General features: G+C 41.9%; 2 protein-coding genes across 2 annotated transcripts; one reads left to right on the top strand and one right to left on the bottom strand.

Moving 5' to 3' along the window:
* Positions 1-7,413: 7,413 nt before the first annotated feature.
* Positions 7,414-13,009, top strand: nr5a1a (nuclear receptor subfamily 5, group A, member 1a; the record flags this gene model as incomplete). The annotated part of the gene is made up of 6 exons (XM_080852507.1): positions 7,414-7,509; positions 7,616-7,757; positions 8,586-9,235; positions 12,001-12,120; positions 12,232-12,379; positions 12,756-13,009. The coding sequence occupies 6 exons, from the start codon at positions 7,414-7,416 to the stop codon at positions 13,007-13,009; spliced, it is 1,410 nt and encodes a 469-aa protein (XP_080708633.1).
* A 2,611-nt stretch (positions 13,010-15,620) lies between these two features.
* Positions 15,621-52,959, bottom strand: adgrd2 (adhesion G protein-coupled receptor D2; the record flags this gene model as incomplete). Its single annotated transcript, XM_080852662.1, has 25 exons — positions 15,621-15,628; positions 15,726-15,756; positions 15,919-15,977; positions 16,425-16,575; positions 16,865-16,918; positions 17,062-17,103; positions 18,612-18,732; positions 18,827-18,942; positions 19,057-19,190; positions 19,533-19,686; positions 20,302-20,404; positions 28,705-28,808; positions 28,921-29,047; positions 29,143-29,198; positions 32,054-32,159; positions 32,322-32,430; positions 36,293-36,427; positions 36,528-36,639; positions 41,996-42,262; positions 42,581-42,675; positions 50,169-50,285; positions 51,266-51,901; positions 52,159-52,413; positions 52,680-52,740; positions 52,918-52,959. 25 exons carry the CDS (start codon positions 52,957-52,959, stop codon positions 15,621-15,623), a joined length of 3,195 nt encoding a protein of 1,064 aa, XP_080708788.1.
* Positions 52,960-72,089: the final 19,130 nt, after the last annotated feature.

Genomic DNA, 72,089 nt, shown 5'->3' on the forward strand with positions numbered 1-72,089 from the left:
AAACAATTTACCTTGCATTTTTATTATATTATAGATGCGTTGAGGATGTGATATTTAGATTCGTTTTTCATGACTATGTCATTGTAACTGGCAAAATAACTGTACAACAGGGCACATGTCCAAGGTCTCAAGTGAGTTAGACTTTGTACAATGTCTTCAAATATAGTTCAACAAATATATGGTTTACATGCCTGACAAAGTCCTAAAAAACTGGCAACAACAAACGTGAAGCTTTCAGTATCCTTCAAGGGCATGCGGAATAGCTGCACATTCTGTCCCACTGTATACCTTACGGTTCCACACACCACTATTATGTTCCCCTGCAATGGTACATTTTGTATGTTTAGCCAAATATTCTGACGCACATGTAGGTGTTTTGTAGGTTTTTTGCGTGGTTTTAGTTTTTGCTAGACATAATATATAATAGACAGGCAATGACAGTGGGCATGGCATCCAAAATGTTATACAATTAAATCCCAGACTTTTGTTTTGAAACAAAAATGACTTCTTCTGCATGAGTTAATGTGATTGGGACAGCTACATGTGTGTGGTACACTCATAAAGGAGCCACGATAGTTAGAATGTTACATTGCACTCTAATGTATGTAATATAAATGTCTCGTTAACAGTGGCTTACATTTTCAGCTGGTTAAATTGCAGATTTCAACACTCACATACAACAAAGTCATTGGCTGTGAGAGTCTGACCTGGGATGTGTTTCAGGTGCAAAAAAAAAAACACTAACCAAAAAGATAAAATTGCCCTTGAGGTACTAGCTCAATTTTTAACTTGAGACTTGCAGACTAACTGCATCTTCATACTTCCAACCTGAAATATGTAATGCAGTTAGAGCTTTAAATATGGAGGGAAAGCAAGATGTTCATTAAGAAGTATGACAAACTATGTATGGAAAGCCAAAAATGACATAATTAAAAATAAATACATATGTAAAAATGTGAGTCATAAATAAATAAAATGACTAAAAATGCACCAAAGAAAAGCATTAGAAAAAATATATCATGCAGTTATGTGAATGGAAATAGAAAATTAGTTCTTTTTATTTACTGTTACATTTATTTACGCTTACATTAATTCCCAAATACATTTCTTCCTCCTTTTATTTTTCTATTTATTTACACATTTTTTACCGTACTATTTCCCGTACCGTATTTATTTCTTCTCGCGCCTTTTTACATTTCTTTCTCCTTCATTTACATTTTTGGCTGCATTTATTACAGTGCATGAAATGCCCTGTATTGTTATTCCTAGGCATTTTCTTCTTCTTATTCTTCTTACCTTTTTCTGCGATTAATTCAGCCTGAACCGCTTAACGTAGAAACTTCATTCAAACTTTGTCGTGTAGGTCTTGTAAAGGACACTTATGCTATGTATTTTTCACTTTTCTAAACTTTATACTTTTTAAGATATTAAATAAAAACGAATCTAAATTTTCCCATTGACTTACATTGGGCCATTATGACATCATAATAGGGTCTTTAAACTGGCTTGCACCTGTGCTTCACTGACAGCTGCACCAAATCAAAGGAACCTCTTCTCTGTCCCTCTCAATTTAACTGTAACTAGGAACATTAAGACACCTTCCATTCTCTACTTTTTTTTCTCTCCATCTCTCCATCTTTCTCTCTATCCCTCTCAGTCTACTTTCTCTCACACTCAATCTCTCTTCTTCACTCCATTTTTATCTCCTTTTTTCAATATTTTCACTCTCTTTTTCTCTTCCACTCTTCTTTCCTTCTTCCACTCTTCTTTCCTATCTTCTTTCCTTCTTCCACTCTTCTTTCCTTCTTTCACTTTTCTTTCCTTTCTTCTTTCCTTCTTTCACTCTTCTTTCCTTTCTTCTTTCCTTCTTTCACGCTTCTTTCTTTTCTTCTTTCCTTCTTCAACTATTCTTTCCTTCTTTCACTCTTCTTTCCTTTCTTCACTCTTCTTCCCTTTCTTCACTCTTCTTTCTTTTCTTCTTTCCTTCTTCCACTCTTCTTTCCATCTTCCACTCTTCTTTCCTTCTTTCACTCTTCTTTCCTTTCATCTTTCCTTCTTTCACTCTTCTGTCTTTTCTTCTTCCTTTCTTAACTTTTGCATTTCATGCACTGGTATTTCCTTCAGGAAATGCATTTTCTAGTTACAGTGCATGAAATGCCCTGTATTGTTATTCCTAGGCATTTTCTTCTTCTTATTCTTCTAACCTTTTTCTGCGATTAATTCAGCTCGAACCGCTTAACATAGAAACTTCATTCAAATGTTGTCGCGTAGGTCTTGTAAAGGACACTTATGCTATGTATTTTTCACTTTTCTAAACTTTATACTTTTAAAGATATTAAAGAAAAACGAATCTAAATTTTCCCATTGACTTACATTGGGCCATTATGACATCATAATAGGGTAATTAAACTGGCTTGCACCTGTGCTTCACTGACACCTGCGGCAAGCCTCCAAGGGTCCTCTTCTCTCTGTACCTCTCCATTCAACTGTATAACTAGGAATATTAATAGACACCTTCCATACTGTACTTTTTTTTCTCTCTCTCCTTCTTTCTCTCCATCACTCTCACTCTACTTTCTCTCACACTCCATCTCTCTGCTTCACTCTTTTTTTCTCCTTCTTTCAATATTTTCACTCTCTCTCTTTACTGTCTTTATCCAGAGCCACTCTTGTTCACTCTTCTTTCCTTACTTTGTTTCTTCCTCTCTTCTTTCCTTTCTTCTTTCCTTCTTTCTACTCTTCTTTACTTTCTTCTTTCCTTCTTCCACTCTTCTTTCCTTTCTTCTTCCCTTCTTCCACTCTTCTTACCTTTTTCTTTTCTTCTTTCCTTCTTTCACTCTTCTTTCTTTTCTTCTTATCTTCTTTGGCTCTTCTTCCCTTCTTCCACTCTTCTTCTCTTTCTTCACTCTTCTTTCCTTCTTCCACTTTTCTTTCCTTCTTCCACTCTTTTTTCCTTCTTCCACTCTTCTTTCCTTTCTTCTTTCCTTCTTCCACTCTAATTTCCTTTCTTCACTCTTCTTTCCTTTCTTCTTCCCTTCTTCCACTCTTCTTTCTTTCTTCCACTCTTCTTTCCTTTCTTCACTCTTCTTTCCTGTCTTCTTTCCTTCTTCCACTCTTCTTTCCTTCTTTTACTGTTCTTTCCTTTTCTTGTCTTTTATTCGTTCTTTTTTAACTTTTGCATTTCATGCACTGGTATTTCCTTCAGGAAATGCATTTTCTAGTTTCTGTATTCATTCTTGTCTCGGTATGCAAATTAGGTGGGCTATCATTGGCCGGCGCACCGTCTCGCTCATTGGTCGAGCTGCTTACCCCACTCTCCCCTATCTGTATTCTTATAACCAAAGCTATGCAAGCTAACCAGCTAACTCACGTTAGTCACCTTCACACACACATATCACCTTCACACACACTGATCATACCCAAGCGGTCAACCTCAACTTTACACGTATGAGGTTTATCGTTTTGTTTGCCATGGTTCAGTTAGTTTAGCTAACGGAAGCTAAGCAGTGCACAGTTAGTTTAGCTAACGGAAGCTAACCAAGTTAAACAGTGCACCGTTAGTTTAGCTAACAGAAGCTAAGCAAGTTAACCAGTGCACATCAGCAGTTGAGATCCTTGTCCGCTCTCGTCAGCTCGGTTGTAACGTGAACTGCAGGACGTGATATATAGCTTTTGCAGAGCTTTGTCAACACAATATTCCCCCTAATGACAAGTGAGAAAAAAATCGCTGGATTTGTCACCCAAACCCATGAAATCAGGCCACACATAACGTGAGGATTGTAATAACTCTAAGGCAATGTGTGCAGCTCTTTAACTTTCTCAAAGAGTTGATAGATAGTCTCTTTATTGATCCCTCGTGGAAATGAACTGTCGTGCATCTACAATGAAAGTACTAATACACCAAAGCTATAAAATGAGACGTAAATGAGCTATAAAATGAGACGTTCGGGTCCCCTATTTTGTTGCTACATCACACAGCACAACAGGTAGCGGGCATCTTCGTTTGAGTATGGCGTATTGTAGCGAGCGAGCAGGGTAAGAAATCTGGAGTCAAGGTCTCAGCCATCTCTGCGAAGCCTCGAAGCTCCCTCGCCACCATACTCCAAGTGATCGGTGGATTAATTAAAACAAAAATGTGATTCAAATTCCATCAAAATAGCTTTCAATCTCTTCCGATCTCTTCATTCAGCTTCTCAGTTCTCACCTACACTTAGGCCAGAGGCCTAGCGAGACCAATGAGTGAGACGGTGCGCCGGCCAATGATAGTCCACCTCATTTGCATACCGAGACAAGAATGAATACAGAAATAAATGCAGCCAGAAATTTAAATGAAGGAGAAAGAAATGTAAAAAGGTGCGAGAAGAAATAAATACGGTACGGGAAATAGTACGGTAAAAAATGTGTAAATAAATAGAAAAATAAAAGGAGGAAGAAATGTATTTGGGAATTAATGTAAGCGTAAATAAATGTAACAGTAAATAAAAAGGACTAATTTTCCATTTCCATTCACATAACTGCATGATATATTTTTTCTAATGCTTTTCTTTGGTGCATTTTTAGTCATTTTATTTATTTATGACTCACATTTTACAATGTATTTATTTTTAATTATGTCATTTTTGGCTTTCCATAACTATCAACAACATTTTACAATGTAAAAACAAATGTGCTACAATATACATTGCCACCAATGTGTACTTATGGCAAAACCCCACACAGGCGTTCACACATTGTAATCCCAGTCAGGGCCCTTCTGAAAGAAATGTGGCTGCCTGGCGCCTGCAGAATGCAGAACAAGCAGAAATACTGAAGACAAAGCAACACGGAGTCCACATAAAACCATGACATCGCTCAGTCTCTGTGATATCTCCGCAGTCGCAGAGAAAACGATCGTACAAGACAACTCAGCGACTCCGTAGCCAAAGCAAGGTGGTAAAACATTAAGGTCACTCAGCAGATTGATAGCCTTTGTTTCTACTGCTTTGCTCAGAGCATTCACCCTGATCATTCAGGATGTTTCTAATAGAGCGTGCATGTTCTTATGTTTTGCTTTACTGCATATATGACATAATATGTGAATAGTCAAATATGTGAATAGCTGTATGTTAACGATCATTCTCTTTTGCCATACAAAGCGAGATCTCAGAGTTATATAGTCCACTGCTGGACAGGCCTTAGCCTAATACTTAGCCTGATTCCTTTATGTAATAATCATTGTATAAGGAGTGTGTGGTTCACATACACTGTTCAATGGCATTCAATGACACCTGGCAATTATTTACCACCTAGCTATGAAGGTTCCTTCATACCCTACTGATGGCATAAATATTATTATAAGATGTGAAAGAACGATGAAAACCTGCTGCAAAACTCTGCTAACATTAGTACAAACGTGTCTAAAAAAAACGCGCACATGTCACAAAAGTCTTGAATCCCCTATAAATTGATAACATCCAATACATTTGAAAAGTATATTTCAATACCGAGAAACTAACAATACCCGATTCGTTTTCAACTCCACTCGCAACAAGCGCTACGCAGTCTGCATCACAGCGTCACATGAGAACATCTGGTCCAATCAAGCATCAAACTTACACCACATCGAAAAAAGAAAGTGTAACGGTTCCGATCTTACAATGTCTTTTTTTGAGCGGAGTGCACTGGGCTTAGGCGACCCCTGGGTTTACAGATGTGTACATTAAATCTTTAAATTGAGGTTCATTCTACCATTGAAGTCTCCAGTACTTTGCCACTGAGAAGGCTCATGCTAGAACTTCCAAGGTGAGTGCTATTCACCGACTCTCACGAGCATAGGCAAGGCCTAACAGACAGCTGAGCACTGGTAGCTGTTTACAGCTCTCTTGATTGAGGTTATTGTCATTCGAGGTTTTTTTTGTCTATCAAGTAGCAGTTTTAGCTATTTCACCAACGGATACGGAATTTTGCCATATTGAATAAATCATTTATGGCAGTCGTCTTGAATACATTTTACAAACAAGCATAAAACCTCTGAATTAAACGCATCATAACAACAGTCAACAGACTATTAAACTTTCCTATATTTTTTCAAATTGTAAAAGCCTACCCTCTTATGAGTTGGTTGTCATTGTTAAAGGCTCCAAGGTCATCTAGTCTCTCTACAGTGAAAAGGCAAATGTTTGGTACAATAATAGATGCACAATGTCCATTTTGTAGAGAGGAAGGAAGCACATTAATGAGTCCACTATCGTACAAATATAATGTACATCATGTTGATATGTAAAAATAAAAAGATACATAAACTTTACTTCGAGACTACGATGTAATAGCCTAACCAATGTAAACAGTTCATTTAATTACGCAGGTATTGAAAACTTTGCGATTTTTATTATAGCCTCACATTATCCATGCCGGACCGCTGAATTTTTCGTTCAGTTAAAGTGAAATGAACCACTGTTAAAATGGAATTTATTTGGGGCACTGGTGGTCACTGCAGTAGGGCTCGCGCATATCGTGGAATAGGCTAGAATGCCTACTAAAACGCAAGTCATGTACGGTAGGTCTACCTCATTATTTTTGCCCTGTTTTACATGTTGACATAAAAGGCCATTTTCAATTATGAACTTGTAGATTCACTTTCTGGCAGGTGGTTAGCCTGTTAACTGCAATTTCGTTAGCGTTCATACCCAGTGATATTCGACAATTGGACGCAGACCTGTAAGACTTTCACTTTACACCATCATCAAAAGGCACATTTAGCTGGGTTTTCTGCTCGCAAAGACTTACTGATTCATTTTTTTCTGAATAAATAAGCAATGTCCTCTGTAGATTAAATGCCGGTAGTTGATTGGCGGACTGCAGATATGTGGGAAGTTATGACCTTTGGGAGCGCGGGGGGCATGGACACATTTGACACGCACACTATTAAAGCCTCCAATTTGAAAATGAGTGATCTCTCTTTTCGTGCTGTGCGGCGCCTGTGTTATGTTGACGTGTGCGTACCTCTGGTAGTGGTAGACCACAACGCCTTCTGAATCTATTCAAGGATTACAACCACCGAGAAAGCTGCAAGTGCCTACGACTGTTGGTAGGATATTACAAATAGCTATTTCACTGTAATGCTTTGTCTAAGCATTTTATGTTGTTTGTTGTTGTGAACTATTGAAGCGAATTATTAACAAAAAGCCTAACGCTCTGTGTTGGTTTTGTAGTAAGTTCTTGTTTCGTATATTGAAATACTTTTAAGACCTACATGTATTTGTTTCAACTGCACATCTTGGGCTTATTTTCCATTTATAAGACGGTAGGTATTTTCCTACTTAGAAGAAGAATTTGCCATTTTTGCAAACACTACATACAAATTATGAAATTAATTACAATAGACTTTCAATGCTGGTTTCATTTATTTGTCTAGTTGATCGTGATATCAAGGTGATGGAGTTTAGCCATGAGCTCGAAGATCTCTGTCCGGTGTGTGGAGATAAGGTTTCAGGGTACCATTACGGCCTACTGACATGTGAAAGTTGCAAGGTAATTTTTTTCCAATCATAATTAAATTGATGGACGTGGGCTACGAGCGAAGTTATTGTTTTTATTTGTCTTTGTATATTTCTGATATTGGATGTCTTTCATACAGGGCTTTTTCAAGAGGACTGTTCAAAATAACAAGAGATACACTTGCGCTGAAAACCAGAATTGCAGAATAGACAAAACCCAGCGTAAGAGATGCCCTTTTTGTCGCTTTCAAAAGTGCCTGAACGTTGGAATGAGATTAGAAGGTAGGCTACATTATTTTAGTCCTATTATTTATGGTTTAATATGAATAATGTAAACTTTATAAATACGTTGTGTAAAGACATATAAAGTTAATTACAATCTATAATGCTGTATCAGCGATTTTAAACATTCAAATTATATTTCCGAAAAAGTCAATATTAATTCCATGTATTAATATAAGGCTTCTCACAACCACAAAAACATAATTTGTAGTAACTAATTTAAATGTGATTATTTTTTCGTAAAAAATATGAGACTATATATTTATCCACCACCCATACATTTCCCCCTTGGTGGCAGAAAATAAACTACTTGTGATTCCAAGGCTATGATACAGAAAGGCTAAGCACCTGTTTCCGCAGAGAAATGCCATTCTTCACTTGTTGATAAGACCCACTGGTTTCTGAAGCCATTTCTCTGACAGGAAAGCTAGTCAGAATCATAATCATTAATGCAACAGGCGTTAAAATGTGTTACCTCTGTCAAAATCTATTGTAAGTGTGAAAGAATCCAGTCTTTGGACCTGTAATAGAGCCATGGAACTGGTTCAGTTGAAATTTGGGAAACAGTGACTCCTTTGCATATTTGTGTTGAGAATAATCCAGGGATCTTGCCAAAACCAGAATTTCATTCTTAATTTGGATTTTCCTAATCTTTGTGGTTACAATAACAAACATCTAAAATGTATGTCCTTATTTAGTAGACACATGGCTATGTTTGAAACATTGTCAAAATGTTGAGTGATATTGTGTATGTTCTTGTAGTCCATGTCAGCAATTCATAAACATGTTTTAACACATCTCTCTCTCTTTCTCTCTCTCTCTCATTAGCGGTTCGTGCTGACCGGATGCGAGGGGGAAGGAACAAATTTGGCCCCATGTACAAACAAGACAGGGCTCTGAAGCAGCAGCAGAAAGCCCTAATCCATGTTAGCAACTTTAAACTAGAGCCAAGTCCTTCTCTGGCCCCAAGCCTCCAGACCAAGAGCAGCTTTCCAGGGGGCCTGTCAGGGCTCCTGCCCCCCCTTACCCCTCCGGACTGTGACTGCGTCCCTCAATATTGCCCCCCTTCTCTGGGTGTGGCCCTTCAAAGCCATGGCAGCCCTTTTCCTGGTCAGTACCAATACGCTGCCGCTCCTTTCCCCTCCAGATCGATCAAGTCTGAGTACTTTGACCAGTACTCTATTACCCCCGACTCCCCGCCAGAGTACAGTTACCCTGAGGGGTGTCTGCCGGGATCCCCCCAAATCTCCAGCTTGCTCCCCACCCTGCCGCCACAGCTGGTGTTGAACCTGCTGCGCTGCGAGCCGGATGAAGCCCAGGTGCGGCTGAAGGTGGCGACCCACCTGTGCCAGGAGCAGAAAAATCGGGGCAAGCAGGAGAAATTCAGCTCATTCAGGTTGCTGTGCCTCATGGCTGACCAGACGCTCTTCTCCATCGTGGACTGGGCTAGAAGCTGCATCTTCTTCAGGGAACTTCAGGTAAAAAAGCTTCCTGACACACTGATCAAGTGCTACACAGACCTTATATCCTTTCTGTTTATGATGCATTACAAAATCAGGCTTCAATCTCTTTTCAAAAATACCTCTTTTATTGGGAAGCATAGAGTGATATGCTATTATCACAGGTCTCGTTTGATTTTACATCTGACAGAACTGCCCCTTTAAAAAATGTAAAAAATAAGTAAACAATAAGACATCACAATTCTGTGGGAGAGAAGCATGATGGGAACAAAAGATGACTACCGTGACAGGGAAGCACTGTTGCTCAGGCATTTGGCGATGACGTTGATATATGTTTCTGTGTGTAGACAAAAATAATGTATCAAATCTTCTATGTCTATCATGAATGCCCAGAGTAGTGTTCACTGAAACAGTGTTTGTGAGGGATGGTTTTGTTTCTGTTTTATGCAACAGAGAATGGCTCAGCTGATAAAGCAGACAATGGAACCACTGTTGCTGCAGCTAGATAGTAAGGAACACATAGTGAAATGTGTTAACTTTGGCAACATGAAAGTGCTTGCCTTTAATAAGAGACATTACAAAGAAAATGTTTTTTGGTTAAACATTTAAGGCTCATTTGAATGTAACCTGCTGAAAGCAATGCATGCAGACAAATACTCTGTACTGTAATGCAGGTACTGTAATTGGCTAAACAGGGAGCAGTTGCGAGTATTACACCATATGCAGGGCGAGATCAGAGTCATAAATGTTGCTACATGTACCAGACTTCACCCACTCTGAACAGAGTTGTCTCTATTCTTGAAAAGACATTCTTTCTAGCAGCAGATAACACAGGAATGTGAGCCAGCTAAAAGCCGAAAGATTCTTCCACCTTTATTTGTTGTCGCTGTAATGTGATCACAACAGAGAGAAGGTTAGATGGACCTTAACAATGAAACTTGTTTTGTTGAGTGGAATATTGTCAGCAAAAGTGTTTTGAACCGAGAATTCTGGGCCTCGTTTCCCGAACGCGCACTTAGCCTAAAAAGGACTTGAAATCGTTCGTAAGAGGGATCCTACGTTGCAGACCGGTTTCCCGACGCGGCACTTAGCTTAAGTTTATCTTTCGTTGAGAAGAATTCTACGTGTGGTCAGGACCAGTAGTAACTTCACACTTAGCGATGCAATCCACCAGGGGCATCGTTAGGCCTATTATAGAAGAAATCCAAACGATGTTTCTGTGTATAGCACATCATGAGAATGTCATTGTTTCACCTGCTTATTCCCATCAAAATAGAAATAAAGAATATTGAGTATTTGAAAATAAAGATTAGGATATACAAAACTAGTGCAGTGCCCGTAGGAATTATGCATTCTGTAGTGTTAGCATACGTAGAGCTGTTGGGTAGTGTAATGGCAAGACATATTTGCACTCCACATAGGTACAGGTTACACTGAAGTATTATTGTGATGCATGTTTCCTTTTCATTAAGAAATGTGTTAATGGTAGCCTTTTTGGAGAGTTACCAACAAATAAAGTTTGAGATTATGTAGTGGATGCAGTTGAATATAGATGTCAACGTTGCTGTCTAAACTATAAACTAAATGTCATAAAGAAAGACATTGTTTAAAATTAAGTTATGGTTGAAATAGGATCACTTCTTTATTGTAAGGGTAAGTGTAGGGTAAGAATGGTCATGCAGTTGGACTCAAATGTAGGTTAATTTTATTGAATGTATGTAGCCTACTGTACTGTATGACTTCGATGATGCTAGCTTTGACAGCCCACTCTCAGACAGATCGTAATAAATTTCCTTACAATGGGAACACAGTTTAAATACTCAGCTGGAGATGGCGTTACTATCCCCGCCCCGAATTCACAGTGCACGTTCGATGCACGCATAGGCTAGCTAATTTCACAGCAATTAACGTAAACAGGTTAGCGTGACGTAAACAGCTCCTAAGAGATACTTAAGAACTCGTGCACGTTGCGCTCGTGCACCTGACTTTAAGATGATGTTCGGGAAACGCTCGTAAGTAGAAAGTGTTATTGAGTCTACGATGTCGCCAAAATCCACGTAGGCCGTTTAGATACGTCGTTATCGGGAAACGAGGCCCTGATTCTTTGCTTGAAAAGTACACTGACCTCACAGTACTTGTAGATGCTGCATATATTTGTATGAGTGTTTGCATGTGTGATTATATACATGATAGATCTTTTAAAAAGCTTTATGGAATGGAGTAATCTGTGAAAGACTAAAACTTGTGTTCAGTGTGTGTATGTCCCAAAATCACTAAACGTTTGTGTGGTGCTTCCATGGTCAGGGGAGGAAGAGGGCCTTTTAGACAGATAAATAAATAGTTTTACTCAGGCTGTTCTAATTCTGTCAGCCTTGTGCTTGAGAAATGTAGTGTCCCAAACCAGTATAACACTATTGGAGTGACATGGCAACACACGGTGTGTCACAAGTTACAATATTACTGACATACTCAGCCTTCGTATCTCAGACTAATAGATACATTCAGGGTGAATTCGGCTACACGTATGGGACTAAGTTCAAGATAGATGGTAGAAGAGAAATAGATTAATGGATTGAAGAATTAGTGTGATGATAAACGAAGGTAGTTCTAATGATTGTAAATCCACCATGATGGGATTGTCAGTTTGCCCATTAGTTATGAGTGATGAAGTTATTCAATTAGGCCTTGTGATATCCAGAAAATATGTGCTATTCTTAAACAGGTGGTGATGCTGATTTCTGTATGCAGATATAAACATTTTGTCATCCTGGGTATCTGTGCAGGTTGGAGATCAGATGAAGCTCCTCCACAACTGCTGGAGTGAGTTGCTGGTGCTGGATCACATCTGCAGACAGGTGCACCATGGGAAAGAGGGCACTCTCTTACTAGTGACTGGAGAGGAGGTTGGTTCACAAAGGTGCACTGCACCAGAAAGTTTTACCATTTTGTCACGTTTCTCCTGCCCCATCATGTTCAGCAGATCCTGCTGTTTAACCTGTTGTATTTGGTTTCAGATGGAGATGTCCTCTATTTTCTGCCAAGCAGGGCCACCCCTTATCAGCCTCATACAGAGAACCCAGGAGCTGGTGGAGAGGCTGCAGGGTCTGCAGATGGACAGGAAAGAGATGGCCTGCGTCAAGTTTCTCATCCTCTTTAATCCAAGTAAGATATGGTTGCTACCTATGTGCCTGTATAAACATGAGATGAGAGCCAGAATCAGTTAATATGTCACCTATATGTAGGAGCTAGAAGCTAAAGTATAATGAGGAAATTAACCGGAAAATAAAAGCCAGGTAGAAAAATAAATTCATTCCATAGGATAGGTCTGATTCATCCTATTATTAAACCAAATTTTATAATGTCATATGTGATGTCATGATGCCATAATGTGACATACCTCTGTCATCAACTTTGACCAATGTGCTTTCAAGGGTTAGGCAGCAACTTGAAACACACTTTTCAGTGTCAGTGAGCCAGAGATTGCCTGCCCAGAGTCCATTTGCCTGCTATGACTAACGTGAGACGGCTGTCCCTCCAGGCGTGAAGCTGTTGGAGAACCAGGCATTCGTGGAGAATGTTCAGGAGCAAGTGAGCAGTGCCCTGATGGAGTACACTCTCTGCACCTACCCCCAGTCAGTGGATCTCTACAGCCAGCTGCTACTGTGCCTGCCGGAGCTGCACACCCTGAGTGCACAGGCCGACGACTACCTGCTACACAAACACCTGAGCGGGGAGGTACCCTGCAACAACCTGCTTGTCGAGATGCTCCATGCCAAGAGAGCCACTGTATGATCACTGTATGAGCCACTGTATGCATTATTGTGTGTGTGTGTGTGTGTGTGTGTGTGTGAGAGAGAGAGAAAGAGAAAGAGAAAGAAACAGAGAGAAAGAGAGAGCACTGAGCAACAGACACTGAGGTAAGAACAGGAGAGGAAAATTATATTTTTATGTCATATGTTGCCCTTGCAGGTGTAAGCACAGGAGTCTGTGCCAATATATTTACTTTTCTACCGTGGCAGTGTTAGCCTTTTTTTGTATTCCTAGGTCACTCCTTGTTACTCCTCCCAATATAAACATGTTTACAACTGTATGTACAAACTTTACAGCCATTTTATGGGAGACCTATCACTGTCTGTCCTTACTGTTATTTTATGGTTATTTGAAATGTGTTTATTATTTAAAATAAATATTCAGTCTTTAATAATAATAATAATAATACCTTTTATTTATATCGCGCTTTATCAATGACTCAAAGCGCACAGTCATACCAGTGACGGAGAGTGAGGCAACCAAGCCCATACTTATTCTCTCGCTGACATACTCATTCTCTCTATTACACGCACACGCACTCACATACTTTGGGCTTGGCAGTCCCCCCCTCCGACCACCAACATTCATTCTAACATTCAGTCTTACAAGCAAACATCTTAAGAAAGAATATTGTATGTCCTTAAACATCTATTAGACAACACCCTGTATTTTTGCTCTGGTGTAAGTGAAAGCTAAAGTATTTATATAACAAAAGGTAGTGCTATTTTCTTATATGCTACTTTATACTACTTTTGCTATATGCTACTTTATACATACAGTAATGCACATTTTTATAATGCCTGCTTTTTGTATTTTTGAAAGGTGCTTGATGGTATGCTGTTGCTAAATTTGGTGGGTCACATGTACAGCATGTTGAAAAATAGTGTGTTAAATACTTTAAAGGCGTTACTGTAATCATCACAATTTATGAGAGTTGACATATTTATTAACACGATTGTAAGGCATTCTGAATAAAAAACCTATGAACAATAAGAGAACTGTTTCATTGAATCATACTTTCTCTTGTCCTTATCATCCTGAAAGATAGGCAGTGTAGCAAAAAAACTCATTAGCCAATAGACATAAAATTAAATTTTTTCTATATTAATTAAGGTGTTTTAAATATACTCCCTCCGTTTTTGACCCTCAGCTAGCATTGTTGAAACTCTCCAATATTAATTGCCTGTATTTGTACTCCAACATAGGCAACAAAGATGGCTTAAAGAAAGGTCAAGGAAGATCTGCAAATATGTCATCATTTTCATAAATAATAAAAGGGTCTTCAAACATAAAAATGCAACAATTTATTAATAGTAACTAGTTTATGTTAAGGGCCTTTCATTGATAACAGAAGCCCAATAGCTTTCTTATGTTCAAATAATATTGCTATGATATATTTGATGCTTTCATTATTTTTATTATCAATATCGTCCTCGTCATCATCCTCATCACCATAATCACCATCATACTTATAATTATTGTTGTTATTATTATTACTATAAAATAAACACTCAAATGCACAATCTGAAACTCAATTTATTTTAGATCACAACAGATTTTGTGCACATAGCAGACCCATGATAAGCCACAACAAGTTGTTCCCATCTCAGAACAAAGCTACTACAGTAACTTCATCTTCCCCTAAAATCACATCTAGGTTCTGCTTAAAAACCCAAATACTCAGAGCTTCAATCCAACTATTTTGCAATTGTTTCTGGAATTCTGTGAAATAAAGCAGCTCATCATGTTTTTACCCAACAGGGTGTCACTTGAAGCAGACAGAAGCTGTGATAGGTGTCTGGCCAGTGATAGGTTTACATAGTCATCTGACTCTGACTTGTGCATTGAGCTATGCACAGTAACTACAGTACAGTACAGTATCAGTATAGATGGGAAGATCCACCTAACTCAAAGTCTACATTTGTACACTGACAACACAGCAGTGCTGTCTGGTCATGCAATACGATAATGCTTTACAATACTACCTCTAATGAGTTTGATATTGTGCGTTACTGATATATAAAATGAAAGGCAATAACTCACAGTTAAATCTCTGAATATGCCTTTGAGGATTGCATTATGCAGGCAAATGAGATAAAAGTAATCAAAAAGAATGCAAACTGTGATGATGTAGCATAACTAACTGTAGAGGCTCTTGATACTGAGGCAAACAGTTGTGGAGGCTTGTGATACTGATGTGTTGGTTCAGTAGTAGAGAGGCTTGGGCATTCACCTTGTTCTCTGTTCTCGGTTCTGAATCCTGGGAATGCTGTGCAAAATGTGGAGGAGTTTCTTGTGCATCGTAGGGGAGGCAGCTCTCTGTCCAGCTGCTTCCTGGCTTGGTGTGTGTGTGTGTGTGTGTGTATTTGTGTGTGTGTGTGTGTATTTGTGTGCGTGTGTGTGTGTGTGTGTGTGTGTGTGTGTGTGTGTGTGTGTTCTGGTGGAAGAGAGTGAAAGAGTGAGAGTGTGCATGTCAAATTTACTTTGTTGCCAGAGAAAATACAGTGTTTGGCTAAACTATATCCTTTTTGCTTCATCCCATGAAAGAGTCCATGTTTTTCCATGAAGTCCATGCAACTATCACAGCCTGACCTCAGCAACCTTGGCAAGGAAGAAGTACAAAGGCAAAACATGACCAACAGCTTTAGGGCAGATGGATTCCAGACATTACAGAGTAAATCAAAAACAATTGCATTACCTGAAGGCTTGAAGGCAGTCAGTTCAACTACCTGATCCCAAAAGAAAAAACAAACAAAACAAAACACATTTTCCATTATTTAAAAAAAAAATACTGGATATTCATAGTAGAATAGTCTTTTTATTGAAGCCTTGTTATACATGAAGGACTAGCAAGTACTGTTGGAAACATAATGATGCTGGAGGGGACCGACCTGGTTTCCAGAGGTTGGTTTGAGAGAAAAACTGACAAAGCTGTCCTTTCTGAAACTCTCTGTAAAAAAACACCAATCAACATGTTAGATAGCACCCAGCAGACTGGAATAATGGAAGAAATAATGTCCCACCTACTCCTTACTACTATTACCATTACAGAGACAGGGAGCAAGCAGTCACGGCTATGTTCAGACTGCAGGCAAACCAGATTTGTTTCTTAAATCACATCTTTTGAGACAGACAGACCGATTGGAATCGCATTTCACAGTGTTTTTGCAAATTGGATTTAATGTGTTTTTATGCTGTCCAGACTTTGAAAAATCAATCTGGATACCATCTAGTGTGCATTTTATAGTACAATTTTCCCAAAGCAGTTGTGCCCCCAAAAAGTGCAGAATGGACATTGCAAAATGCCCAATATAGATATAAACATAGACTTCTCAAATGCCTACTCAAGCCCATGGGCCTTCCCCACAGGCTGTAATGAAACAGTCTTTGCACCCACCGTTCCTGAAGACCAGTGAGCTGGAGGTGGTGCTGGTGATGGGGCTGGAGATCTCACTGCTCTCCAGGCTGGATGGGATGGGCAGGCTCTGGGCCCAGAAGGCTGCGGGAGTTCTCTGGGACGGTAGAAAGCTAATGGGCTGAGAACAGTTCTTCAGAAAAAGGGCACACAAAATGAACAATATTAACTTATGCTGAAACCTGTTTATTATAATACAGTTTTGTAGAAAAGCCATACAAAGCTGTACATTTATTATTATCATTTTTTTCCCAGCAAATGTTGCATGTCACATACAGCACACTGCTTGATGCCTCACAGTAGTACAGACACTGTCACGGTTATTAGAACATCTATTGCATCCGAAAGCTGTCATGTGTAAATCATAGCAGTGACATTTCTGTTAGTGACAACTGATCAACACAGGTCAGCACAGTGCTCACCGTGAAGGACAGTGCTTTCCTCTTCTCCTGAATCCTCTTTATGGCATTGCGTACCTGGGCCAACACATCACACAAAGGGCTGGTTTATAGAAACTAAATATTAATATTAATATTTCAAGGCTTTAGTGATATGTATGCTTGTTTAAGTACATTACAGATTGGTCAGGGTTCCTTGAGTAATTTAATTGGTGACATACCTCACTGTTGTATACAGCATACACCAAGAATATATACAAGCCCTGTGTGAAGGGGATAGATAATTGTAAAGGTTCACATCAACATGTTTCACAGTGGTTACAAGTACAAAGAGAAGTAGCTCTCAGACTGAATTGGTCCATTGGGATTCAGGCACCAAGATTCCCAGAGGCTATTCATATAAGAGTTATTTCTTTAAGATTTTCTGAAGACATAAATTGTCTCTCTCTCTCGCTCCTCCTCTCCTCTCCTGAGACCACATACTGTAAATCTGAAATAATGAGCAGTTGGCTGCAGGACAATCAAAGGCCAGTTCATCGTGATTAGTTAAAGCAACACTCGATGGGATCTTCTGAGCACTGAGCACTGATAACTGTGTGTGTGAGTGTGTGTGTGTGTGTGTGTGTGTGTGTGTGTGTGTGTTTGTGTTTTTGTGTGTGTGCGTGTGTGTGTGTGTGTGCGTTCATGTGACCGTGTGTTTGAAAGAGAAATGGGCAAGGGAAAAGGGATTCTTATGAAATGAATGGTTTAGAGCAGGGGTACTCAAGTAGAAATGATGAGGGGCCACAAAACAAAAATTCAGTGACTCAAGGGGCCATTTATTCGGACCGTGTACGTCCGATAACGTATCATAACATAACGTATGTATAACATTTACAACATTTTATAACATAACATTTCCTTTTTATTAAAAACAAAAATAGTTCCTAAAAAAAAATATAATTTTAATTTGGGCATATATTAAAATAAATAACTAAATAAAACCAAACATAACCCCGTTATTAACCATGTTATTAAACAAATAGCCTTCAGACAGCTAATTTTTGTGCTTTGTTTACCAAACTATTTCACATTTCTCACATGTCCCCTTTAATGGGAGAATTGGCCTCTGCTTTCTTTGGCCAATGCTTCAAACCTGGGCTGATATGGTGTGATTGCTATCTGTTTATCGTTGCAACCCCCAGCCTCGTATTGAGATCGCGGCGCGCGGTTTCAAAATAAGAGCGCCCAGCGCGTTTTTTTTTTTTTTTTTTTTATTGAATAATTAAAAAAACTTTTTTTTATTGAATAATTAAAAAAACTTTTCTAAACAGCTCGAGGGCCATTAATACACACCCCGCGGGCCACAAAAGGCCCGCGGGCCGCTACTTGACTGGTTTAGAGAGTCAAAGGAAAGTTCTGTCCTTTCAAAAGCTTTCCTGACCCTTTACTCTAATTGTTTCCCTTTTCCCTTCTCTCCCCCACACTTGTGCAGGTATCAGTACCCAGTGCTATTCCACAGAAACACACATATAATCAAAGTTGGTTTTCTGATTATTGAATATTTTTTTATAAATTATTCTACAAATTCAGTTGTTCACCATCTATGGCATTGATGCATAGGCCTACAATATTTTAGATAAAATTGAAAGGTTTAATGTGTTAAAAGTTAAGAAATAATTGGAAATGTAATGGAAATAAAAATCCCAATATTTTACAACATATCTTAAGAACCACACCTTCCCACCCCAGTACAGAACATAACACTTTACTTTGGACAACTTTGCCTCACCTGAAAGGCATTGAGGATGATGAATATGTAAGACACCACCACAGACGTGTGCACCAGGACTCCACAGATCCAGGTAAGGCCTAACACAGGCAGCAAAATCAGGACAGGACGAGTCGCAGCCCTAGTCAACAACCACCAGGGGTCAGGTTAGTGAAGACTATTACACAGCAAACCACAGTCACAGACCTTCACAAACCATGGCACTGGAGACTCACCAGGTGAGGTCGAATGTGTGGAGTTTGGAAGCTGTGCTTGGAGAAAGCATCTTTGCTCTCCTTTGAGCGCTGGATACCGTCACCATGACAACACGGCAAAGCACAACAGTGTTCACCTATGACACAAAGAGAAACATAAACATAAAATACTTTTGCAAATATGATCAAGAAAAACAAGAGATTTTCACGATTTTTGCTCAATACACACACGTACACACAAAAGCACATACCGCCAGAACTGAGAGAACAGGTCCCATAAAGGCCCATATAATGTCCGACTCTATGTTGAGCCAACAGTGGTTATCTGCTTTGTACTTGTTGAGTGAAATTGCCAAGGTCACGGTGACAATCACAACAGGTAGACCTAAAAGTACAAATTTAATTTGTAATAGAATTAATTCATATTTTCCATGGGGAAAATAATTACCATCACTGGAAAATTGGGACCAAAAAAAGGTTATATTTCTGATGTTAACAAAAATATTTATCTGTCAGAAATGTTTGTGAGATGTTATACACCACAATATTGTGTATGAGTAAAATCAAATATTAAAATGAATTTCTGAAGGTTAAACATTTGAAAGACTATGTTAAAAATCACAAAGTATTCAGACGCTTTGTTATATTTCCGTTTTCTCAATAAGTCTAAAATACTTTTGCAATTCCTTTCACACAGTGTCTCCATGCATGACATAGAAATGCTTACCCCAGCCTAGTGCATAATAGAAGCGCATGCGTCTCTCCTCGCTGATATTGACTGACACGACTTTACTCCACAGCAATAGCCCTTCCACCAGCATCCAGCTGAATGAAGCCATGAAGAAGAGATGCAGCAGAGCTGTTACCAACATGCACGCCTCCTAGTGGACACAGAGCAGAATGCACGAGGGCACAAAAGAGCTCATTATCTCATTACAAGCGCTGTTAAAGCAATGCTATTGAACAATTTGCTACTTTCTGAGGTATGTTTTGATTAGCAACTAGCTTTTTTATGATCTTTAAATTCATTATGATGGTATGTTGTTATGTGAAGGACAGGCAAACACATCTGTGTTTCCCACTAGCCATCCATGCTATGCAATATGTAGTTCTGTGGTCCGGGACGGAACACACCGTGAAAATGACTGACGACATGGTGACTTCATGGTATGCCAACAACCTTGCCCGAAAGAGGCCAGTTAGCATGTTACCAAGCTTTCATCAGTGCCAACTGGTCTGTTGGTGCTATTTAGGCAATAAGTTTAATAGTTTTAGACCAGAATTTTAGAATGCTGCTTAAAGCATTATTTCACCCCTCTCTTATTGAGTTTGTATGCATTCCGTTCTACCTCAGTAAAGTCACCATATGGCAAGAGTTATAGTAATGAATGTGGAATTTGATTTATATTATAAAACACAACATAATTGTGACACTTTACAGTATGTGCATTTCAGAATAATGGTTATTTCCAAAACCAAAGACATGCAAGACCTACATGGTTTGAAGAGGCCCAGTCACTAAACATCAGAAGGAGCTGGGCCACAGCCAAAGCCACAATCAAGTTCTTGTGGACTGTTGTGCGGTCTGATTTCGGCACTCTGAACAAGGGAACAGATAAATTAGTCAGTGCTTCAAGTATCATGAACTCTATTGAGGGAAAGTAATCTGACTCATTCAATTCCATTTTATTCATATGACATTTCCTCAAGGCCCTTTAAGGAGCCCAAGGCATGAACCACCCCAAGCAAGCAAATAGGTGACAGTGATAGAAACTCACTTTCATTAGAAAAAAAACCTTAAACAGACACCAGGTTTTAAAAGGTGGTATCGTAAGTTATGTCTATAACTATGGATCTATGAGACCGAACGATGACCGTCACCACGGTCTAATTATGAATGATGCCATCATCAGCTACCTGTCGCGAGACCCTTATGACAACAATGTCACATGTGACTATAGAGGCAGGTCCTACCGCATAAAGCGGATGCGAGGACATGGCTCTTCCTCCTTGCCTGGAACGCTTCGGTTACGTTCCAAGCGACAAGGGATGGTGACGGTCATCGTTCGGTCTCATAGATCCATAGTTATCGACATAACTTACGATCTATTTCAACCTCTCTCTGACCGTCACCACGGTCTAATTATGGATGACTTGTACCAAAAGTGTCGCGAGGGACAGAGGATCCCCTTCACTAATCTTGTTTGGCTGCCGTCATGAGAACAGTGGCGCCGACCGTAGTGGATGTCACATTGATTCTATAAAATGTGGCAAAAGTACATGGAGTACTCCAGGACGCTGCCGCTCAAATGTCACCCAGCGCCACCCCCTTCAATGCTGCCAGGGACAATCGCTGTTTTGAGACTGGGTGACCCAATTGATTATTCCCATAGCATACAAAGAGCTGATTGTGAGCCTGTCTCAATTGCTGGGTACGATCAACATAGGCCCTTATATCTCGTTTCCACCGGGGCCGGCCCGGTGCTGGAGCCGGAGCCGGTGCCGGAGCCGGAGCCAGAGCCGGCTCCTTTCAGCACTGGCCTGCGTTTCCACCGCCGGAGCCGGGTCCAGCACCAAAACTAAACGTCATGGAATGTTGTGACATGCTCGTATTGTTACAGTTGAGTTATTCACGAGTGGTCTTCTTCCAGCGAGAAGGCAAATTAATTTCGATAAAAACTTTAATTATGTTAAACTTTGTAATACCATGTAGTACCATACGACCTAAAGTTAAAGTTCTGTGTACTTGGCCACGGGTTTTCTGTATTTCCTCACGTAGATCAGACGAGTGGCAATACAGTTCATGACCGGAGTTGACTAGCTGCTGATACTAACCAGTTGCCATAACAACCTTAGCTAGCTTGCAACAAGTACACGAACTTGCTTAGTCAAGAGCTATTTTTTTTGTTTGTTTTCAAGTGGCACGTCTTGTACAGTACACACAATACAAAACCAGCACTACATCACGGTCTCAGTTAATGATGCAACTACGAGTTTTCTACGAGCAGGCAATGCAGCTCATGATGGGAGTTGACTATAGCATAACAACTGTAGAAGTACCTCACGACAGCTAGCAGCTAGATGCTACAAGAACTTGCTTTGTCAACAGTTGAACTACTAATTTCAAGTGTAATACCACACAAAAACAACATGCTAGATTGAAAGACTTAATGTATACAAGGCAGACAAACCAACACATTTTGATGGATGAAAGCTTTCTTTATTAGTTTTAATGTATTTGTTATTAGGTCTGTTGTCCTTTTGAACCCTGCTATCTCCGACTCTCCTCGTATTCCCTCATATATTTTAGCTTTCCTTACTGACTTTTCAATTTTGTCTTGCATTCCTGTTGATGGCTGAATTGCTATCGAGTTATTTATTTAATCCATGGTCCACTACTGGATCGATTTTCCATGTATGTTTTCATCGTTTTCACTCATCATCTTGTTTGATGGCTAAAAAAAATGGCAGCGGAAATTTCTGTTTCTGGTGGGTTAACTCCGCCCACCTCTGTGACGTAGTTGGTGCCCGATCTGGCCCCAGCAACTCCTTGGAGCCGAGCCGGTGCCCGATTTTCAGCTCCGGCACCAACCCGGCCCCGGTGGAAACGCAAGAACTGGTGCCAGATTGGGCACGGCCCGGCTGGAAACGAGGTATTAGTGCCCTATCTGGGCACAGTGTATGAATAGCCACCTCTGTTTGACAGGCTGGCTCAGGGTGAAATGCTTCCAGCTCAATAGCGCCATTAACTGACTGAGGGTTCAGCACCTTGGGCAGGAAAAATGGGTTTGGCCAAAGTGATACTGCTGTATCATCAGGCTTCCACCTCATGCACTCAGCACTCACAGAAAGTGTGTGCAGTTCACTCACCCTCTTGGTAGAGCATAAGGCCAGTAAAAACGCCATCTTTTGCGTTAAAAGCTTAAGGTCTGACTGCCCCAATGGCTCATACGGGGCTGTGGTCAAAGATCTTAACACCAAGGGGAGGTCCCAAGACGGGGCCCGCAAAAGCCTGCCTGGGCGTAGGCGGTTTGCACCCTTTAAAAACTGTGACACCATAGGGTGTTTTCCAACAGAAAGGTCCCCTACTGGGTCATGAAATGCTGAGATAGCGGCTGCATAGACCCTTAGGATGTTGGCTGCCCTCCTACTGTCCAAGAGGGACTGGAGGAACTGGAGTATGATAGCAACCGGGCATGTTTTTGGGTCAAGGCCCTGGTCCTGACACCATGAGGAGAACAGCCTCCATTTCTGCTTGTAGTTTGCCCGAGTGGAGGGTGCCCTAGCATTGTCTAGGGCAGTCATACTCAAGTAGCGGCCCGCGGGCCTTTTGTGGCCCGCGGGGTGTCTATTAATGGCCCTCGAGCTGTTTTGAAAAGTTTTTTTAATTATTAAAAAATAAATAAATAAATCGCGCTGGGCGCTCTTATTTTGAAACCGCGCGCCGCGATCTCAATACGAGGCTGGGGGTTGCAACGATAAACAGATAGCAATCACACCATATCAGCCCAGGTTTGAAGCATTGGCCAAAGAAAGCAGAGGCCAATTCTCCCATTAAAGGGGACATGTGAGAAATGTGAAATAGTTTGGTAAACAAAGCACAAAAATTAGCTGTCTGAAGGCTATTTGTTTAATAACATGGTTAATAACAGGGTTATGTTTGGTTTTATTTAGTTATTTATTTTAATATATGCCCAAATTAAAATTATATTTTTTTTTAGGAACTATTTTTGTTTTTAATAAAAAGGAAATGTTATGTTATAAAATGTTGTAAATGTTATACATACGTTATGTTATGATACGTTATCGGAAGTACACAGTCCGAATAAATGGCCCCTTGAGTCACTGAATTTTTGTTTTGTGGCCCCTCATCATTTCTACTTGAGTACCCCTGGTCTAGGGTCTCCAACACAGCCCTACTTAACCCTTGAGGCAGTGGCTGAGGAGGGGCCAGGCCCACAGCTGCAGGACCGCTGGCTTGGGATGCCAAATTTGACTCTCCACTTGTGAAAGAAGGTCTGCCCTGATTGGCAGAGGCCAGGGTTGGCCGTGAACAAGGCGCAGGAGAGTCGGAAACCAATACCTCGCCGGCCACCGTGGAGCCACTAACAGAACTCTGTAGGAGCCTTGGCATATCCTGTCCAGCACCAGTGGAATCAAGGCTATTGGGGGGAAGGCGTATAATAATCCTTCCGGCCACTCGTGAGACAGTGCATCTAGCCCCATTGGGCCGCACGGATGACTCAGGGAGTACCACATTTGGCAATGGGTCGTCTCCCTCGATGCAAAGAGATCCACCTGGGCTACACCAAAGCGTGCCCACAAGCTTGTTACCAACCCCGGGTGCAGTCTCCACTCTCCCGGAGGAGGCCCAGCCCTGGAGAGGAGATCTGCTGCTTGGTTAGGCACCCCGGGGATAAACACCGCTCTTAGCGAGGCCAAGTGTGGAAATGCCCAAAAGAGCAGTCTCTGAGTGACTTTGAGGCAACGCCGAGATCTTGTGCCCCCCTGGTGGTTGATGTGATAGACAGCCGAAGTGTTGTCGGTCCGTACTAAAACATGCTTGCCCTGAATAAAGTGAAGAAGAGCTCTCAAGCCAAGGTGTATTGTCCTGAGCTCCAGGACATTGATATGTTCTTTGTCCCACGGGTGCTCCCAATAGCCTCCCGCCATTCGACCCTGCCAGACTGCTCCCCAGCCTTTCTGGGAGGCATCTGTGGACACCAGCATCCGCCTGGAAGGTAACCTGCCCAGGGTAACTCCCTGTGTGAACAAACTGACATCCCGCCATGGAAGCAGGGCTTGTAAGCATGAAGGTTGAAAGTATTCAGCCAACACTGCAAGGGTCGGGCTTTGAGGAGGCCCAATGGGACTACCGCTCCGCAGCAGAAATCAACCCCAACATCCTCTGAAAGCAAAGCAGCTCTACAGGCTTGCCCCGACGGAAAGCACGGAGGACTGTCTGGATTCTGGCTATTCTCTGAGGGGTGAGGGATGCTCTCATTGTGAGAGAATTTGGGCAGAGTCCTAAAAAGGACTTTTCATGCCTTGGATTGAGGTCGCTCTTTTTCAAGCTGACCTGGAAGCCAAGAGTCCGAAAGTGGGACAAAACCAACTCTGTATCCCTGCTCACGAGATGGGGCACACACTAGCCAGTCGTCGAGGTAGGGCAGAATCCTTAGACCTCTCTTTTGAAGAGGTGCCAAAGCAGCTTCCACAACCCTGGCGAACACCCTTGGGGACAAGGAGAGGCCGAATGGAAGAACCAGAAACTGGTAGGCTTGTCCTTGAAAGGCGAAGCGGAGGAACGGCTGATGTTCCCGACAAATTGGGACATGGAAGTAGGCGTCCTTCAAATCTATTGAAGTGAACCACTCGCCCGGCACTATTGATTCTAGAATGTGCCTTGTCTGGAGCATCTTGAAGGGCATGCTTTTCATGTGCGTGTTTAAGCGGCGCAGGTCTAAAATGGGGCGTAGGCCTAAAATGGGGCGTAGGCCACCATCCATTTTGGGGACAAGGAAATATATTGAATAAAAGCCAGCTTGCTGTTCGCTGGTGCTCACCTTTGGTATGGCCTTTTTTGCAGCAGTGTTGCTACTTCTGCTAAAACATTTGCCTGAACTGGGTCCTTTACCGTGGTAGGGTGGAACCCAGAAAAAGGTGGAGGCCGCCGCCGAAACTGGAGTCTGTAACCCCTTGCAATCGTCTCCAATACCCAAGGGTCTGAAGTCTCTCTCTCCCAACTGTCCAGGCGTAGCTGGGAGTGCACTCCTGCGGCTGCCCCACAAGTCCTATGCACGCTGGGCCCCCCTACTTGCCACTGACTGGGGTAGAGGTTTATGTTGACGCATCGGCCCAAGACTGTTTTGTCTGTCGGGCTCCTGGCGCATGTTGCCCCACCAGGGCTCCTGATGTCTCCAGGCAAGTGTGCACGTGCGCTGAAATGCCTTTTCACACTGTTGCGGGCACGTATCGACTCCTGAGCCTTATGCAGTACAGCCTGCGAGTTGGGATGAAACACATTACTAGGCTGTACCGGCATATTTATGAGCTCCCTCTTGACATCCTCTGGGAGGGCCGTCTGGGCCAGCCAGACCTGTCTACGAGTAAGAGTTGCCGACGACATAGCCGAGCCTACGTCACGGGTCATCTGGGCAAGGGCTGACAACGCCGCATCCAGAAGGTCCTTGGTGTCTTTATTACCAGCACCAGCAGTCTTCCTGACAGCAGCTAAAAGAACCGCCAAGGCATTTCCGGACCGAGCAGCACGGGCTGACGCATTATAGGCCTAAACGGCCAAGCGATCAGTCCGGTCACACTCCCTCCGAGGACAATGCGGGTCTGCTTACATTTTTGATGGTTGGAGGGAAGTCAGAGCAGCCATATCTCTTTTTACGGGCGGCATGTCCCCAACCCAGTCTCGGGTGGGTACGATGCCCTAGTCAGTTTCCTGCAGCCTGCGTTGAACTATGGTGCCCTGCCAGGAGCATTCTAGGCCTTCCTCAGCATTTGGCAGAAGTCATCTGCCGCTGGGAGAGAGACAGTGGGACGGGGCTGTGTAATACCAGCCCAAACACCATCAGCTGGGCTAGCTCCCTCTGTAGGGATCGTGAGCCCAACAATCTTTGCGGCAGTGAGGACCCTCCCCACTAGATTCCCTTTACTGCCGTCCTTGGTGCCATCCCCCCCAGACGTTGAACCCCCTGGGCGGGTGGAAACATCACTGCACACATCCTCAGGGTTCCCCTGGTGTTGCTCACCCTCAAGAAGGGAGCCATGTGCATGAAGTGAGATGGCGTCAGGATGCCTCAAGCATTGCCCCTGGAAAGATGGTAGATGACCAGGTGAGGTCCCCGCTGAGCAGTCGTCTCGGATCGTAGCGGGCGGGTTTCTTGGTTGGTTACCCTGTCGGTCAAGCCACGAATGGCCACCAGAAGCTGGGTGTACATGTCCTCGTTCTCTACCGAATGCTGAACGGGAGAACCTGGAGGACGTGTGGAGGAGCAGGAACCCTCTGAGGTACTCCTCCTCTTAGATTTATGGGAAGACTTATGGGACTGTTTGTGCTTCCGTTTTAAGGACTTATCTCCTGGGTCATGGCACTGTCCTCCATAAGTGGAGGGGGAGTCTATCAGTGGAACCCGGATGGTCTGCATGCCTGCCCTACGAGCCCTCTCCTCGAGAGGCAAGTCAAGTGCATCCGGGCAGGGGTTTTTGACATCCTCCAAGAGGTGCACTCTTCCCAGACACCCAGGGCACTCACAGTGACCATCACGTGGGTCCATGGCTGCTCCACAAAAACGGCAAGTCTGGGATGACATCTTGGGCAACAGGAAACCGTAACACTGGCAAGCGTGCTTGAACCTGTGACACCGTAGCAGCCCCACCGACACCGTGGCTATGAGGGGGCGACTCAATATGCTGTGCACAGTGGCTAATTAAATAAACGGCCAACTGTGCGGCCAGGTATTAGCCTAGCAAAGTCCCGAACACTGCGGACAGCGGTCAGGGGGACACAAGTGCAGCTTTACTGCGCACAGTGAAGCGTAAGGTGCAACAATATAAATTATATGATGTGAGCAGAATAGTGCTGCGAACAGTGACGATGGGAAAACAGCCTGACGCTGTGTAACCAGTCTCTGGTCAACACAGGAATGCAGCTATGCTCAGTGACAATATTTTCTTTTTCTTTTGGCTACAGCCAGATTCAAGACAAAATAAGGGTATCAAGCTTGAATCTTAGAAATAATAGATAACAACTCAGATATGGCCAATAGCCAAGCGTGAGTCAACTAAACTGTCATCCTCACACTACAGTGCAGGGGAAAAAACACCATTAATTGTATTTATTTGCTAGGGGTGAAACCCTGACTGCTGCTGCAGAGGGGAGTCAGCCTATCATTTCAGCCTTGTTTTAAATTGGCAATAACAAATCAACTCAAACCATCCACCATAAACACAAGTGCTTGGTGGGAAATATGTAACTTAACACAAAATACCACCTCCGATCACGTAAACGTGCGGGGGTTTTGTTTTCTCACTGGTGAGGCCTCGTCAGAACCGAAACAATAACTGCACCCGGCAGGTAAACTGAAGATTATTTAAACAATGTAACTTTTCACAAAGATAATACTACCTCTGATCACGCGAACGTCGAGTTTTTGTGTTCTATTGATGAAGCCTCAGTCAAATTGAAACAATCACTGCAGATACACTGAAGGCAATTTATAACTTTTCACCACACTACCACCATACACACGAACGTGCTGGGTTTTGTTGTCGGTGAAACCCCGTCTGCTGCTGCAGAGGGGAGTCAGCCTACTATTTCAGCCTTCAGACTTGTTTCAACGATGCTATATCAAACAGAAAAACTTACTTTGAGCCATCCACAAACGTGTGGGGGGTAACAACAATTTTGAAACAGGGTAGAAACGCTCTTACCGTGATTCGTGATTTCAGACACTGGAAAAGTTTAACTGAAGACTTAAAGCAATCCTCAGGGGCTCAAGGCGCATGCATATTAACGTGGCGGATTATATATCTCCCAAATTCAAATGTACCGGGTCTCAGAAACCGAAGCGAGAAGGCAAAGAGGAAGAGCCATGTCCCCGCATCTGCTTTATGCGGTAGGACCTGCCTTCAGTCACATGTGGCATTGTTGTCATAAGGGTCTCGCGACAGGTAGCTGATGATGGCATCATTCATAATTAGACCGTGGTGACGGTCAGAGAGAGGTCGAATTAGATCAGCTTTTAGTTGGGACAGAAACAAAATACAAAGAGAACTTCTATACTGTAAAGTACAAGTGACTATTTGACCAGATGAATTGACATAATCATATTAATCACTAATAAGTACATTGTAGATTGAAATTACTTTTCCGCACACATACACACCCAACTGCAGTGAAGAGGATGAGCGTGAGAATGAGGCCACATAGGGATATCCCACATCCAATAAACGTCAGCATCTGCAGAGCCTTCTCATCCTCTGGGCTTCTCTGTAATGCACAGAGTAACACACAAGAATGTGTCAAGTCGTCTCGAACGATAATACTCGAGGAGATCAGAGGTCATTTAGCGTCTGGTGTCTAAAGTATGCACAAAATTCACCTCAACTTCATAGATCTGCAGAAGCAATGCAAAGTTGGTGGTGTGATTGCAGGAGCAGGTGGTGGAGTCCTCCTGGGCGGAGAGGACTTCACAGCCATAAGAGGACCAACTTCCTCCATCCTCTGGCCTGAGAAGGTGGTCAACCAACAATATCTTCAGTGAGTCTTTGACCAGTGAGCAAACAACCACAATGTTCAAGGTTTTTTTTTAGGTCATACTCACATGAGGTTAAAATCCCAAAAGGCACACATGGGTTCATAAAGAAAGCCTATGGGATTCTGTATAACAAAAATGTGCAGTATTCAGTTTCAGTGCAGGAAAGTTCAAATTTGAAGCTCTAAGACTGGTAGGGCTGTAACGATATTGGATCGAACCGAGAAATCGCGACACTCTGGGCCACGAACCTGCATCGCGATGCGAGGAGGCAGAACCCGCAACATGCCCTCAGCGGTCACGTGATACAAAAAGTTTGGTTCGCTAGTAAGCCTACACGTGTGCTGTGCGCAATGGCTACCTCAGATGACATTTGAATCGGCCATTTGAATTGTTGGCGCGTGGTTGCCGGATTGTTTGTCGCTGGAGGACTGCTCTGCACGGAGAATAGAAGTGTGTGCGTTAATTGTTCCGTAGCTGTCTCTCCCTCTCCCTCTCCGGAGTTTTGGTTGCAGGTGGTCTAACGCTCCCTCAGAAGAAAGACGTAAGTAAGTAAGTAAGTACATTTTATTTGTATAGCGCCTTTCGCAGACAAAACAGTCACAAAGTGCTTTACAATTCAGTTCAAAGTAGGCCAATGTACAAACACAGGAAGGCATACACACAGCATAAAACCTAACAGGCATATACAAAACCATATAAAAGCAATAAAAGCAAAACAAATTTTAAGACCATACAATAAGATAATAATCAGCACAAGGGTTAATACAGTGGGCCATGTGAAAGGTGTAAAGAATAAATTAACAGAATGCCTGTCTAAAAAGGTGGGTCTTTAAGAGGCTCTTGAAGCGGTCCACTGAGGGAGCAAACCTAAGATCCAGTGGTAGGTCATTCCATAACCTAGGGGCCATGGCTGCGAAAGCGCGGTCGCCACAGGTTTTGAGGCGGGTACGTGGGACAGAAAGAAAGTTTTGATCAGTGGACCTGAGGGATCGTGATACTGAATGGGGGTTGAGTAATTCTACCAGGTAGAGAGGAGCCTGTCGGTGGAAAGATCTGTAGGTAATGGTGAGAATTTTGAACTGTATCCTGTATTTAACGGGGAGCCAGTGGAGGGAGCTAAGGATGGGTGTTATGTGGGAATATCTATTTGTTCTAGTTAGTAGCAGCATTTAGCGGCAGCATTTTGAATGGACTGTAGATGAGAGAGAGCTGATTTCTTGAGAGCTGGGAAAAGGGAGTTGCAGTAGTCAATACGGGATGAGATAAAAGCATGGAGGAGCATTTCCAGTTCAGAATAAGACACAATGGACCTCAGTTTGCTGATGTTTCGCAGATGGAGGAAGCAGGACTTCGTAAGCTGTTTTATGTGGAGCTCAAAAGACAGGGAACCATCAAAGATCACCCCAAGATTTCTCAGGCTTGGGCGGACAAAGGTAGAGTAAGTGCCCAGGTGCTTTGAGATCTCAGATGTTAAAGTGACAGGTGCAAAGACTAAAATTTCTGTTTTGTCCTTATTCAGCTGTAGCCAGTTATCCGCCATCCATACCTTGATGGCGTGCAGGCATACTGAAAGTTTTGATAGGCTGGGTAAATCTTTTTGATTAAAACTAAAATGGAGTTGGAGATCATCGGCATACATATGATAGGGAATGTTAAAATTACGTAAAAGTTGGCCCAAAGGCAGCAGATATAGTGTAAAGAGGAGAGGGCCCAACACTGACCCCTGCGGGACACCGCAGGAGAGGGGGGAGGGGGGAGAGGCAAAGTCCCCAATGGCTACTGAGAAGGTCCTGTCCGACAGATAGGAGGCAAACCACTCTAGTGCAATCCCTGAAATGCCCACCCAGTCATGCAGCCTCTTGATTAAAATATGGTGGTCTATTGTATCAAAGGCTGCACTTAAGACCAGTAACACAAGAACAGAAGTCTCACGTACACTGCGTCGTGTTTTGACCACTGTTTTCCCGTACTTAAATTGTTTTGAGTTAATAGGCTGTGAGAAAGCCACCAGTACTTTATGTAACTTTCTTTGGATCTTTCTGTATTTTGTTTGTATGAATGTGTGTGTGTGCTTTCGTTACTTAACGGCCATCTTGTGATGTACGGGGTTACTGTGTAACCCTTACGTTCAGTTTGTAGTGGTTCCCAAGTGTGCGCATTGTGTGAAAGTGCATACCATAATACGTGGTGTAGTAGTGTGGCGGCTATTCACTAATGTGTGTAGTGTTCTGAAACATTGTAACACGTTTGATTGCTCTGGTTCGTGTGCGTGAGTTGGGTTATTCCAGATCTTATAGCTCTTTTTGGTGGGTGTGTTACTGTTGCCAGTAGCCTGTATATCGCGGGTAATCGTGGGTAACTATGATGGCAGTGTATGAGGGTGTGCGTGTGTGAGAACTGTTTTTGTCATGTCATTAAATACCAGTGACCAGATATTTATTAAACTACAGAAATAAAACGTTTTATTTTGCTAAACTCTTGCCTCCTCGATATTCATTCATTTGATTAGCCTGGGCCCTGTTAATAAAATACGTGGCAGTTAGGGTCTGTCACATTTGACCATACACTGCCATCATAGTTTAAGTTATTTAAGTTATTTGGTTATTTATGTGTTGTTTCCCTCATATTTTTAGGCTATGTTCAAGCCTACTTTTTCAGAAGTTTGTTGAATGTTTTTCAACAGCATTGCTTTGAGTAATAAAAACCTCAATATTTGGTTATAAATTGTTTCTTCATTTTTTTATAGCTCATACTTATTCTAATGTGAAAAAAAATAAAAAATAAAAATAATAATAATAATATCGTGGGGTGTATAGAACCGTGGGTCAAGAATCGTGATACGAATCGAATCGTGAGGTAGGTGTATCGTTACAGCCCTAAAGACTGGTATGTTATATAAACGCCAAATTATAGGACGTAGGATATGAACATACAACAACAATGATATCAGAGATGACAAATAAACAGATATTCTTGCCTGTGTTATATGTTGCAGTTGGAAGTGCACAGGCATACTGATGGGCTGCCCATCCCCAAGAATTGTGCTGGAGATGACTGCTGACCCTAATATGGTGCCCAGGTACCTAGTGTAAATTGGAAAGAAGACTGTAAAAATTAAGCAGGGGTACTGCTGACTTTAAGACTTGCTCTTGATCATTACAATTGTGACAATCATTAAAATCATCAAAGTGCAATTCCCACAAGTCCTAAATAGAGCTAAATACAAGCATGCTGGTGAGGCTCACCTCTGTGTTCCATCGCTGACATTGGGCGACATGGTGATGTTCTCCTCTGTGTTAAAGAGCTGGTGGAGAGAACCATACCAGGTGTTCAGCATCGTGACCTCCCTGAACCCTGCGAAAAAGGGAGAAAAGGAATGGCTTAATGTAGCACCACATATGATGGTAAATAATACACACCTTTTGGAATGTGTAACAGAATTTTACTTTTACTTCTTGTCCAGCCAAACATGAAGTCATTGTTTTCAAGTCGCTGGTGTAGCAAGAGTTCTTGTTTCCCAACCCATGGGCCGCACCATCCACTTGGCCGCCAAAAAGTTTCAGTTTTTTTTTTTTTTCCACAAATTTTCCAAGAAGAACACTCCACGACTTCTCTAGAAAAATAACTAGACCAGACCATAACTATGACAGACCATAACTAGACCATAACTATGACGGCGACGGAGCACGAAAAAAATAGCATTAAACAACAGTTTGTCTGAAACATCACTTATTTTAATCAGGCCCAGCTGAGTGGTCTTGTTTGCATGTTTCATCCCTTGTTTTGAGTGTATGCTATCTTTTGGGTCTATTCTGGTTTATGTCCTTGCTTGTATGCTGTGCACAAATAGGCCTAGGCCTACTGCAACTAAGTTCTCTGTGTGGTTTTATGTTGTTTTCTGGTGCATAATACAATTTTTATGTGGTGCACAATACAATTTTGAAGGCAATATCTACAGTTAGATTTTCTTTTATTCATTTCTAGACTTCCACCTGTAGCAGGTGCCGATGTTGCTTTTTGTGACACATAACAATCACTTATTAGTTAGAATGACTGGATTATAGATTCAACTAGAATGCGTTTCGTGAACGAACTGCGAGAGCGTGCTTGCTCTGTTGCGGCCATCAAGCACAAGCAACTGCAGTTGCCAAGTGCGCATATGTTGTTGAGGGGCCTCAGAGACTGATATCTGAGAACAAAATCTGTGTTTTCTGTGTTCAGTACAACGTTGAATGCAGGTTGTAGGATGAATCTGCCAGCCGTCCAGTGTAACCATCTGCAGTGACACTGAATAGACCTTTTTGTTAAGCAGCACTTTTACTGTATAGCTAGAGAGCACGTGTATCACATTGGTTTATAGTCTGTCAAATTAGTTCTAGTTATTGGTGTTCGTTGGCATAAAAAGTTAGTGTTCTCTTATAAGCCTAGTTTGTACATCTGATTAGAGCTAGCAACCATGAATTGCAGATTAAGGGGTCCCCTATATCAGTGTTCATTTTGGCAGCTATTTTAGATTCAGTCTTAAGACAAAAATGCATATTAGTTTTAGTCACATTTAGTCATAGCTATCCTTCTTAGTTTCAGTCTAGTTTTCGAAAACTGAGCACACTACAACAGCTACGCTTTGTCCAGGTACATCCTCAAACGTTTTTCAGTTAACCTAATGATTCAAGGTCGCTCATGAATCATTACTCCCAGGACACGGGTTAATGTTAACTCACGCTATCGGTCACGCTTAATCCTCTCCAACCACATTAGCAACAAAATAAACTGGTGAGCTAACAAGTTAACCATTCTTTCAGTATAGGTCTAGGTAGCTTACGTTTAGCCCCGTACTCAGATATTACAGCTGCTTAACACAGCCAGGATAGCTAACGTTACCGTAGTAGGAATACAAGCCTTAGCTCACTATATCCACACAACTAAATTCATGAATTACTTCAAATGTTTACTTCACAACTTGAATTAAGGATAATGATCCCCCGTTACGGCTAGCTGAAACTGCCAGTGGATCCTCCCGTGGATGGGAGACGTACAGGCAGCGGCGTCTCCAAAGTTAACGTAACATTAATTTATATGTTAGCTGCTACGGCTAAGACTATCAGTTTCCAATACAATTTCAGTCAGTACACTGAAAATGCTGCCATTCAACTCACCTTAACGAAGTGGAAATACGGTAGCTAGGTTAGAAACGGTAGTTACTCTTATTCTTTTTCCAAGTTGAATTGAGAGGGACAGAGAGTAGAGGTTCCTTGGATTTGGCGCAGGTGTCAGTGAAGCTCAGTGAAGCACAGGTGCAAGCCAGTTTAATGAGCCTATTATGATGTCATAATGCCTCAAAGTTCTGCCATACAAGTCTATGGGGAAAAAAGGGGATGAAAAAGAGGAATAAAAAAGGAGTGGCAAGGCGTACCGCCACGAAAAGATATAGCAGGTTGCACCGAAACGGGCCGGACGTTTCGGTGTTTGAACGGCGTCTGTACCTCGAACGAGCGAGGCCTGATTCGATGCAAGAAAAACGGGCGGAATAAAGAAAATTTATGAAGAACAATAGTTCTTCGGGCAAGCACACTAATTAGACCAGTGGTTCTCAACCGGGGGTACGCGTACCCCTGGGGGTACGTGAAGGTAGTCCAGGGGGTACGTGAGATTTTTTAAAGATATATTTAAAATTAGCCTCCATTCAAAAATCTGTTAAAAATAGTTATTATACGGCTCTTCAGAATGTTCCTAAAAATTCTGTTGATTTGTATCCATATGTGGGTTAAATGTCTACGTTCACAGGTTTGTAATTTCTTGATTCACACTGCGAAAAGTTTATGACCGCTGCCATTGGCAACAAGTTTTTTGCTTCTTTCATTCATTCCGCAAGTATCCTTCCGCAAGTAGTGACGTAACGGAAGGTCATTGAAACTTGAAGTCAGAAGGTTGGTATGCATTTGTGTGAAAAACTATTTTTTTCTTAGCGGAAATCACGAAATGGCAACAAACTCTTTAAAAAGAGGTATTATGGAGGAATGTCTTCTATCGTTTTGGCAAGTAACTGTATTATAAGCGCAATTGTTTTCGCGAAAACATGGGATCTGAACACACACAACTCCTGCTGCACACAGAAGTGCGTTGGCTCTCTCTCGAGGGAGAATATTCAAACGGCTGTGGGAATTACGATCTGAAGTACACACCTTTATGATTGAGCACAGATCTCCGCATGCCACACAGTTGCAAATATGTGCTATCTGGCAGATATATTCAGCAAACTGAACGAACTGAATATATCTGCAGGGAAAGGACACCAGCATTTTAAAACTGTATGACAAGGTGGGAGGCTTCCTGAAGAAATCAGAGCTGTGGAGAAGAGCCTCTGCACAGGGGAATATTACCTGCTTTCCTCCGATGGATGATTTTCTCTCTAGTGAGGATGTGGACAGAGCTCCAGTCAAGTTGGACATCGTGGGACATTTGACGAATTTGGTTAAAACATTTAATTTTCAATTTCCTACTTTCCTGATATGGAGGATAAGTCTACACAGCTGGATTGGGTGAAAACCCCATTTCTCTTGTCCGAAGCATGTGGAAGTAAGCTACCTGTCACTAATCTGGAAACACTCCTAGAAGTGTCATCTGACCGTGGCCTCCAGATGAAGTTTGCCACATCCACACTCACACAGCAGCACCCTGACCTGGGAGAGAGCGCTTTGGAACAGCTACCCTTTGCCTCCACATATTTATGTGAGGCCTCTTTCTCTGCAATGACTGTGATCAAAACAAAGCAGAGAAACAGACTGTGCAGAAGAGCTTGCTCACAGCAGTTGTCTCCCTGTCACCAAGACTGACAAAGATTTTCAGTGAAGCACAAGCACAAGTTTCTTACTAAAATGTAATTGCAAACGCCCTCAGTTCAATGCAACAATGTTCAATCTTCAGTGTTGACAGTTTAATAAATCAGACAATGATGGCATAGCGCTGTGTATTACATATTTTTTTTCAATCAAAAATGCTTTGCGCTGGTTAGGGGGTACTTGGCTCAAAAAATATTTCACAGGGGGTACATCACTGAAAAAAGGTTGAGAACCACTGAATTAGACTAATGGAATATAGATTAGCTCAAAAAAGCAGGGTTTCTGTTGGGCCCCGAGCTGTTACAAATATGAAAAGTTGGGCCTTGGAGTCTAAAAGGTTGGGAACACCTGCTCTAGACAACTTGTGTTGGTTGTACCATTGCTATGGAGTTCTTCCATTTGCTGAGATGACAAGGAGATGCAGTCCAGGCCTGTGCTATTTTCAGAGTGTGGGCCACAAAAGTTTGAACTCTCAGAGGCTTCTCCCAGATTCCTTTTCTGGACCTGCAGTCCTAAAAGAGTCACATATGTTTTTTTTAATAATTAAAAAATGTATTTACATTTAAGTAAAACTTTTTTACAGATGTCAAGGTAGAGAACAATCTGACTTACTGATGTTGTCGCTCTGGATTTGAACAATATCTCTATCAGCTATCAGCAAAGAGTTGAGGTTGGTCACCATGCGGTCTATGCTCCGGACCACAGACATTGGCCCACTAGCAACCTGAAGCACAATGATTTGGAAAAACAATCAAACAAAGATACCAAACAATTTATAGAATATCCCATTAAAGTGGCCATGGCACTTAGATAAAACTTAGATAAAAAAAAAGATTATTCACAATGTCAGATTATAGAAACAAAATGTCACATCATTCAAAGACCTGTGATTAATTTAGAAAACAACAGAACTTAATCGGGAGTGAAAGTGTAATTCTGTCCTTGATCAATTATGTTTCAGAATGTGTAACATTGTGATAAAGACAACCCAGAGCAGGGCTGTAGTGGAGGGTAAACGCAAGTAAACGCAGTTTACGCACCTCTGGAATTTTGGAAATAGCGTTTACGCACCTATTAATAGGGTTTACGCATCTCAAAGTGGCGTTTACGTTATCATGCTAATTCATTGAAAATTGTAGACAGATTCTTTGCAAGCCAGTTAGACATAGCTAAGTGAAATGTTTTAGCTTAGCTATAGAATCTTCCATTTTCGCAGTCATGGTCAAATATAAGTGTTGAAGAAGAGCCTACATGAGTGTTCAATCCAACACAGTATATGAAGTCCTGGCTGGTGAAGCACAGGAGAGGCATGAACCCCAGAACACGCCCATTCTCCAATGGTTAAAGAACAGGGGAAGTGTTTAATTGCAGCATGGTTTCTTTTTATATTATACTTTTCAGCTGTAACACCCTGGGCCTGTTTCCAGAGGCCTTAATTTTTTATTTAGGTCCTATAGAGGTTCTTTCTTTTGTCTCCCCCACCACCCCCTTCGTTTTTGTGAGACCTTCACCTAGTTTTCTTAACTGTTTTCTTGACATTTTATCACCTACAAACTCCAAACACATCTATTCACTGTCATTGATTTAATATGACTTTAACTGATAACATAATGGAATATAGCCAGGTCAGCCTAACAGAGTTGCGACGCTTTGTTGCGTTGCTTCGCGCCGTGTTTCATCGGGTCGAGGAATGTCTGATCTCAAAATTCATAGTTTACCCACCTCTAATTTCACCACTACAGCACTGACCCAGAGATATGCTATAAATCACCTACAATCTTCACAGCAGGTTATACACAGACGTACAGATAACTATCAAGAACGCAATTGACCTGTCGCTAAGCGCCGCCCTTAGAACGCAGATGAACCAATGACATTCCAGCCTGAACTGGACTCGGACATCGTCTCCGATAACTCCATTGAAAACAACAGGGAGGAGACCTTTTTCAATAATTTAATGCTCGATTGATGTTGCTTATGAAAAAAAAAAAAACATGGTCAAACGATGTGCTTGGGGTACACGTAACACCGACAGTAGGTATCCCGATAGGCTGCAGAATGGGGTATATTTCATCCCTTTCCCCAAGCCACAACGGGACAAAAACAAGTGTGTAGGCTAATTGTGGTAATGTAGTTTCAACATAAATGGCCAAACGATGTGCATGGGATAGATACAACACTGATACGAGCTCGTGAGAAGATAGGCAATGGGGTATATTGTATCTCATTTCCTAAACGAAAACAAGACCGGTCCAAAATATCTCCGGTGGGTGGATTAAGCTGTGTGACAGACCGCACAGTGAACGCTACGCTACGTTCATTAGCTGCCATACTCTTGTTAGAATTTCCCATTGCTAAAGCAATCAACTAAGCCTACATGATAAAAGGCATAGGCCTACTCTTATTCACAGTACCTGCTTACTTTCACCACTGATGTTATGCTAGGCTTAGGCAAGTTATCTCTGGTTCAAATTAGCTAACGTTAATGATTCAATAGCTGCGCTAGCGTAACTTTGTCAGTTATGGGACAGTGTATTAAACAAACGATAGGTTTAATAATGGATTAACATGACAACGTGAACGAAACACACGCATGCCGGTGTTGTACCCGATTCAGCACCCCCGTCAGAATATGCACCCCCTTGACGCACCACTCGCTTGCCTAAACAAACGCAGGGGAAAATACTATACTACGATTTCATTATTTGTGAAAGAGATGGAAGAGAAGAACACAAGTGATTACAGTCTTTAGAACTGTTCTAAAGAGTACAAACAACCGATGTTTTTCTATGCAACCCTTGACGCACCACTCGCTTGATCGGAAAGGAAAGCAGTTCGCCTAAATAAACGCATGGAAAAATACTATACTACGATTTCATTATTTGTGAAAGAGATGGAAGAGAAGAACACAAGTGATTACAGTCTTTAGAACTGTTCTAAAGAGTACAAACAACCGATGTTTTTCTTTCAAAAACCTCGGATAATAGCGAACGCAAAAGAACACCTTTTTGTTCTGTGGAAATATATAGCCTACCCAAGCCATGACTACAAAATTAATTAATGTAATTTTGAATTAGCAAGTTGAATGTATTTGACACGGTGTTTCACAAGACTAAATAACGAAATGCAGTTTAGTATCTAACAGGAAGTGCAAATAAGCAGAAAGTGCAGAATATGTGCATATGAATGGCAGTGGTATATACTGGGATATTATAAGATACAGTATGATACTGTAGCCTACTCTGCTTACTCATACTAGTCCCATGTCTGTACTCTGAAAAGCATTTGATGATCGCATCAACAGAATTCTTTTAAAGGGGGGGGGGGGTGCATATCACGACAGGCCAATTTCATACCATGCAGAATAAGCACCCACTGTTCAATTCTGCTAGGAAGGTGGCACATGCATGAAACTCACTCTGCCTACTCATACTAGTCCCATGTCTGTACTCTGAAAAGCATTTGATGTTGGGGTCAACAGAATTCTTTTAAAGGGGGGGTGCATATCACGACAGGCCTATTTTCACACCAGTCAGAATAAGCACCCCCTGTTCAATTCTACTAGGAAGGTGGTACATGCATGAAACTTACTCTGCTTACTCATACCAGTCCCTTGGCTGTACTCAGAAAAGCATTTGATGTCGGAGTCAACAGAATTCTTTTAAAGGGGGGGGGTGCATATCACGACAGGCCTATTTTCACACCGGTCAGAATAAGCACCCCCCCCCTTTAAAAGAATTCTGTTGACTCCAATATCAAATGCTTTTCAGAGTACAGCCAAGGGACTAGTATGAGTAAGCAGAGTGAGTTTCATGCATGTGACACCTTCCTAGTAGAATTGAACAGGGGGTGCTTATTCTGACTGGTGTGAAAATAGGCCGGTCGTGATATGCACCCCCTCCTTTAAAATAATCCTGTTGATCCGATCATCAAATGCTTTTCAGAGTACCTACATGGGACTAGTATGAGTAAGCACAGTGAGTTTCATCCATGTGACACCTTCCTAGTAGAATTGAACAGGGGGGTGCTTATTCTGACTGGTGTAAAAATAGGCCTGTCGTGATATGCGCCCCCTCCTTTAAAATAATCCTGTTGATCCGATCATCAAATGCTTTTCAGAGTACCTACATGGGACTAGTATGAGTAAGCACAGTGAGTTTCATCCATGTGACACCTTCCTAGTAGAATTGAACAGGGGGGTGCTTATTCTGACTGGTGTAAAAATAGGCCTGTCGTGATATGCACCCCCCCTTTAAAAGAATTCTGTTGATCCGATCATCAAATGCTTTTCAGAGTACAGACATGGGACTAGTATGAGTAGGCAGAGTGAGTTTCATGCATGTGCCACCTTCCTAGCAGAATTGAACAGTGGGTGCTTATTCTGCATGGTATGAAATTGGCCTGTCGTGATATGCACCCCCCCCCCCCCTTTAAAAGAATTCTGTTGATGCGATCATCAAATGCTTTTCAGAGTACAGACATGGGACTAGTATGAGTAAGCAGAGTACAGTATCATACTGTATCTTATAATATCCCAGTATATACCACTGCCATTCATATGCACATATTCTGCACTTTCTGCTTATTTGCACTTCCTGTTAGATACTAAACTGCATTTCGTTATTTAGTCTTGTGAAACACCGTGTCAAATACATTCAACTTGCTAATTCAAAATTACATTAATTAATTTTGTAGTCATGGCTTGGGTAGGCTATATATTTCCACAGAACAAAAAGGTGTTCTTTTGCGTTCGCTATTATCCGAGGTTTTTGAAAGAAAAACATCGGTTGTTTGTACTCTTTAGAACAGTTCTAAAGACTGTAATCACTTGTGTTCTTCTCTTCCATCTCTTTCACAAATAATGAAATCGTAGTATAGTATTTTTCCATGCGTTTATTTAGGCGAACTGCTTTCCTTTCCGATCAAGCGAGTGGTGCGTCAAGGGTTGCATAGAAAAACATCGGTTGTTTGTACTCTTTAGAACAGTTCTAAAGACTGTAATCACTTGTGTTCTTCTCTTCCATCTCTTTCACAAATAATGAAATCGTAGTATAGTATTTTCCCCTGCGTTTGTTTAGGCAAGCGAGTGGTGCGTCAAGGGGGTGCATATTCTGACGGGGGTGCTGAATCGGGTACAACACCGGTAATTAAAAAGGTTACATTAACAAGCTAAACAGTTAGGACCATAGCCATGGTTTGGACACTGTCCTGTCAGGGGCAGGTTCCTGCTAGTTAATAAACGTAGGTGTACATCTCGGTGCCTTCCAGATTAGTTAAATTAACTGACTGTGAATTTATTGTATCTTTCCCATGCGGTGCATGAACAATGCTGGTATTGGATGTATTTATCTGCAATCGCGATGACCGTGAGTTAGGCTTCTCCCTCTTGCATTGAACTCTGTAAATTCTCGCCTCAAATTTAAGCTTGTTATCCACCATATCGAGTTTTAAATTGTATACATATCCCTCCATTGCATAATTAAGTCCCTTTTGAAGCCTTCTAGGCGAAATCAGGTCCTTTTGTCTCCAAAAGTTGTCTAGAGCCTCTTAGGATATAGTTTTGTCACTGATAGCTGCCATTGTAAACTCTAGTCAGCTCTGATAAAGTGTCCGATTTAGCAGCTGTCACAATGGGGGGCGGGGCTTAGCGATAGGTCAATTAAAGCTATAATCTTCACTGCTTTCAAGTATTGTGATTCTTTATAAAACAATTGGGTTCTAGCGCGTAATTTAGCTGTTTCTGATTGGACGAGAGACGTTACATGCTATAGGTTATTCGTCAACATACCTACAGTTACGGGACTTTTCACAGCTAAAAATAAATCACTCCGCGATGAAACATTCGCATTGATGATAACCGTTCATTCAAAGTTTTTAAAATTCCAAACCAAGACGTTGACAATGGAACTATTTTTTGTTGCGGAGAAACAATGGCGAAATAAACCATTTTTAATCAATAACTTCGGCCTCGATGGCTACGGCCGAACACCACCCGTGGGATTATCCCTTAGGCTACCTACCCCACTCCCACGAGTGCTATATTGCTTAATTATACTACTAGCCTAGCATAAAAGGTTTACCTCTTTGACCACATTCCACATACGGCCATTGTCGGAGCTAATTATGTTGTCCGCCACCGTGATGAAATGTTGACTTAGGAGCTCGGCTGCTGGTTGGCTCTTGTTAGCAACGGTGGGCACTTCAGCTGCACGAGACAGGATCTGCACGAGCGCCAGCACATCGGCAGGTTCGAGGGGCTCCCGCGTTTCACTCAGAGCTTGCCGCGAGACATTCAGGAGGTGAGACGCCTGTACCCAGGTAATCCCTGCTAAAGGCTCCTCCAAAACCTGCGTAGCAAATGTATGTCGAGACCGTGAACATCAAGCTGGCTTTACCATAGAAATGTACTTTGTATTTCCTGAATCCACATTTACGCTTTTTTTTATTAGACCTACACACACAAAACCAACACTAGCCTATTTGAAAACAAATCTGCCTGACTGACATTTTCGCAAACACTTTAAATTAGAAAACCATATTGTTTGAGAATATCAAAGGAAATGTTATTTAGAATTATGAATCAGACTGATCTTTTAGGTAGTTTACTACCACATATCCATTGATGATGGTACAGCAGTAGCCTACCATGTTGGAGGGAAGTCTACCTGTGAATCCCCAGAGACCTGCATCAGGTGGCTCATGAAAGGACTTGGATGAGAGCTCTGGGCTTCTTTCAACTCTTTCATGATTAGATAACGCTCTGTCAGAAAAAAACAGAATAAATGAATTCTCCAAATGAAGTACATGCGAAAGTAAAACTGTGTGCTTATCAGTGGCGGTTCTAGACCATTTTTACTAGGGGGGCCAAGGAGGGGCCAGGGTTTAACCAGGGGGGCACATAAAAAAACCGCAACAAATTATATTTAAAGATTATAAACCTGAATTACTTTAAAAACATATAAACACGTATAACTTAACTTAACATTATAACAATGAGTTCAGGTGCAAAAGGGCCATAGGGCCATAGGTAGGGCCATAAAAAATGAAAATGAAAAATACATTACAGGGTGCAAATACAGTAGCCTGGGTGCCATCCGTTTGTACGCGTTCCACTGATTGCTGCCTTCTCGCTGAACAAACGTTTGTTCAGCTTGATCAGTGGAACGCGTACAAATGGATGGCACCCAGGCTACAAATACAGAGCATCAATTCAACTTTTGACACTGTGTGGGCAGGGACCAAAGCAGGACGGGCTCTTCTCTGATTGGTCCTGATTTGACAGCAGGTAGTGATGTTACAAATGAACCCGAGGCTTCGGAGCTTGTGTCGCGAAAATGAAGCACTACCTCACCGGAGCGCGTATCGAGGCTTGTATCGTTTTGCCGAGATGACGTCACCGACGACGTCTGAAGCCTCATTTGAATCAAGTGCTTCACCAAGTGGTTCGTTCGTTCACTTTTCGCGGGACGCTTCGACTATACGACGGCCCAAAACTCATCTTGTATTCGTGGTAGTTATTGTCAGTGGTTGGAGAATAAGCGATAGTTGGAGATTTAGATTGTTTGGTGTTGTTGGTAGTATAGAATATTTGAGATAGAGTTATAGAGCCAGTTAGAAAGAGAAAGAACTTGATCCAGTTGCACAAAGCACTTTCTCCCCCTTTTCAGTGCCCTGCACTGACCAGTTGTCCAGAAGCACTAATTGGTTTTACAAAAGTACTGACCAGTATTCCAAAAGCACTTTCACTCTGTTCCAACGGCATAGAGAGTAAAGATAATTTACAGGCTTTTTTTGTTTAATGTAAAGGACCGTTTAAAATTCGCTTTGGTCAGGACTCGAAACTAAACAGTCACACGTGCCAGCCGACGTCACTTACCGTTGTGCCACCATGTAATCCTTAATTTGCAGATCAAACTATTATTAGAACAAAGAATACAAAAATAAAGCCTTTATTGTACTTGTATTCGCCTACTATGGAATTTTAATTAATGGAGAAACGTTTTCTTCCACCATACGTTTGTGTGCATGTTATTTTAGCAGGCCTTGCGCACCACAACAAATTTAACAAATTCACTGTTCCGAGAAAATCTTTCTTACACCGTATTTTTATTGACCTGCAGGTGTCACTAGAGAGCGAACGACGCTTCGAGTAGTGAACCTTTTTTCAACACGTCTGGCTGGAAAGCTTCGAGGGTTCATGAAGCTTCATTTCGCCATCACTAACAGCAGGTCAGGAGAGTCTCATATTCACGACAACTGTTTACCAAAACTCTGTTAAGTAGCTACAGGGGCGGACTGGCCATCGGGGGTACCGGGGAAATCCCCGGTGGGCCGACGGCACAAAACGCCAGCCCACCGTCGTCATCAACCGGCCCAGCGCCATCCGGCCCACTCCCAGCGCATGTTAGTACAATTTTTTCCAGGCCGTTGACGACAACATAAGTCTTGTTTTCTCTAAGAACTACAACCATAGAAAAGCACTGACTGAATTTTATACTCCTACTCGCGATCGGTCTTTACACTTATGGTGACTATTTTTCGATTTTTAAAAAAAGTCTCGTCTTGAATGTGTTTTACTGACTTCGGAAGTTCAACGTAAGAAAATATCTCCACCTTATTAATGAACACCTGAAAATTGGTTCTAGCCTACCTAAATTGAGACCGTTATGATCTGGTAAAATAAGCAAGCTGGTGCTGTTGTCACCATCAAGATTATTTATTTTAACATGTTAGCCGTAGTCACTTGCTTACAATCGATGAGCAAGCTATCCATGGTGGTAGTTGTAAATAGGCCAATCTTATCATTTCTATTAACTGGTGTCAAATAAGTTTACCAGCTAGTTTGTTATGCTGAAATCAATGTGTAACACACAACACTTACATTACAAACAATGTTCATATGTTATCTAGATTGGTAATATGTTATATAGAGGTGTTGACTTGGCCAAGTAAAGCTTGCGTTTCACAACACTTACATTATAAACAATGTTAATATGTTATCTAGATTGAGGAACCTGCAGGCTTGTCTGTTTGAGTAGCTGGCTGAAAGCAAAAAAAGTGGTAGGCTTACCTTTTATTGGTAACCTAACTCTTACGATTCATTGTTGTTGTTTTTTTTTCAAATAAGAGGCCTGGGGCCGTATTCACAAAGAATCTTAGGGCTAAAAGTAGCTCATAAGTGGCGAATTTAGGAGAAACTCCTAAAAATAATGGGCGTGTCAGTCTTAAATTTAGGACTCCTATTTTTTTTTACTAAGAGCAATTCACAAAATATTTTATCCCTAAAAGTAGCACCTAAGTCTAGGACAGCTTAAAACTCCTCATGAGGACTCCTAAGTCACTAAGACCTATTCACAAAAAGTCTTAAAATGGCTGAAGCCAGACGTAACGTGTTGGAGACAATGAACGACTCTGAATTGTTGAGAAGATATCGTTTAAACCGTGAAGGCATCAACATTTTACTAGAATTAGTGCGGGATGCAATTACTTCTCCAACTATCCGAAACAACCCAATCAGTCCGGAAGTTAAATGTTTGATAACATTACGATTTTTGGCGATTTTTGGCGTTTGCAGGAATGCCCGGTGTCGTGGGTGCCATCGATGGAACACACATTAAAATAATTGCTCCATCCAGAGATGAGGACGTCTTTGTAAACCGCAAAAAGGTACATTCAATTAATACACAGATAGTGTTTGATCCAAATTTCACAATCATGGATATTGTTGCGAAGTGGCCTGGATCTACTCACGATTCGCGCATTTTAATGGAGAGCGCGGTCTGCGCCAGCTTTTTGAGCGGCACCATGTACCTGCTTGATGCCACTTGTTGGGTGACAGTGGCCATCCATGCAAGACATGGCTTTTGACACCCTTCCTCAATCCACAACCGGGAGCACAGTTGAACTAGAACATGCAAGTATACGCATGAGGCCTATTTTGGTGACACAATACCTGTAGCCGCGACGGCTCTTTTAAAGTCCACTCCGCAATCTCCATCCTACATTGTGACTGGAGCGCATACCACCGCTTCTCGCAGTCATCGGCAGAGCGACACACGGCAGGGAATGAAGCATTTATGTTAAGACATATGTCCTCCCATGCCTCACGCATAGTTTGCAGGGTGCTTTAATTATTACTTCTTTGATTTCATGCAATTTCCGTGTTTTTTTCGGCAATTTCTCTTTCTCTTAACATGCAAAGCGTCATTCTCGTTGGATGCACAAACTTGTCATCATGCGTGTGCATTCTGCTAAGTGCACTGTCCATAACTATTTAATATGACTTCATTTGAAGCCTAGGTTATTCTCTTATTTTCTGTTTATTTAGTGGGATCGTTAGGGGGATGTTAGGACTGAGTTTTTAATGAGAGAGCCTGTCAACAACCAATCACCGTCCTCACCCCTTCTAAACTCGTGCATGAGAAGCGACGTCATCCATAGCAACGGAGTTTTTATCTTAAGCTTAGGAGTTGGTATTATCCTTAGTATGAGTAGGTCTCAGAGCAGTTGTGAATTACTTTTAAGAAATGACTCCTACGTAAAAGGTTTTAGCGCGAGTTAGGAGCACTCCTAGTGGTAAGATAAAAGGCTTTGTGAATACGGCCCCTGACTGCTATGTTCACAGCAAACTTGAAAAAAAAGAAATGGTAAAGCCATGGTTTGACTGCACTATAGGCTGAGTCCTTGTTGACCTGAGATGTGCACTTTAGAATTGTATTTTGTACCGCCCTGTTTGGCAATGTCTGATAACCATCTGATCTGATCTATTCATCTAGCAACCTATACCTACCTTGGAGTGTTACAATAGCCAGTATCATTTTATTCCATGTGTCCATCCAGGCAAATTGGTGGATCCAAATGTTATTAAAAAACAAGCATATATGATGTAATTTATTTGTTATCATCCAAAATAATGTTAAGTGTATGGGTATTTTTCCCAGTAGGCCACTGACTGGTCGATACGTGCGATCCATTGAGTGGGCAATGCGGCGTGTACTTAGTGGGCCGCGCGCCGGGTATTGAGAGGGCCGGTCTGACAGTAACTCCCGGGCCACTTTTTCCCCCCAGTCCGCCCCTGAGTAGCTACATATGTCTTTGTATGGTGAAGAAGACTGACATTTAATGACGAGCCGAAGTAACAGTACCCATTAAACCTGTTTTGATTAAATACTAGTGGTGATTGTGGCATTTGACCCAGGATCACTTAATTAATTCCAGGAAAAAGTCAGTTCTCATGACAGGCAATGTTATCTGCCCCTCATGTTATTAATGCTTAATGCTAACGTATTTTCTATCACAGTTAAACATGCAATACTATGTGATTGTTTTTAGAAAACGAATGTTACGTGATGAGATTACTCAAATGTAGTCTGCATGTCTGCTCAGTTTAACAGTGCTACCCAAGCAAAGGTTTGAAAAGAACTTCAAGCTTCAGACTTTCTGTTAGGGAAACAGCTTTCTATCTGCCAGGCAAATGGCAGGCTCATGACAACACGCGCAACCTTTGGGAGCATGAACTGCACCGAGTAAATTTTGCGCAACCGTTAACCCCCAACGCTGTAGCAAGCAGCCGCCTTTAAGAAGTCGCGCAAGGGTCGCACAAGGGGCTTGCGCGGCCTCTTGCGCTTGCGCTTGCGCTTGCGCTTACGCTTACGTAAGGAAGCATGAATCAGCCTTAAGGCCTGCATTCTATCAACGAATGATACGAGACGAGGTTACTAAAATATTCTGCATGTCTACTCAGTTTTACAGTGCTTCCCAAGTAAAGGTTTGAAAAGAACTTCAAGCTTCAGACTTTCTGTTAGGGAACCTGTTATCTATCTGCAGAGCAAATGTCAGGCTCATACAAAAACATTAACGTGAATTACTTGATGCTAATACCTAGCGCGGTGTCTATAGGATTTTCCATATACGTTAGCATTAAGCTAACGTATTTTCTACCACAGTTAAACATGCAATACTATGTGATTGTTTTTAGAAAACGAATGTTACGTGATGAGATTACTCAAATGTAGTATGCATGTCTGCTCAGTTTAACAGTGCTACCCAAGCAAAGGTTTGAAAAGAACTTCAAGCTTCAGACTTTCTGTTAGGGAAACAGCTTTCTATCTGCCAGGCAAATGGCAGGCTCATGACAACACGCGCAACCTTTGGGAGCATGAACTGCACCGAGTAAATTTTGCGCAACCGTTAACCCCCAACGCTGTAGCAAGCAGCCGCCTTTAACGGTTGCGCAAAATTTACTCGGTGCAGTTCATGCTCCCAAAGGTTGCGCGTGTTGTCATGAGCCTGCCATTTGCCTGGCAGATAGAAGGCTGTTTCCCTAACAGAAAGTCTGAAGCTTGAAGTTCTTTTCAAACCTTTGCTTGGGTAGCACTGTTTAACTGAGCAGACATGCAGACTACATTTGAGTAATCTCATCACGTAACATTCGTTTTCTAAAAACAATCACATAGTATTGCATGTTTTACTGTGGTAGAAAATACGTTAGCTTAATGCTAACGTATATGGAAAATCCTATAGACACCGCGCTAGGTATTAGCATCAAGTAATTCACGTTAATGTTTTTGTATGAGCCTGACATTTGCTCTGCAGATAGATAACAGGTTCCCTAACAGAAAGTCTGAAGCTTGAAGTTCATCAATGAAACCTCATCTCGTATCATTCGTTGATAGAATGCAGGCTGCGAGGCTCGCGTAAGGGCTTACGTAAAAAATGACGCAAGTCTAGAAAAAGGGGCCGACGCACGCAAGACGTAAGAAGTCGCGCAAGGGTTGCGCAAGGGGCTTGCGCGGCCTCTTGCGCTTGCGCTTACGCTTACGTAAGGAAGCATGAATCAGCCTTTAGAAGTCGCGCAAGGGTCGCGCAAGGGGCTTGCGCGGCCTCTTGCGCTTGCGCTTACGCTTACGTAAGGAAGCATGAATCAGCCTTTAGCAATCAAAGCGCAGGAATCTAAAGCAAGCTAGTAGCTAGATATGTTACCTACTGGCAGATAACAGCGACTATGTCAAGAGAACTGACTCTTTTTTTATCCTGGAATTATTAAAGTGATCGTGAAAGACTGTATGACCCACACAAATTCTTGTCGTCGTGAAATCAAATTTGTTCAGTTCGTCTATGACAATTTGAATACACATAAGATCTGGGAAAGTCAACAGGCATAGGATATTTCCATCTTTTGGTTCTTGAAAATAGCACTGTGGTTATTTTTCCTTCTTCCCTGCCTTCATGTGGCAGAGAAATCAACAGCTCAGCCGGTAGACAGTTGTATATGATCACTATGGTTACCACTACAGGCACAGGCAGACTACCAGCTCCTCTGAAGAACCAGCGATCCATTAATGAAAGAGAGCGAGCCAAAAATTTCATTCGTAGCTCCTCTCTCCAACAAGCACCACACATGGCAAACTACAGTGATTTGGTGCGCCGCTTTAATTTGCCCGTATCAACGTTGCGTCGCATTAATACCGCTTTTGGCGCTCGGGTGTTTTTTTTTTGTTGGTCAGCAAGGGGTGGCTGCAGGGGTGGCCAGGGACATGTCTACGGGGGCACGGGCCACCCCAGGCCTCCGTGTAGAACCACCACTGGTGCTTATTCACGTTTGTATGGGAGGCACAGGGTGCGATTTGCCGGGGGGGATGGTGGGGATTTACCCCCCCCCCCCTCTGGTTTTTACATCCCCACCTCAGCTGGATGAATTTCATACATGGGGGGATAACCCTCAATTATTAAAAAAACTATGAAAAAACAGACAGGTTGTGACAGCGTCTTACACTTGCTTACATCGCTGGCACTAACGTTCACCTTACCCGAACTGTCGGCATTCTCAGAATTGGCGAACGTCCCCATGCACATAAACACATTGTATACATTGTAACAATAACATTACATACACGAAAATTAGCAAAGCCAGCTAATTAGGGTACTGTACAATGAAACGAGTCCAGAGCAGCATATCGTCCTTTTTAACAGGACCCGCACAAAAAAAATCTCTAACCTCTACACAACTTAAGGCAGTCACAGTGGAAGAAGTTGAAAGGAATGACCTACCCCAGGAGAAGTCCGGTGATTTTATATACTGTTCAAAATGTAACCTAATAGTGTCTATTGTTAATTTGAAGAGAATTAGGCCTATGTATTGCTTGTTTTTTATGATAACCCTGGGGAGGCACATGTATATTATTGTGAGTGTGAATGTGCATCATCTGTGTCTCTCTGTGTCCGGTGTTTGTGTGGGTTTGTCTCTGGTCTCACTTTTGCTGGTTCTACAGATAAACGGTAGTTCCTTGGAGCAGAGCTGTTTGCTGTAATTTAGTGAGGTCCAGCCCTCCAGGACATCACAATCGTCTCTCGCCCTCTGCCTCAGTTTACCTGTGGGGAGGAAGCAGTTATCCTCACTCACGCTGTTGAGCAAATCATGTTTAACATTAAAACTGGCAATTTCAACTGAGACCCAATGTTATGTATGAATAATGGAGGCATGGCTGGAATGTCCCATGTCCAGTATATTCCCATTCGAGAAACCGCTCCTTACAATTAGCCACAACTGTTGAACATATTGTTGATTTCATTGAATTATTCATAGTAAGGGGTTTGTGAGTAGCTATAAAGTCGTTTCACAGAAAATTGGCCTGTCAAAAATGTTGTCAGCTATGTAAACCTTTTAATATCAATCCCTAATGGTAGCCATATTTCATTAATAGCCCTGAACGAAGATAAAATGGGCTCTTTTATACTAATAAAAATAGCTTAATTTAATTCTCAGACACCCTATGACTTTAGGAAATCCCCAGAACTATTTTCCCATGGTCCATTTGCCTGCTTCTTGACCCTGGTCTGTTCAGGATCATCTGTCACTATCGCAGACGACATCTGTATGGCTAGTGTGCTGGTTAACTGTCGTCTTTTAGTGTGGGGTCATCCAGAATGATGCAGGGCCCTAACAAGTGGAAGCTGGTGACAAAGGCAGTTGAGGCAACAATGGCATGTTACATGTCAACAGGCAGCATTAGCTTTGATTGAATCCAGTCCCTTTTCATCTAATTATATCCCATTCAAAATGGTGTTATGTAGATTTATCTCATTCATCTTTGTTACTACATCCCAAATTCTTGGTTGTATTCACTTTCGAGACAACTAAACTGGTAATGTTATTTCAAACAATAAAATGGAAATCCCTATGCATGTAGTATGCAAGTATACCTCGAAAATACTATGTTTTACAGTAACTGATATATACACACATAATAGGCTAAATCACTGTCTTATTCCAAATGAACAATAACCTTACCATGAGTGTTCTATCCTCTTTTAAATTGTAAGTGGAAAAATCAGGCAAGTGCCTGTCCTACCTGGGCAGTATATGTTGGCAGGTACTTCCTTTACATCTGGGTGAAGGGTCATATTCTGACTATTCCAGTTGAAGAGGGCATCCTGATTTTCCAGAGGCCAGCACGCCTTCAGCGTCTGAATCTGATCCTCCTCCAAAGCCACATCCCACACATTCAAATCCGTGATATTCCCCACAAACGGCTCGGTAAAGTCACCACCAAAGGAATCCTGGTCCTGTCCCACAATGAATATCCCCTCTCCGTGGATCTCTCGAGTCGTTTCTGTCTTAGTCCCAGTGTCTTTCATCTCCCCGTCAACATATATCACCCAGAGTGCATCGCTGCTCCTCCAGCTGACACACACCTGGTGCCATTCTCCGTCATTGGGGAAAGAGGCCTTATAAGGGCAGTGGTGGCCATGAACAATGAGGGCCAGTAGAACCTGCCCGTCTGCACCATCCGCTCGCCCCCGGAGCTGAAACTCGTTGATAAAGATGGAGGCGGCGTAGGAGAAGATGGTGGACACCTGGTTGTGCCGCAGGTCCCACTGGATGCGCACACATACACTCACGGCCTGCAGGGGAGGGAAGGGTGTGCCTAGGCGAGCGTGCCCCTCCGTTGATTCCAAAGAAAAGGACAAGGTGCGTAGTACCTTGTCTGGAAAGAACAGTGAAACAGCTATGAAATCAAGTCTTACATTAATGACGTTTAGATGTGATTTGGGCTGATGAAGATCACCCTGCTTCAATAGTAATTTAAACAGATTTTGTGAAGTGCTGAAGAGATACTTTTCGCACAGTACAAGTTCTCCAATTAAACATATTTACGAAAGTGAGCCACCCAACAATGCTTTTCTTTAGTTATCAAATATATTGTGTAAGGGATGATAATAAGTTCATTACTAGAATGCTTACACTGTTTGGAGACAGCAACTGACTCTCTGATGAGCGGTTGGTTAGGGTCTATAACCCAAATGGGCTCTTGGAGCCGGGACTTTCTGAGCAGCAGGAGGGCCACCTCCTCATCCTCCGGCGTCTCCTTTACAGTCAGCACACTGAACTGAGTCATGCAGAAGCGTCTGGCCCACTGGAAGCTCAAGGAAGCATTGATCAGCTGGAACACTTTATCTTCAGTCATATGAACCAGTGCAGAATCTATGCTCCTGAATTCTGTTTGGGGGGGGGGGGGGGTTGAGATTTGGAGGAGGAATGAGATTTTCCAGTGTATCCCAACCCAACACATTCAGTATTAGATAGTTTTAAACGAAATTGACAAAATACCCCCATTGGGACTTGCCCGGATTCTTTATTTCTTCAGCAGTACACTACTTTGTATTTAGTAACCTGGCAAGTTGTGAAGTGGCTGTTGTAGCCTGAAAGCCAGCCATTAACGGCTCACATACACAGCTGAACAGAGCAGCAGCTCCAGGACTCACCCTCAGACTCCTGCCCCCCTCTCTCTTGCCAGGGCTGGGTGGGCTCACTCTCACTCACCACCTGGGGAGCGCAACAAAAAAAATGACATAGCGTGGAAAAGTAAATACACTTTCAGACAAAACTCTTAACAAAAAAGTGTAGGTGCACCAAATAAATAAGTCATTCTAAGCTATTTTTCAGGCTTTAAATCATATTCACATATTAATTTGCAGGGATTTTAGTATATGTATTATTTACCACGGCATTGGCCAGAAGAATGATAAACAACATTCCCGTCATCTTTGCATAGCTTGTTCTTGAGTGTGCTTCTCAGTGAGAAGAGATCACTGTTTCAATAAAGACAAAGAAAAGAATGATGCTCCTTTGCACATTGGGGGAAAATAGTTAGAAAACATGGAATGTTCTGAAATTTTAAAACACCTTTGCTATTATGATGTATGATTTTCAGATAACGTACACAACAAAATATATAAACAGAGCCAAGGTCCATAATAAATACTCAAGTAAAGAATATACTTACATGGAAAATAGCCACACGTTTGGAAAAATCGCAATGATGCTAAGAAGACCCACTGTAAGTACATATGTATGTGTGTGTTTGTGTATGTAAATGTGTGATTGTGTTTGTATAGCATGTGTGTTTTGTGTGTGATGAATGTGTGCTGAATGCCATCTAATGTAAATGCTGCCCTATTGGTGCATGTTTGCATGTGGGATGAAGGTCCCCTTGTTCTCTTTGGTCTGCTCCCAGAGCCAGTCCTCCTCAGTCAAACATCACGCCAAGATTCATAGTAGTCTCAGTGAGAGCACATTAGCATCCAGAATCTTCTACAGCTTTCCTGCACATCCGAGGCTGTGTGTAGGTCAGCTTAGTCCGTTCCATGTGCTCGTTCCTCTCTCTCTCTCCTCTCTGTGAGGTTCTGATGCTTGGGAGGAGGTGAAAGCAGACCCTCCCTTTGTTCAAGCCCTCTGACTGCCTTTGGTGGTGCTGTACCAGGGTTTTGTCATGCAAATGGACCTGATTTCTGCAAAGAAACCTCTTGCGCAAGCACTGTCAACCTTGGCGTGGAGAGTTAATCAAGAACAGCAGGCGGCCATAGGAAGAGCGCTGGCCAGACCGAATATATGTTTTTTGGCACGGAGTGCCTTTTGGGTTCTGTATTTTTGGAGGATCAAAAAATGCAACAAAATGAATAATCAAGATTATGACACACCATTCAGCTTTTTTACCAAAAGTCAGATTTGTGCAAATATGGGGCATTCTGTAAAACATGTCAACTGAAAATACAGTAAATTAAGGATACGCAAAAGCATATATATTCTTTCATGATGCCCCTTTGAAACAGAGAAAGAAACCATGAATGTTTCAAATAACGCAAAGAGAAAAACATATATGGGAAAGAGAAGGACAAAAAGAAAAGGAAGAAGAGGAAAGGCTCCTTTAGGTCTTCATTTACCTTTTGTTCAGGCAGGATTAGACTTCAGTGCACCCCATTGAACACACCTGTGCAAGTGCATAAAGAGCACTTAAGAATGAAGTGACATCACTAATACCCAAAGTACACCACTGTGTAAGACAAAACCCTCCCTTAGTGTTCTCCAGCCATAGGGTCCCACAGTACAGCAAAAGTTTATAAACCAACCAGTTTACCAACATTTTAGTGTTGAACTAAAATGGGGGGGGGGATTCAATGTTAACGCAAACATAGTGCCATTCTCTCTGAAAAATGAAATTCAACAGACAAAACTATTATTTAGTACTGAATTGCTATTGATATTTACTCCATCACAAAAGTATCAGCCCAGAAAAACATACATATATATTTTAAACACCAAAACCAATTGCACAAATTGCAAAGACAATAATATCTCTGAACACCCTGGACAGCCTACCCTGTTAGACATCTGTACCCATACAGAAATCCCCCACAAAAAAAGAATGCATGACTTCCCTGGGCTTCAACAATAGCCCACACACCACTGTGACCACATACTAACCTAATGAATGTCTGGCGAATGCCCTAACCTTGCTCTCCCGTTGGCTCCTGGTGCGGCTCAGGACAAAAGGACAGAGAAGTATGTGCTGAGTGGAGAGCTGGGTGATCATGACAGAGTTTTACAGAGTGGTACTGTTACATGTAAAGACAGATGTGACTGCGTGGATACTGTTTAATTTCAAAATAGGAAGCCTTTCATTAAATAAACAGGGAGGTGATAAGCCGGAGGGTAATAAGCGGGGAAGGGGTGGGGGGTTTAATTTTTCAATTGTTCAATAAAAAAAAGACAAGGTAAAAGAACAGGTGAGGATACAGAAGAATACTATGATTAAAATAGTTAAGATCATTTTAAGAAGACTTTCTTCACACATACATCACAAAAATTGACCTTTATGTATCTAATATGTATTGCCCTAACAGAGTCTTGCTGTGTGTAAAAGTGCAGAGATTGCTCAGAGGGAGGCTGGTGGGATATACACTCAGGGGAAAGTTTGATGGTAAAGCCTGGTAGAAGGTGCAGCATCTGACGCAGTTGGTTCTTCAACATGTCAGCTACTGAGCAATGAATCATGGACTTGTAAAACACAGTGCTGGTCAACACAAATGAGGCCCATTAGGTCTTATTGGGAGGAGGAGAATATGAGGCATTTTCCCAGGGAACCCTCAGCAACAGACAGCTACTACAGGGATAAAGGGTTTGGGTTAAGAAAGTACCTTTTAAACACTGACGCCGTTGTTGAAAAAGCAGGTCCATCAATCACAAGCACTACCAAGACTTTAAACCAGATTCACACTGCCTCTGCTGATTCAACTGTTATGCCCTGTATTGTTTTTTTTTTTTTCTGGTATATGACGGAACATATACATACACACACATTCATCCATCCATACATCCATACACACATTAACAAAAAAAAAGTGTATTTTTGAATTATTTATTTAGATAGATGGATGCATTATTTAGACATTATGAAACGTAATTTATTTGCCTCACACAACTTGTATCACATTGCATTACATAGTAGTTTAAGAGTATACATCTTTTGTTAATCTCTCATTATAATAAGTATTTCCAACATGATTTCAATTATACTATACGAATGAAAACTGTATGAGCAATCAGGCATCAGCATTTGGAGGTACTGTGAAGACTCAATGGACCCTTAGAAAATCGTGTGAGAGCGAAATAAAGAGGGCACCAATATAGTCCTCAAGACTGCAAAGACACACGCACACACACACACACCCTCACACACACACACACACACACACAAACACACACACACACACACACACACACACTCACACTTACACTCACTCAGACACTCACCAACCAAGCCATTCAAGACATCCAAACAAAAAAGACAGTGCCAAAGAGACAATGGTAAAGCCGGTTTGCCAAAGTCTCTGAGTTTCTTTTCAAGTTTACAAACACTTCTCTGTTCTTGTGTCCAGTACAAACAGTGTCCTTTCAGCACGTTCAACAGCAGACAGCATTTCAAAGCCAAGAACTCACATAGGGGACATATCCCAACTGAAGTACTTTAAGTACATGACATCACAAATGTCAGGTATATCACAAAATAATTAAATAGTCTTAAAGTCATAGTAAATCTAGCTTTCTTTATTTACACTCCTGATGCCATCTGGAGCCTCTTTCTGGTAAACTATCCCTTTTTTGTACTTCAAATGTGTTGTCATGCAGCAGGCAGCCAACAGGTCCTTTTAATCAACACTGGGCCTTCATGTGTCCAAAAGGACAAAAGAAAGCAGGCATCCATTTTACTTTCCCCAACATAACACTTAAATTCATTGACCTTATGTTCAGGCAGGATTAGACTTCAGTGCACCCCATTGAACACACCTGTGCAAGTGCATAAAGAGCACTTAAGAATGAAGTGACATCACTAATACCCAAAGTACACCACTGTGTAAGACAAAACCCTCCCTTAGTGTTCTCCAGCCATAGGGTCCCACAGTTCAGCAAAAGTTTATAAACCAACCAGTTTACCAACATTTTAGTGTTGAACTAAAACGGGGGGGATTCAATGTTAACGCAAACATAGTGCCATTCTCTCTCATGCAGCAGGCAGCCAACAGGTCCTTTTAATCAACACTGGGCCTTCATGTGTCCAAAAGGACAAAAGAAAGCAGGCATCCATTTTACTTTCCCCAACATAACACTTAAATTCATTGACCAGCCCTTCTTCCCCCTGCTTCACTGTAGCATTTGCCGCCATTGCTTCTCTATGCATTGCCATGGTTACCCAAGGTTTCTAAGGATGGCATGGTAACGTCAAACAGAATCCAAGCCCACATCAGGAGAGACAAAGGGCCCATGACCTACATGTGGGGAGAGGATGGGTTGTTTCCCAGAAGTGCAGACTGCACTGCACCAAACACTCTGGGATGCTGAATCCCCAAAGTCATTGTTTTGGACAGACTTTTTCACCCCATATGCTGGGAAGCTGAATAGACCAACTTGTTGATCTTCCAGGTCTATTCAGTCTTACACATGCTGTTCCAGAATATCACTGCAGGGACGGAGGGAGTACCCCCATGGAAGTTTTCCTGAAGAAAGTGTGAACATAATGGTGTACAAAACTAAGGACGCAAATGTGTTGTACACAATTTTTTTTTAAAGTACTTCAGTTAGGATTTTAAAGCAATGTATGGACAAGAAATTATATAGGAGGATCAAATAAAATACTACCTATTAATGACAGCAGAGCAGTATAACATTCAACATACAAATTCAATTTAACCAAATATTTTACCAAAATCAATTTTTTCATATCTACTCACACACACTTTGTTGTAGCCTCAAGCCTTTGCAGATAGCCATCTAGCTGGTTAATGTTTTTAGCATCTGAGGCAGCTAACATAGATTTAACATTCCTATTTGGTTACACATTACTGAAGTAGTGGGGACATATCACCATGACTGTTCATGATAAGACTGCAAAACTATAAAAAGTGTGTGTTGTGTTAAAAGTGTGTTGTTCGGAATTTGCTGCTCTTTTGCCATAGCTAAAGTGTGTCTTAACTAGCTAGCAAAGGACGGAGGCCAGCACCCATTTTAACCTTTTTGCTAGCATGGCCCCTTCCCATGTCTGTGGTCATGGGTAGAATCCAGTGTGTGGCTCAATTTCTCACAACACTGGTTACAATTGCATAAACAGCACAGATATCACAGCACAATTTATTGTTGGGACAAGCACACACCATGACCATGTCTGCACCGGAATTGTCCAGGCTTTGGCTGGCATGGCCTTGCAGGTCAAGGTGGTCTGAATCGGAATGAATAAAGTGTGCAGCTCATTTCAGAACACCACTCATTTCCCTTCTTTTAGTAATTGCTCTTCCAACTGAGGAGTTTTCAATGCTAGACTGTGGCAGCTAGAACATTGTGCAGGTAACAACAAAACACTTTAAAACAAACAAAAAAAAAAACATATGGGGAAGCCGTGGCCTACTGGTTAGGGTTTCAGGCCGGAAACCGTAGGGTGGCCGGTTTGATCCCCCCGACCAGTAGGAAAAATGTGGGCGGGGGAAGTGGTAGACCACTGCTCTCCCATGCCCACATCCACGGGTGAAGTGCCCTTGAGCAAGGCACCTACCAGTAACCCCGATCACTGCTCCCCGGCAGCTCACTGCTCCGGGTTAGTGTGTAACCTCACTTCACTGTGTGTGTGTGTCACTTCCCTGGATGGGTTAAATGCAGAGGTGAATTTCAGAGTGTGTGTGTCTACACCACCTCTGCTATAGAGAGGACTTTCACTTTTTTTTTTTTAAACACGTATAGGTCCCGTCCAAACTGATTTTTTGTCGAATTTAGCGAATTGCTCCTCATGGTCCTCTAACTGTCCATTCTGTGTGTGCATGCAAAAAAAGCATCTACCAGTGTCCGTACACAGTTCTGGCTCTGCAAATGGGAAGCAAACAAAGTGACTCGGGCCGTTCACTATTCCAGCCAATTAACACGTTGCATTAGGAGCTTTGAGGGGTGTAATTTAATTGCCTGTTTAGCTCAAATATCAGCAACCTTTTGCCAGGATCACGGGCCCAACCTTTGATCAGATTAATGACTTGCAGCTGCTTTCATTAGCCTCTATTGCGAGACCTTAACAAGAATCCCCTCTGAAACTTCCAACGTTTCACAGCGGGATCCAGTGTGTGTTTAATATGGATTATTTTGTTCTGGACATGCATGTAGCCCAAAAGCAGGGTTATGAGTTCTGAAATATAAACAGTTTTTTAATGTCTGTTGTGCATTACATGTTTAGATGCACTATTGACACTATTGACATTGACATATTTAACAAGACGTACTTCATGTTATAGTGGTGCATACTATGACCAGTAAGAGAAATTACCAGAAGCAAGAGAATGCGAAAGAATGAACTGAAATAACAAGACATTTTCCATTCCAGAAAAGTCATGTTAATTTGAATTATTATGTTTCTGGCAACAATTGGCTTAAAGGTTTGTTGTATATCTTAATCTGAGTGAAAATCTAAGGAATTCTAGTTTGTGGATGTAGCGGCTGTACACTTATAGGGGGTGAAGTAGTACTTTTTATGAGTGTGACTTATATATCAGATATATTCTTGTGATAAATTTGAGCATTTTGTGAAATTTACACGTACACACAACCAACTACACTGTAAAATGTTACCGGGGTTTTACAATATTTAACTGATATATTTCACAATAAATCATCGTATTATTACTTTACAGGCTTTGACTGTAATAATCACAGTGTCATGTTGTAATGTAGACTTTACTGTGAAATCAATGTAGACACAGTAAGTTACTGTGAAAAAAACGATACCGGGATTTCACAGCATTGTATAGGGTTATTTCACAGTAAAATACTCTATTCAAATCATCCTTTGTGATAACCCAATACATTACTGTAAATTTGAATTGCACTTAAATTATATACAGCAAGACGATGTCATTCCAACATAGGCATACAAGTATTGACATTTATAACAGTGAGGTGGGGCTAAAAGCAAATCATGCTTCATGTGGATTGGTGAAGTGAAAGGAAATGATTTCGCTGACCACAAGCAGTGAAAAAAGCAGAAGAAGAAGAAGAAGAAAAAGAAGAAGAAGGAGAAAACACCATATGACCACCTGCCTTTGTGCAGGGATGGTCATAATGAATCATAGCTAGTTCATTTGAACTGAGCACAGGGGTATGCATATTCATAACTGCAGTTTTCCAGGTGTTGGGATTCATAATGAACCAGATGTGTTGCTCTTGGGGAAAATGGTGGAATGTCCCCCCTTCTTAACAAACATTCCTCTCCGGACAGTCAATCAGGGGCATGTTTGTCCACTCTAATCTGGACCCAGCAGGCACGCTTTATGGTCTGCTCCCTCCGCCATCATCCACACCCTTAGCAAGTCATCATGTTACCAAGGTGATGGTCTTTCAGAACAGCGCCATAAATGTGGGGGTGTCAGGCCGAAGACAAAGAGGAGGGAAGGATCCAGTCTGGACCAATCACATCAAGGGAGAAAGCATCAGGTGTGCCTCGTTGCCTTCTAAGTGAAACCACATCACATGACAGATGTGTCCTTCATGACCTCCTGGATATAATTATTACATGATGAAATCAGTGAAATCCATGAACATTTGTAAAGTCACATTAACCACAGTCTACTCATAAATATTTTTGATGAAGCGAACTGACTATGTATTTATGGATACAATTATGAGGCACAATCTAAGATGAATCATTGTTGATCTGGAATACATCTTGACATGAGAACAAGTGTGATGCATATTTGTTACGTATTGTCACCAATATTGGTTTGTAAGACTAGGTCATCTAGTTCCCCAGACCCCTAGGCCTAGCAAAGTGGACTCCAACTCCAACTCCAACACAGATGTAAGAATAACTTTTGGTGCACAAAAAGCTCTATGTCATGAACACCAAACAAATACATTCCCAAGTCTGTTCCCTTGGCAGTGGTCCACTTCTTACTCATGAGCTGGTGGATGTTGTAACACTGTCTCCACCTGGTGGAGGTCTGTCTTATTATGTGGGTGGTCATCTGTAAGTCACTTCTTCCGCATGCTGAAGGCTTTGTTACACTGAAGAAAAAATACTTTGGCAACTGGAGCAAACAAATTTGAAGTTAAATTAAAAAAAGATAAACATTCTGTACTTGCAGTAAATGTACTCATAGCATCTTTACTATTTACTATTATTTTGGGATGACAGAGAGGGTCATCCTCAATGTTCTTTCTAAGAGCTTGTACAGAAGCCCTTATAAACAGGTGGGAACTTCTACACGAACAGCCTCCTAATGTGTCCTTTCAGCTCTCTTTCTGCTTCCATTGCAGTGCAGGAACTACGACCTACAAGTGACCAGGGTTAGCATTCTGTCAAGTGACAAGGCCTAACATTTTGCTTTCTATTTTGCTATTATTGAGCGCAATCAATTCAGTCAAAATAAGGAAATATTTCTCCAGTGGCAGTACCAACATTATAATGTTAAACCAGAGATTATCGTGATAACAGTATGATTACCTCAAGGTCTAGTCCTCCATTCAATTAAGCTATAAAGCTGCTAAAGGCTGATATATACTCGGTTTTAGACGCAACGCGTAAGCACGTAAGATACACAAGAGCCCCTTGCGCAGTAAAATACCCCCCCCTTACGTGTTTAAGTGCGTCGCCCAAAATGTCTGACTATCCCACAAAGACACTCCGGCCTTACGCAGCTCGCAAAGACGGTGATTGGCCGGCTAACCACAGCCTTTCACAGAGTCTCACGTTTCCGGTTTTATAGCATAGTACAGTCTTTTTTAGACCCAGATTTTTTTCAATCATGAATAGCCTGCAGACCGTCTCACAAGCCTTTTCTTGTGGATTATTAACAAACATAACAGAAGAGGTCCGAAGACATGAACTCCTTTTCAAACCCTCTTTAAACACTTATAAGGACGCTCAAATGACCGCAAATTTATGGAGAGAATATCCCATTCTCACCCGCGATTGTTTGGAAAGAATGTGCTAATTCACAGAACAAATACTTTCATATTCATTTCCCACCACGTGTGAGTCATGGTGATATCATTCATTGAGTTCATATTGACGTGAATCAATCGATTGCACCCGCGAGTTTGATAGAATGAGCCCGGTCTGCTCATACAAAACCTATAACATTAACGTGGAGTTGCGGCCAACACCATTGTATTAACAAGCACTGACAACCAGTGGTGTAGTGGTCCCTGGAGAAGTGGGTATACTCTTAATTTTGCAAAAAAAAATAAGCAGCCCATACAACACAGGATAAATTACCTGTTTTGAGAAGTGGGTATACTTAATGCTGGCTGAAAAATAAGTGGGTATACTCCGTAAACCTGCGTATACCCTGGACTACACCACTACTGACAACATACACTCACACGTTTATCTCGCCGTTAACCTCTCATCTTTGAATAATGTAACTCATAAACACATAGTTTTGGCCGTCATTAAAGATGTGTCAATAAACTAACTTTTGCATCATGTGATCTGTCTTTTTCACCACTGGTACTGAATTGCCAACCTTTGTATTTTGTGTAACACATGTATTCATAACATCAAGCCTTTCGCCCACTTTCATGCTCCGGTAAGTTTTTTTCCTTTGTCCTGCTGCAATAAATACGCTTACTTCACTCAAAATTAAACCTACAGTTCTGGCGTTGATTTGCTTTGCAACACGCACAATCCGTAGGGAACCTAATGGAACCTTAAGGAACCGTAAATCAAAACTTGTCTAAAACAAGTTCCTTGGGTAAATTACGTGCTTACGCGTTGCGTCTAAAACTGAGTATATATCAGCCTTAACACTCAGTTGAATGGCTTCATGGCATAACTTCATACATTAGTACACCAGCATCACTATGATTTATTGAAAGACTATATTTCAGTTCATTCAATTACTGTAACCCCACCAAGCAAACAATGCAAGCTAAAATGTATTTTGCTAAATTCAAAACATCACCTCTGGTAGATCTTGCTGATTTAAAAAAGGTGCTTGTTGTCCTACACTCACATTGCTTTTAACCAATGAGTGTCAAACATCAATGCAAGCATCCCCTAGCAGATTCAGGGCCGCACAGAAGTATCTACCCCGCAGCTGAAAGAGGTCCCACAGGGTGCAGTTTCTGCAATTGAAATGGAAGGTGCCAGCCCCCCTAAAACATTCTGCAAGGACCAGCAGTGGAAAAACTATTTCATTTGTTTTTATTTTTTGGGCTATCTTTTTCCCAGCCCTCCAAAGGCACTTTGCCAGTGTCTCAGTGACTGGCTTCTTGCTCAGGTGAACACCGTGCACAAGGGCCTGGTCACTGTTCCCCTGGATATGTATTGTATTTTGTAAAATGTTCTGGCAACAGTATTTTGTATTTTATTTTGATACATTTATTTGAGGGGTATTTTGTATTTTGTATCAAAATACATTTTGATGTATTTTTGCCCATCTCTGACTGTTCCCTTGGAGGGCACATATAGGGCATGCCAACATGGACCTGTGTATAGTGGGAGGCTGCTACTAGACGAGAGGGTTGTACACATCACCTCAAACAGCAAGAGATGCACTTCCGTCTGCAGGAAAGTGGCTGCATGTCAAAGATGCATTGGTCTGTTTAGACAATGGAGAAGGAGTATGCTATATCACCAGGAAGGCAATATAGACCAGCGGAAGCACTGTGAAGGTCCCCACTTGAGAGAGGGCAGGTAGTCGTGAGTCCCAACAAGGACAGGTCTACTTGTTGTCAGTTTGTCCCTCATGCATTGCCACACAGCAGACATGATCTTAATGGACTCCCACACCTGGTGAGGGGAGAGAGAGAGAGAAAGCCCATTTCCTGGTCCTACTCTTTTTTTTTTAAGATTTATTTTTGGCTTTTTTGCCTTTACTTGATAGTGCAGTGAAGAGTGGGACAGGAAATGAGAGGGAGAAGAGGTGGGGAGTGGACAGGATAAACGACAACGGGCCGTGTAGAACCTGATAATGTAATAATTTCCCGATAATGTAATAACTCCCGATAATGTAATACAAATTCCTTCATAAGTCCCTAAAACATGTAATAAAACCTGATAATGTAATAATACCCCGATAATGTAATAAAGAGCAGGTTAGCCTCAATTTTGCAGAACCTGATAATGTAATAATTACCTGATATTGTAATAACTTTGGTTGGTGCTGTAGCATCAGGTCTCCAGTTTCAGAGGTCCGAACAGTCACACTGTTTGGGCACTGTAAATCATGCAATAATGGCAAGCAATCATGAGGGGGCCTATTAGCCTAGAAATCTAGACGCCCCTAGCGGCAGCAAATTTAATTTGCAGCCAGGGACCATCTGGTCAACTGTCATCGTTTTGCGCAGCTGAAAATCCAAACTGTACCAGGCCAATCAAATCGTCGTTTGTCATTCGTCAGTCGCTCGGATTGGTTGTAGCGCCATTCCTATTGCGTGGCATTGCGTGCAGAGGCAACTTAACAGACAACCGTTAATCCCGCCCACACTGAAAATCGTGTTGTGCCAGACCCTTGTACAGCTTCTTGCTGTACAGGTTTGGCTTGCGAGGCTAAAGGCCTATACCATTGGGATCAAAATATGAGCAAAACAATAGTGGGTGGTTGTCTACACAGCATCACTACTTGGTCTGAATAACTGGTGTCCCAACATTTCAGCACTGACCAAAGTTTTTACAATATCAGGAATTTATTACATTATCAGGTTCTGCAAAATTGAGGCTAACCTGATAATGTAATAACTTCCAATTAATGTAACATTTTATTACATTATTGGTATGGCGATTGTTACATTATTGGGGAATGCACTTTATTACATTATTGGGATATTATTACATTATCAGGTTTTATTACATCTTTTAGGGACTTATGAGGGATTCTTTATTACATTATCAGGGTTATTACGTTATCAGGAAATTATTACATTATCAGGTTCTACAGGCCGCATTCTAACCCATGTCCCCAATAGGCGTCTTGTGTATGTGCCTACTGCTTGCGCCACAGTGCCCCGCCCCCCTTCCTGGTCCTACTCTTTTGGATACTTGATACTCCAATTCTGTATGCATTTTGGTACAGGAAACATAATCTTTGATGGACGTGTTCACCTCAGGAAACTATTCTGAGCCTCTAGCCCTGACTTTGTTTTTTTGTCACAGCCACATACAGTGGAGCGAATAGGTTGATGATATTCTTGTGTTTGCTAGTGTTCTTCTTCATCCCCCAGACAAAAAAAATGGAACGATGGTTACATTATTACATTTTGTCAACTTCAGATGAAGAAAAGTATCATTATAGAACATCAGCATGACAGAGATAAGGTTAAATGGCTATGAAAGAGAACCATTTACATTCACATTTACAATTATTCCATTCGACAGAAAACATGTATTCAAATCCGCCTACAAGTGAGGTAGAGAAGAATACTCTGCAATGTCGTTTTTGTCAAAACAAAAACAAGAGTTTTAAAAATTGTTATTTAGTGGAAAATTGCCAACTTAAAAAAATGTATGATTTGTACTTTGGAACCTGAAGAATCATATGCAAACTGAGTAGTTTTAAATGAGGTCTTCAATAATACTAATCTTTTTGTTGCCCACAAGAGGTTGCTGTTGGCCATTTTTGAGAGGTCAACTGTCCACTGCAACGTGTGAATGCATGCTGTTGAGTGATGCTTGATGAAGGATTCTGCAACTTAAAACAATTTAAAAAGTGAAGAGGTCTGAACACTTACTGAATGCACTATATGCATCCCACATATCTTAACAGAAGTGCAGTTTAAGAGGGGTTGTCTTCGGTGCTGAAAGGAGAAGTAGGATTTGGAGGGAGGGTCCTATTTTCCTGGGGCCCCTGTCCTAAAGGTGTTGTTTGAGAAAGTGATTCTTATGCTGTTTATTAGAGAAGTATATTCATACAGTTTAATTGAAGAATACTCACAGCGAACCAGATGATTTTTACATTGGTGAAGCTTGTCTTCTGATAGGCCTAAATCCAAGGTCTCATCATTTTGTCTTCTAACTTCTCAGGCTCAAGTTGACATGGAGATACAAGAGCCTGCAGTGGACAGGCGTAAGCAAGAACATCAACAGGCAATTTATTATAATGATAGTGGAACTGACAATATTGCATGTTGCATTTTCTGATCTTTTGAAATATTCAGTTTTTTTTGTTTTTTTTTACCATGCCTGTCAGTGACACAAGCTTCAGCAAATGAATGTCCTCAATCATCATACTGAAAATGTGATTTAACATGATATAACACAATCTTAAAGCTGGAGTTGGCTATTTTCATTCAGAATACTTTTTGTTCTACTTCACAAAATTCTCCACACCTGTTGAGAGCTATTCTTAGTCAGTATGTCCTCTGAGGACTGAACTGTGATTGCAAGTGACTCCCAGAATCAGTGAGAGCTGGAAAAACAGTCAGACAACCAATCAAAGGAGACATCCAACCAGTGTTTTCAATAACTTACCTGTGAGTCAAGGGCATGCCAGTGTGTGGTATAGATGAGGAGCTGAGGAGAGGAATATACTTGTTAGGCTGATGACAGAGACTCTGCTTATGTTATATAATATATAATATAATATGCCGTACACATGCCAGTTTAGAGAGAAGAGAGAAAAGCCATTATTGTCATTGTATTCGCATACAACGGAGCACTGCTCCTGTTGGTGCCATGAGGGACAACATAAGACAACAATAGTACAAATAGCTAAAAAAAAAAAAAAGTTCAACAAAGTGCAGTGGTAAAGAGTACAAGTTCTCCCTCAGACTCCCTCAGACGTCTCTGCATACCTCCCTCTGTGGCCATGTACCACCACTGGACAATGCATAGTGAATGTGAACCTCACCAACCACCGCTGAGGTGCTGTCTTAGTGTGTCATTTTCAGTGTATTCATGTTATTCATAGTCAAACGTTGAAAATGGAAACCTGCTTTGAGAACTGAATACTGAACAAGTAAAGAGCAAGAGTGAATGTTTGACCCTATGTTTGACTTGTTTGGTCGAGAGGAGTGAGGACTACACCTATGGTCTATTTTAGCGTTCCCGTGAAATAAATGCATTGCCCATAACAACTCATGAAATATCACACTTGTTTAAGATTTTGTCTTTGTAGTGGCGAAGTGTTTTGTCATCCAATACAGAATTGTTTTCAGTCAGAAAGAGTAAATGGGTCCTGCGGAAGTAACTTTAACGTTGAATGAAAGTAAAAAGTAATGTGTAATGAATACATTCTGATACAAGTCATATGTTAAGGATATGCTCAGGACTACATCACCAGGCTTACAAAAAAGGTTTGTAAGCCTGGTGATGTAGTCCTGAGCATATACAATACCTTACATCTGCCCTTATGTTGCATATGTTATGATTGGATCTTGAATCAGAGAGGGACATTTCCCCTAGACTAGCAATAATGTAGCCTAATTCAAGGTAATCCTCAATTTCTGTGCAATAATTCAGACTCACCAATGAAAAGGATTTAAATAATCAAAAAATGAATGCCTGCTATAGAAGAAAGACAGGAAGAAATCAAAACAAGAGAGCAAAAAAAAAAAAAAAACCCTCTTTTGAATTGCTTTTGCCGCGCTAAATGCTTCTGTTTTGGGCCGATCATTCGTCATGTCATGCAAATTCAGGTGAGAACATAATACACTTTTATTGAGCCTTTGATGGCTATAAATGCTGATCAATCTCCATTAAGAGAAACAGGAGCCAGCCTGTGCATTTCCTGTGTTCTTCGCGTGGCTCTTTTGTGGGGAGGAATATCATCGCTATGTCGTGGCATCTAGTTACAAAGTATGTGTGTCTTGGGGAGGGTGGATTTTTTTTCTCTCTGTCTTGGAATGCGCGGCAATGCCCAGTCACCCCTGCAACGGCCGGCCCCACAGAGGACCCCCGGCGTCCACCACCATGCATTGCACGCTGAACTGAAGGTGACACCGGAGACAGAGAAATGCTCTGGAGGTGGCGCAGGGGGCAAAGACGCAAGAGTTGTTTTATTGCTCGGACGGCGCGGGGTGGAGGGGTGGCTGGGGATGGTGGTGGAGGTGGGGGGAACCACACAAATGGTAGTGGGGTTAAGAGGTTAGGAACATAATTCGGAAATGTGCAGATAAATCAGGAGCGTCCAGGGTTGCGGTGGAGGAGGGCGGACACAGGCCTGCCTGCTGCAGCCACCTGATGTTTCCTCTCCAAACACGAGCGCAACCTCGACCCACCCCCGGAGCTGCCCCCCTGACCCTAAGGACTTCAACAGGCTGTGGCACTTCTTAGAGGCCAGGGCAACAGGGGGACATTCACACCTTGTTAAGTTTTACAGCTTGTGCATTTGTCGGGACCCCAATTCTCTATTGCCCCCCTCTTTGATGTAACTGGCACATTACAGGGAAAGTCAGTACTGCTAGAGTTCCGTCCTGTGTCAAATGAGAGGAGCGTGTAAATGAGCAAGATTTAAGGTCTACAAAACAATACCTGTTGCAATGTATTTATTACACAGCTACTATAGCTATGTGTAAATCCCCCGGTCCTTTTTTATCATGTGTTCTGGAAAAGCTGTGGATGATAAATATACCTCTCTCATCAAAGTTTTTTGATTGTTGTTGCAACAAACTGTACCGTGGCTTCAGTACATTTCCTATGTAGGTCAACCTCAGTTGATGGTTCTGAAACATCTCATCTTCATGTGTTGCTTGACATTTAAGTTGGTGATGAAAAATAACTTGAGAGCAGAATAAGCACATGTCTTGTGTGGGACATGATGTCAGTCTTGGCTTGCATGGATTGCTTCACTTTTGTTCGAGAATTCTTTCCCTTTTACCTGTACATGAGAGGCTTTAGTAAATTGCATGAAGGAATGCAAAGTCAAGTGATTAAAGGAGAAGAAAGCAGGTGATATTTCAGGGGTAAGGGGTACTTAGTATGTGAAGCCTGACTGTTGAAAAAGGGAGAGGGAGGGAGAGGGAGGAGGGAGGGAGAAAGAGAGAGTGCATTATTTGCCTTGCCCACAGGTAAATGTCTGAGTGACTATAAGTCACCTGGAGAAATGTACCTTCACATTTGGCAATTGAATCATGTCCCTTGAACACATCCTAATGTAATGTAGTACATACTTTTCAAAATACTATTGCAAATAAATAGCCCACTGAAGTGCAGGGGCTTTAGCTAGGAGAAGGCACTCCTTTGAGATGGAGCACAGAGAGGGTCTGAGGTGTTCTTAGTGAGGCGACCAGATCAGGTTTCCCCCACTGTCAGGCCCTGGAACAGTGGTAGAGGAGAGAAAAAAAATGATTCCTCCCGTCCAGGAGAAAAAAAGTCACTATAATTTAGGTAATTGTTTTTTCTTTTCTTGTTGCATGGAAGGGTCCGTTTGGGGTGTGGGGGGGGGGGGGGGGGATTTGGGGGTTGGGGGCAGAGGCATACCTGAAACAGTGTTGTACCACCTTTCAGTGTGAAAGGCCCCTCTTGTGGAGGTCTGAATGCGGGATTAAGTCTTTTGAGCATACCTACTTTGTAGCACCTGAATGTGAAAGAAAGGCAGCCATTGTCAGGGCATGGCTCTCCCCCAGGGTCCTCCCAGTACCTAGCCCCCCGATTTAGCCCTCCCCTGCTCTCCCCAGCCCACCAAAGCCCACCTCGGACCATCTCAGCCCAGCACTGGCAATTAGCCACCCGGATCAAACTCGGCGGTCGGGACTAATTGTTTCTAACAGGGCTTTGTATGAGGACATGCTGTTTCCCATTCAGGTCAGTCCCTATGGCCCCTCGTGTGTGTCAGATAGGGGAGGGCATCGTTTCCACCCGGGAGATAAGCCAGTTTTCTTTCTTTCTCTTTTTTTTGTGTAATAGCCCCCCACCCCCCCGAAAAAACTAGACTTCATTTTCACCTTCCTTTCACGCTTCAGGTGCGCTTGTGTATTGAAGTGGGCAGAATGTGCGGTGGGTGGGAAGGGAGACAGATACAGTACCACACAAGATGTCATTCACTGGCGGCTGCCCCCTTTATTAAGCGTCAGACTGAAAAGGGGGTGTATTTGTACATCGGAACAAAATGATTTGAGTCTTTCTCTCTCTCTTTCTCGCTCTCTCTCTTTTGGCTTTCTATTCTCCCTCCTGACTCTTTGAACTGTTGAAAGAGATTTGGAAGAGTGGGAGAGGGAGAGAGAAAAAAGAAAAAGAAATTACAAAGCCAGAAAGTGGTGGAACCCACAAAACTACTAATGGCATGTTTGTTCGAGTGAAAGGCTCTTCTGGTGGGTCCTTTGATTTAATCAATCACTTTTGAGTGGGTGATAAAGTCAGCCTTTATGGTAGTATTATGAGAGCACTTGTGACACATTATTGCCATTTAGCCAAACAAATAGCGCAATAAGCTTTGATAAAAGAGGTGAGCACATTAGATGCCGCCGGTTAGTTGTAGGCATTGACAGCGTGTTGATGAGGAGTTTAAAGGAATCTTTTTTTTTTTTTTTTAAAGCTTATGTGCTGAAGCTCAAGAAAACTTTGGCTCATGGGATGTGGTTAAGATGTGGCCATCCGTGGAGCGGGTTCTCTGTTAATTGGAGTGTGATATGGTATGCTGAGAACCGCAGTCGAGCCGCTGATAGACAGACAGAACGTCCCCCTGCTGTGGACCCCTCTGTCTGCCCCTCAAACCTGACAGCCCCCGAGAGAGAAAGAGAGAAAGAGAGAGAGAGAGAGAGAGAGAGTGGAGAGAGAGCATTTTCTCTGGAATGTTAGTAGCTATCTGGACTGACACATAACCATGGACCGTTCAGAGACTTGTGTCTGTGCCTCTGTGCTGGTAGAGTGCTTCTGCACATGTCCATCTCCACCACATCAGTCTTTGGATTCCCTTCTTTGCCTCTTCGTGGCTTAGGGGAAATAATTTTTTTCCTGACATTCAAAACCATGGCAAGATAGGTCAAATTTTGTTATATTTACCGAACTGGATGTTCTGTAAATCCTTCTTCTGTAAATCACAGGAACTTGAAGACTCTCACATCAAAAATGTTCATCAAGAATCAGGCATCTACAGCATGTCACCACTGAGGTCATTATCATGACATGTCATGACAGCTAATACCAGCATGGCTTTTCTCAGGATGCTTTGCTGTCGGACATATTATGAAAGATTTTAAATAAAGTGGCATGTACATTTTTTCTGTTCTCTTCTTTTATGTTCACCTGGTAAGAAAATGTTCTGGTAACAAAGAAGACTTTCTAACAATTCAGCTTTGCTACGTCTGTTTTACACCACAGCCCTGGACCAACTGCCTTTATTAAATCTAGATGACATGGATACTACAGGGTTATGAGTACAATATTAATACCCACTGAAAGAATAATTGTGGAATTGCCGTGTGTTGTGAAAGGTTCAGAACATTTGTTCTAACCTTAACCATTTAAATACAGACCTGCATTTAAATGTATGTATTTGAAAAAGTGCAATGAATCATCAACATCTTTTTAATGAATAGTCCATTATTTAACAAAACAAATAAAACTTCTGATGAAAACATAACTATTCCTCACAAAGTACCCTTCACAAATAGTTACAATTTAATGTACCATATGGTTGTATCAAAACTGACTTCCATACATTAAATACATAAGATGCATAAGATGCATCTTTGGATAAACAGACACGCAGACAGTTCACAAACTTTAAAGAGATATTGATTCTACCAGTATATCTCACATATAAACAAACAAAACAAATGAAACATCTTATATTTCATGATAGATTGATATGTCAAACCTCTATGTTGCGACATACAAAAGTAACATAGATTTCTATATTTCTGGCAACCATGTAATGTCAGCAAATATAAAGTCATGAGAGAATGGCTCCCCATTTTCTGACAGTCTATGTTCTATATATTTGTCTCTCCCTCTCCTTCTCCCTCTCTCTCTCTCTCTCTCTCTCTCACTGTCTTTCTCTCTCCTTCCATTCCTGCCCTCTCTCCCATGATCTGGGTGTCCTGTAGTGACTTGCCGAGGTGGTGTGGAGCGGTGTGCAGGTGAAGAGTAATAGGACCTGTGCTTGTGTTGTTTTCTGCCTGTTTAAGTGCTGTCTGTGGAGGTGTCCTGTTACCCTGCTCTCCCAGTGACCCTCTGACCTCGGCAGCAGCATCAAAGCCAGGCCATCATTACTCCAGCTGCTATTGTCTATGCCATTGTACGCATTTGATTCGGACCATCCAGGCAGCGTGACAGGTTTGTCACTGTCTCCATGATTGAGTGGACGTAAACGTGTGCATATTTTTCTTTGCTACACAGGACAGGCAAGACATGCCTGACTCCTGATTATAATGCAGTGTCTTCCCAGAATTTCTGCTGTTTGAAGTGATTCATTGTGCTAATAGCT

This window comes from Sprattus sprattus (genome assembly GCF_963457725.1).
Source record: "Sprattus sprattus genome assembly, chromosome: 15".
Classification (NCBI taxonomy): Eukaryota; Metazoa; Chordata; class Actinopteri; order Clupeiformes; family Clupeidae; genus Sprattus; species Sprattus sprattus.